The following is a 60,948-nucleotide window of genomic DNA, read 5'->3' as shown; positions in this document are numbered from 1 at the left end:
ATTCGCCTTTGCACCCCTGCTAAACAACGCCTTTTTTTTTTAAACGTTGTCAAAGGGTAAAGTCTACAAAACTTAGTTCACTCTGTTTGTAACAAAAAACTGTATTGAGATCAAATGTTTCACTGATGAGCAAATCTCGGCCAAAATCCATCTCGTTCCATCTTCTCCCACTACCGGCCACTGGGCTTCCAATTTCAATTTAAGGGCTGTATTGGCATGGGAAACATATGTTTACATTGCCAAAGCAAGTGAAACAGATAATAAACAATAACAAAATTACTGTAAACATTACACGTACAAAAGTTCCAAAAGAATAAAGAGGTTTATTTTTGTACTTTAACTATTTGCACATGCACATGCAAATAGTTAAAGTACAAAAATAAATAAACATAAGGTTATATTTACAATGGTGTTCGTTCTTCACAGGTTGTCCTTTTCTTGTGGCAACAGGTCACAAATGTTGCTGCTGTGATGGCACACTGGTATTTCACCCAATAGATATGGGAGTTTATCAAAATTGGATTTGTTTTGAAATTCTTTGTGGGTCTGTGTAATCTGGAAGAAATATGTGTCTCTAATATGGTCATACATTTTGCAGCTAACCGGATGCTTCACATTTATATATCTGGTGAAATATCTGTGTCTTTGTTCTATCTGTGGTTCCACTGCCTGCCACAAATCCACTTACGAGATATAGCAAAAACTGACCGTATAGCTGCAACGTAATTATATTCAGGCAGCTCGGAAGCTACCCATGAAAATATCAGGGGCCCTACTAGTTGTAAGGCGCATCCAGCCAGGACAGAAAAGCAAAAAGAGCGAAAGCTCTGAGTATTTTGGAGTAAGTAGCTAGCTAGGTAATCAACGGAGTTTCTCTTTCTTTCAGGTAAAGTGTTTTAGTAAGGAGTGACTTCAACGGTTTTCTGAATTTCTAAGAAACTGTTCTTCCAATCGTGGTCATTCTTTTAGGATCATGGCTCCAACTATCCAGACACAAGCACAGCGAGACTCAGACGGTCACAGGTAAATATCCTCTCCGATTTATTTTCTTTGCAGTAACTAGATAACGTTAGCTAACCTAGCTAACGTTAATGACGACATGGATGGTTAGCAATCATCATAATTTACATATTTTTTGATTGTCCCGTGATAAGTTAACATAAGTCAAAATATTGAAATGGGGGGGGGGCTGTGTTACTTCCTATTTCTTCAGTCTATCAGCTGAGTGTGTAGCTAACAACACTTGTTTTTCTCTCCACGTGGCTAGGAGTTCATCACACAGAACTGTTCCAGAGAGGTATGCATGCAGTTTGTTTTGCATGTTAAAACAAAAGAGTGATTCAGTTACAGCTCAAACAATTGTGTGTTTTAAATACAAAGGGGGTGGAGGGCAGGCAATATCATGGACAGATCAAAACCCATATGACCATTAGGTAGTTATCAGTTTGGGTTCTGAGGCATCAATGTTTTTTTTTATTTTTTTTATTTCACCTTTATTTAACCAGGTAGGCAAGTTGAGAACACGTTCTCATTTACAATTGCGACCTGGCCAAGATAAAGCAAAGCAGTTCGACACATACAACAACACATAGTTACACATGGAGTAAAACAAACATAGTCAATAATACAGTGAAAAATAAGTCTATATACAATATGAGCAAGTGAGGTGAGATAAGGGAGGTGAAGGCAAACAAAATATATATATAAATAAATAAATAAAAAATATAAAAAGGCCATGGTGGCGAAGTAAATACAATATAGCAAGTAAAAAAAACACTGGAATGGTTGGTTTGCAGTGGAAGAAGGTGCAAAGTAGAGATAGAAATAATGGGGTGCAAAGGAGCAAAATAAATAAATACAGTAGGTAAAGAGGTAGTTGTTTGGGCTAAATTATAGATGGGCTATGTACAGGTGCAGTAATCTATGAGCTGCTCTGAAAGCTGGTGCTTAAAGCTAGTGAGGGAGATAAGTGTTTCCAGTTTCAGAGATTTTTGTTGTTCGATTGATAGAACATGCTTTTGATGACTACTTGTTATTTGTACACTTTTGAAATGTGTGACTCCGTGTTTGTCCCAACCAATCTCCCAGGTCTGGAGTGGTCTGTCGGGTAAAGTACTGCAACAGCCTGCCTGACATCCCATTTGATCCCAAATTCATCACATATCCATTTGACCAGCACAGGTAAAAACCCTTGTTCCTTCTGCCATAAAGGTCAGTCAAAATGTTACGTCTATTAAATGTATAGTTGTTGTAAGCACAGTGCAGCTCTTATTTTCTAAGCCTTCTCCCATAAATACTGTACTGCCACTGTAGCTGACTCTGATGTTGCGCTGTCTGGTGATGACAGGTTTGTGCAGTATAAGGCTACGTCGTTAGAGAAGCAACACAAACATGAACTGCTTACTGAGCCTGACCTTGGAGTCACCATCGACCTCATTAACCCAGACACCTACCGCGTCGACCCCAGCAGTATGTTTCTGAATGACACAAACGCACGTTGTTATAGCAAACAGTCAATATATTTTTGTGGTTGTTACTTGAAGCTTGTGTAGTATTGACTTAGAATCGTCCCATCCTTATTTTTCTAGTTCTTCTTGATCCAGCTGATGAGAAGTTATTGGAAGAAGACATCACAGCTCCATCCAGCTCAAAAAGGTTTGGATACAGACTGTGTACCAGTCAATACAGTGTCTTTGTGACAAAATTCAATGAAAATCTTAATGACTTGGGATCTGTGCTATGAGCCTTGTGTTTGTCTTCCTGTAGATCTCAGCAGCACGCCAAGGTGGTCCCGTGGATGAGGAAGACTGAGTACATCTCTACAGAGTTCAACAGATATGGTGTCTCCAATGAGAAAGTGGAAGTCAAGTGAGTGTGACCTAACAGGCTAGCTAACCACCACATTCAGTGTACACACTTCCCATTTTGTATTGTTTTCTGTTTGTCCCACCCCTTCTATAACCAATGTGTTCTGTCCTTAGGATTGGTGTGTCTGTCAAACAGCAGTTCACAGAGGAGGAGATATACAAGGATCGGGACAGCCAGATTGCTGCAATTGAAAAGACCTTTGAGGATGCACAGAAACCGGTGAGAGTGCCCCTTGTTTGGCTATGCACAATTCACTGTGCTATATTCAGTCCAAATAGATCTTACAGTAACAACGGCAATGTCCAGCTACACAGAGATCACACAGTTCATTGTATGCTCCTTCTAATATGAAGATTGTACAATAACTTTGATGGAATGAAAGAGGATATTGCAGATGTTGGATCTTAATTGTACCTATATTGTCGCAGGCAAAATAATCCTGCAGCAACACAATTTTAATGTTTAGTCCATAATGTTTCTTGATCGGTGGTTAGGCTATTAGCTGGTCAAAATGAGGTGACATGAAAAGTGGGATACTGTTAATATAACTGTGTTAGTGTGGTTTTTCAGTGGATTTATGTAAATTGCGAAGCTCATCAGAATTTCCTGCAGTGAAGGAAAATTCTCAGCAACAAAAGTGATCAAATTAAGATCCTACATCTGTACATCACACGTGGTGTTCATCCTCTTCCCCCAGATTGTCCAGCACTACAGTAAACCCAGAGTCACTCCTGTGGAGGTGATGCCTGTGTTCCCTGACTTCAAGGTGAGCACCCATGACGCTCAACAGGACATACAGTACCATTGTATTGGTCTTGGCTTCCTATCTGAATTATTCTCATGGTCTTTGTTTCTGGGCAGTCATTGGTTCCTTTATCTGTTCTAAGCTGGATGCGTTTAGCTGTTGTCTAGCCCTATTGTGTTTTGGTAAAGAGTAAGAATTTGTGTGTTCTGTTCTCTGCTCCCCAGATGTGGATCAACCCGTGTGCTCAGGTAATCTTCGACTCTGATCCTGCTCCTAAAGACATGTCAGCACCCCAGGGTGTGGAGATGATGTCACAGGCCATGATTAGGTGAGGACAAAACAATGCCACATTGTGTGTGTGTGCCTGTGATTTTATTCATATATTTTTTGTGACTGTCCTGCACTATGACAATTTTACATCGTGTTTTGAATTGTTTGTTGTGCCCTGCAGAGGTATGATGGATGAGGAAGGAAACCAGTTTGTGGCCTACTTCCTGCCCAATGAGGAAACGATTCGCAAGCGCAAGAGAGATGTGGATGAGGAGCTGGACTACATGCCTGATGATCTGTGAGAAATACAACAAGCATTTACACTAACCTTGAGTAGACAGGACACCAACAATTCTACTGATATATTAACTATCCCTATCAATAATATTCAGGTTTCACATTGTCATTGTCTACTTCCTCATACCTACTTGGTTCACCTTGTCCAAGTACAGAACCATTAGGATGTTGGAATCTCTGAAGCACAGAGATTACTGTAACATTGAACTAGGTGTGTGTGTGTGTGTGTGTGTGTTCTAGGTATGACTATAAGATAGCCAGGGAGTACAACTGGAACGTGAAGAACAAAGCCAGCAAGGGCTACGAGGAGAACTACTTCTTTATCTTCAGAGACGGAGATGGAGTCTACTACAACGAGCTGGAGACCAGGTAACCACTGGACCGGATGGGGGGGGTCTCGTAGTGGGGTCTGTTGGGTTTGGGTCTGTTGGGTTTACATTGGCAGGAGGTGACATGGGATTCTCTTTGAAGAGAGAGTCACATTATTCTGGTAGATTTGTATTTGCTAGGGTGGGTTAAGTTAGTTTGTTTAGGTATGAGGACATCACCTGTGAAGAACTGTGAAGAAAGTTGTTGGCCTGACTGTGTTGTCCTGGATTGCAGAGTGCGGCTGAGTAAGAGGAGAGCTAAGGCTGGAGCTCAGTCTACTACAAACGCTGTGTTGGTGTGTAAGCACAGAGACATGAATGACAAGGAGCTGGAAGCACAGGTGAGACTGCTAATTAGGCCTGTTTTCTACACTGAGCATTACTTTCAATCTGTGGAAACTACTGTGTTTACTTAAGTGGACCTCAACACTGATAGAGATGAGCAGGTAGTGCTGGACATAAGCAGAGAAGTAAACATTTGCGAACATCTAAATAATCAGAGTAATCATGACATCCGTCTTTGTGTCCATTAGGATGCGCGTAAGGCTCAGCTGGAGAACCATGAACCAGAGGACGAAGAAGAGGACATGGACTTGGGTAAACTGCAGGACTCTGGTCAGTCTCTCCCCTCTGTCCTCCCCAATGTTTACTATGGTGTCTGCAGAGGCTCTTTGTTTACCACTGCTTCTTAGGTCCATATGAATTAATTATCTATTTATTTCCACTCACAGGTGATGAGAAGGGCAGCGAGAGCGAGGGAGACAACTCTGACAGTGACTCTGACAGGGAGGATGAGGATGGAAAGCGGAGTGGAGCTGAGGAGGATGAAGAGGGAGTGAAGCGGAGGAGGAAGGCCAGTGGTAGCGGCAGTGAGAGTGGCGAGGAGGAGGTCAAGCTGGCGGATGAGGTGGAAATCTTCGGTAGCGACGACGACAGTGATGACGACGATAACGAGCCCAAGAATGGAGCAGCCCGGAGCAGTGGGGAGGAGGGCAGTGGGAGTGAGAAGGAGAGCCATAGGGAGAGGAGTAGGAGTGGCAGCGCGTCTCCGGCCCACAGTAGCGGTAGTGACCACTCGGAGGGTGGCCGTGCCCAGAGCGGGAGTGGCAGTGAGCAGGCCTCAGACTCCAGCGGCGGCAGTGACAGTGAATAAGAGCTTAGGCCTTCTTACTGTGACAACGCCAGCACACCATGCCTCACCCTCGAGCTCCAGCCAGCCCACGCTGACAAGCCCCACCGTCAGAACAGCCATGTTTTTACAGACTCAGTCTGAGGCTAGTAACTCATTCCTGCTGAATGTTAGTTTGTTACTTTTTTAGGACAGACACAACCTCTAAGGGACTTCTACAAGGCTTTTGGGTCCCTGTAAATGTCAGTTACTCATCTGTCAGACCTTTGCTCATAGATATAGCTGGAGCTACTATCTTAGTCGCTGTGTACAGTACATGCTTCATTGAACAAAATTCTTTCCTACCAACAACATGTTTATTTTGTTCTTTTATGCTGTTATTTTTAAGTCAGTTTGTCTTTATGGTTTGTAGATTTCTCACTTAATATGAGGTACTTTCTTAAAGTGGTGTGAAAGCAGAAACTTTTTTCTGTTTAATTTTCTGGTGTGCATAAATCTGTTTTTCTTTGTCCTTAGCGTTTTGAGGAAAAAATGCATTATAAATGTAATTGGAACAGCCAATAAAATGTGGGAAAGTTTTGCTTTTTACATTTTGAACTAAACTTTCAAAAGAACATTATTCTCTTTTTCTGCCAATTTCTTGTTTCCCTCCCAGAAACTGCTACTATGAACCTGTATAAATTCAGTTGTATGATGGAAACTTCTCTTAACATTTAGACATTGTAAATAAATGGTAGTAGCTGATTTTACAACATTTATGCCTGTATGTTTCTTATACTGCTAACAGTCACCCTCTCCAAAGTGACCTCTTTATAGATGAACATGTATTCCTTGAAAAAATGTCCTTTCAAAGTGGTGGTAATGTAGCCTGGTCCCAGATCTGTTTGTGCTACCATGTCAACTCCTTGTCACTCATTGGCATGACAATTGCACAAGGAGTTGACAAAAGAGAGCAGAAAGACTGGCAACCAGGCTGGTAATAATGGTTTCTGAATACAACTAAGGAATAAGAATGCAATAACACAAGTGACACTATAAGCAATTTATTGCAAACCAGTAATGAGGTTAATGTACTGGTATGCTCAATGTATGTACTTGTACATGTACTTTTGCCAATGTGAACACAAGTGTCTATTCAGCGAAAGAAAGACAGTTTGTTTATCAGCCACTCTTCAGACAAGTCATCTATGTTTCGCGTCTCAAAAACCTATTGAGAAAAAGGGGTAGGATCAGGCTAAACATGCATATTTTTGGAACATTTTCTATTATACCTTATCTATTTTGTGAGTTTAGGGTTGGGCTTACGCTCAGATCATAATTGTCAGTCAATACTTGAAACAGAAAATAGTCCTGACCTTTGTGAGCTCTGCTACGGAGACCAGTTGGTTCTTGCTGCCTGCGTACATCATTTGCTGTTCAGGCTTGCACCCTGTTGAGATGAGGGTGTATAAGTCACAGATGTATGTCCACTGAACCTTTTTGGTCTCTCCATAGGGGCCAAATATTGATTGAATCTCATTACTTTCAATTATCACTTACTACCTTTGAAATGTTATTTTGTTCAAAGGGATGTTACAGCACAGCAATGCTAATCCTTCAATGAATTGGCTATTCACGGAATTAGGATGAATTACTCACCCACTGGACTTGAGAATATGAAACACAGCGGGTAGGACACCCTGCCATCTGTATGGATGTATTTGTAGCTGTAAACAATGAATGTACACTATATTGTCAAGGAAATCCAATCACTGGTCAATGATACAACTCAATACTGGCAGTGCTGGTGAATATGAGGTTAACATAGATTTCTGCTGTATCACTCCGACATGTTATAAAAGGATATCTTGGCTGCCGCTCGGGAAGTTCATTCCTCAGGTCATCTAGGGAGATGTCCTGAAATGTGAGTGTGTGTTTTGAGTTGAACTGGTATTGATACAGGTGTGGATGGATTTTAGTAATTTTTAACTCCGTATGGGATATTCAACTTCTCAGAAAGACAACATGACTTGCCTCATACTCTTCCTCCAGGATCACAAGCTGTTTCTCCATGTCAATTTTCACTAAGGGAATAGGATAATTATTCTATATTGAGTCCTAGACACAGTATGTGTCTGGGTTTATTATGATTTTGTTTAATTAGGTGAAACAGGTGACAGTTGGGCTACTGAGGAACACGGTTTCAATGAAGTCTTACTCACTCAGGATGGCTGCATTGTTGGTCTCTTTTCGAAATCTAAACTTCTTCAGTTTTTCTTTCAGACTCTCATCCACCTCGCACACAACCAAAGAGCTTGACTAGAATGTAAAAGTGAAACAAGTTCATCAACCGTGGGAAGTTTTGACACATTGTAATTGTATATGTTGGTTATATTGAAAGTTCTGTCATATTTCACTTAGTTAGAGGGAGAGAGGAGAGAGAGAGAGTGGAGGGGAGAGAGAGAAAGGGAGGGATACAGAAAAATAGGTTTTAGAGCAACTTGTTTTGATTTCTGAAGTTCAAGTTTCCATGAACGCATAGCTCATAACAAAATCTTAAAGTGACATATTGAGGCCAAGTGCTTTTGTTGCATCATGGGACAAAAAAACTTCCTGTGTCAAGAGGGTGTGGGGTGATGTGAGGGGAGTAGCCAAAATAAATGTATGCCTGCCTAAAAATCTTTACAACATAAACTAGGACATCACCATTCATGCCGAAATACATTTTATGGGTAAAGTGCAATATCGTATAAATAAACGGTCTCCCATACCATTCTAGAAGAAGTTTTGTTTTGGGTTCTTGTCTGCAAAGATACTGTCGTATTGTTGAGGTAGTTCCTCCTCGGCCAACTGCTTGTGACAGGATGCTGTCTGACTCTCAAGATCCTCCTTTTATGCTGTAGCACATACAGTAGGGAGGGGCAGGCATTAACAAATACTAGAGCATCCACCAGTACCCCCTTCTGCACTGTGCCAGATCTTGCATTATTGAGACTGACTAATGTTAGGGATGTCGTTAGTTCTACCTGTCTACAATCCTTTGTCGCTGTATCCGGCAGCAAATCATGCCTTTTTAATAATACAATGTTTTATTCACCAAATAATTAGTGTTGCAACAAGATAAAACAACAGTGATATACTCTTTTCACATTTGTTTAATGGGTGCAGTCAGAGAAAGCTGAGCAGTCTTTGATAATCTGATTAATTCTACATGAGTGTTTTTAGCCTTTATTTCAAGAAATGGCAAAGTCACTGTCTGTGTCCTCTGTAATTTTTATCTTCATTCCTCAAACGTTAATCTAACTGATCAAATGCAATCAAGCCAAATATGTTTGTTTGAGGCCAAAGAGTTGATTTTGAATTAACAGTGCTTGGTTTGACAGCGGCTATCCATCATATCAGAGAGGAAAAGGCGAATGAGGGATAACTGGGCCCAAAATCTGTCTTCTCCCGCAGGTGGCGTTTTTTCGCTCACCAAGCGAAGATATTTTGTATGGAGGTCATGAAAAAATGCATGACTTATTTGATCGAATATAAGTTTCGTAATCATTAGGATGTTATGAGTGTACTGATATAAGTAGGATACGTGACATCACGGCAATTTTGAGGGGAAAAAAACGGTTATATCGGAGTTGCGTCTCTTATTCACACGCGTATCTGCCCTCTCATTGGCTAGAATGGTCCCACCTGATCTTGCCTTCTCCCGACTGCCTTCCCTTTTATAAGAAACGTATTTCCATTGTTTTAGCGGACACTTTTGTATCTGCTCAATATAATGGATAATCTGTGATCATATCCATCAATTTCAGCCCAGGAGTGGTGTGTGCGCTTCATCCGCTAGGTGGGGCACTTTTCTCTTTGTTTACCCCGCCCAAAAGCCATTACGTTAGTTTCCGACGTTGCTTCAAGTCTGAATCGAAGTAGGCTAGCTAGATATCGCCGAGCGTACTTTCCATATTTCTCTATGTTCAAATAAATATTCTGTACATAGATAGTCTTGTAAATGTATTATTTTTATTTTTTTAATAATCCGAAAATAATTTTCATAGCAATCAACGACAACTGTTGGATCGAAATCTTCGCCTCATCCAGCGTTTATAAATCAAGCGAATAGCTACTTGCTAGCGATTTAGCGGCTACCTTAGCTATCTAATCGGTTAGGGAGCTAACAAGTGACAATTCACAAAGGTAAACAAACCAACAGCTAGAAGTTGAAGGGTGGGATGTGGATATAATTTATGTAACCTGCCGTGTTTTTTGCAAAATGGACCATGGAGGACCTTTGCAACGCGAGGACTGTAATATCGTTTAACGAGATGAGAAATACAGCGACATTCCAATAGCAACGTCGCTACTGAAAAACAATACCAATCCTGAATCCCTCGTCCATTTACATGGTGAAAGCCACCCGTAAAGGCCTGGTGTTAGTTTTTAAGATAGCTAACTGCCCCTAGACCATCAAATCCACCTTTGTGCAGTAGACTGCAACAGCCCGTGCCCTGGAAACGTCACCGTTGTCACAGGTTTGTTTTTACGTTTTCTAACTAACTATCTTGGCTAACTACATGTATGGCCTGGTCAAACGTACGTTAGCTAGCTAACTTACCATAGGTAAGTCTGCGAGTTAACGTTCGCTAGCTGTGATGGCTAACGTTAAATGTAAAAATGTTTTATTCCCTCTTTTGTTTGATCGTGAGTTGACATAGCTACCAACGTTAGCTAGCTAGATAACTATGTCTACCAACGTTAGCTAGCTAGATAACTATGTCTACCAACAAACTAGCTAGATGATTAGCTCTGTAGGTACTTAGTAGTGGACTGGTGTCTTATGGTAACGTTAGCCTAGTTAGAATAACCACCCCTCTTACTTGTTTGCTAGGTAACGTTACTACTAATATAGCCCCTCCTAGCCAGAGCTTGGCTACTAACGTAACGTTCTGCTTTTGTGACCAAATCAAGTTTTTTTTTTTTGGGGGGGGGGGGGGGGGGGGGGGCAAATATCTCTAGGTAGCTAGCTGGGCTGGTTTCAGAGTATTTCGTATTATTCTGTACGTAAATCCGAGACACCCCATTTAGTATATATCACGTTTCGTATGGTATGTATTAATTTGTGGATGTCCAACACCCATTTCGTATGATATGTTACGAATTCTGGCTAGGTGGCTAACGATAACTAGCTTACTAACATTAGCTCGGCTATGGGTTAGAGTTAGGGATTCAGTTTAGGAGTTAGGTTAAAGGGTTAATTAAGGTTAGGGGAAGGGTAGGCAAAGTAGTAATTAGTTGAAAAGTTGCGAATTAGCTAAAGTTGTCGGTGATGAGATTTTAAGTCTCAACCTTTGGGTTGCTAGACGTTCTCGTTATACGGCCAGCCCATCCACCGCGACCAACCGGTTGACTTTTGTTTTTTCCTTGACCATCTGTCTTATTTCACCATACCAAGCGTAACATATTATAACTAATTTGAACGCTTCGGATTTACATGGACTATGTTACGTCTAGTCTTATTTATTTATTTATGTAAACCTAGCTACATAACAACTAGGCATTGCAAGTTACAGTATATACCCACCACTCAGGTGGTCATTGCAATACTGGGATGGTTGGATGACAGCTGTTATTACTTTACCCTGTAACAAGCTGTATTGCAAGTCATCACATATTATGTATTGTGTTAAGAATACATGACAGATTGCATGGAGATTATGTAGTCTTTTTGTTGTTGTTGTTGTTGCTTCAAGTCAAATACACTCAGATTGACTGGGCAGCTAGGCCTAGATGTTGGCTTTATCAAACTTACACAGATGTTGGCTGAATGGTCAGGATAAATGTGCATGCATACTGCATGGAAGTTCTTTACCATATCCTGTGTTGATGATGCTGGTAATAATGTGCTCTACTTTCACTTCACCATGAAGCTGATTATCTTGCATTATGATTAGCTGGACTAAATAAAGAATATGCATTAGTGTGTTGTACAGAGACCATCTTTACAATGTAGAAGGGCAATTCCACGGTAACCGAGTGATACTAGCTAGGTTTCTATCCAATTTGGGACAGTTTCATATGAATATTCAAACATTTGCATTAAAACAATATTCACATTTTAACACCACAGATGTTTCCATCAAATTGACTTGTTGCAGATAAAAGACTGTATAAAAATACCCTTTGCAGTTAAATGTCCATGTATGGAATAAAAAATTAAAGTGAAATGAGATTCTATTGTATTTTTAACTCTACTGTTTTGTTTTCTCACAAAAAAATGTTTGCATTGTAGAACGAGTGCACTCCCTGGTATTGGCACTTGCACAAGCTAATAGAGCTATCTGCATGCTATTGGCAAGAGCACTTGTATAGCCTACATCAGGGATGGGCGACTGGCGCATGGCCCCCTGTTTGTAGGCCCTTGACCAAAAAAACAATGTTTTTGTTACTCAGTCTATGCCTCAACTTACTGTTGACAATTAATAAAAGAATACACAAGGTGACATTTTGAAATTTGGTTGTGCATCAGCGGCCACTCATTTAGCCCATGTCAGCAAAATGTTTTTAGATTGGTAAATTAGTCTAGGGGGTAGCTATCTAAACTTGTAGTAAGCATGGTTGAAATACCAAATAGAGTGGAGCCTATTGATCATTAGTTAACATATTCAAAACTGCAAACAAACCTGCAAACACCCTATGGCAAAATGACTAGAATTGCATTAACTTAGTTATGAAATTGCGTAGAATTGCAGCAAACTTGCTTTAAACGGCAACATTATTTCTATGCCCCATGGCAAAATGTGCAGAATTGCAGGACATTAACTAAAATGTATATATTTTTTTTAAACCTTCGCTGTCACGAGGTGGGCCAGTAAAATGTTTTAGGATGTGTGTACGCAGACCCACGAGCCACTGGGAAAGGCAAAGGGGGGTACCTAGTCAGTTGTCCAACTGAAATGTGTCTTCTGCATTTAACCCAACCCCTTTGACTCAGAGAGGTACGAGGGGGGGCTGCCTTAATCGACATTCATGTCTTCGGCGCCCGGGGAACAGTGGGTTAACTGCCTTGCTCAGGGGCAGAACGACAGATTTTTACCTTGTCAGCTCGAGGATTCAACCCAGCAACCTTCCGGTTACTGGCCCAACTCTCTAACCACTAGGCTACCCGCCGCCCCTCTGCGGCCCATTATGAGTTCTGTTTTTTCGGGGCCGGGAGGAGGCCGCCATCAAAGTTGCCCATCCCTGGTTTACATGATGAGATTAATATTATGGACAAAAGAGTGAGAATTCTTTTGTCAAACGTGGACTTTAATGCAGGCAAACTTAAATTAGTTTAACCAAAATTTTACCAGCATGTCAAATGTGCAACCAGAGGGAAAAAACTCTAGACCACCTTTACTCCACACACAGAGATGCATACAAAGCTCTCCCCCGCCCTCCCATTTGGCAAATATGACCACAATTCTATCCTCCTGATAATTGCTTACAAGCAACAACTAAAGCAGGAAGTACCAGTGACTCGCTCAATACGGAAGTTGTCAGATGACGTGGATGCTACGCTGCAGGACTGTTTTGCTAGCACAGACTGGAATATGTTTCGGGAATCATCCAATGGCATTAAGGAGTATACCACCTCAGTCATCGGGTTCATCAATAAGTGCATCGATGATGTCGTCCCCACAGTGACCATACGTACATATCCCATCCAGAAGCCATGGAATACAGGCAACATCCACATTGAGCTAAAGGCTAGAGCTGCCGCTTTCAAGGAGCGGGACACTAATCCGGATGCTTATAAGAAATCCCGCTATGCCCTCAGACGAACAATCAATACAAGATTAAGATTGAATCCTACTACACCGGCTCTGACGCTCGTTGGATGTGGCAAGGCTTAAACTATTACGGACTACAAAGGGAAACCCAGATGCGAGCTGCCCAGTGACGTGAGCCTACCAGACGAGCTAAATGCCTTTTATGCTCGCTTCGAGGCAAGCAACACTGAAGCATGCATGAGAGCACCAGCTGTTCTGGATGACTGTTTGATAACGCTCTTGGTAGCTGAACTTTAAACAGGTCAACATTCACAAAGCCGCGGGGCCAGACAGATTACCAGGACGTGTACTCAAAGCATGCGCAGACCAACTGGCAAGTGTCTTCACTGACATGTTCAACCTCTCCCTGACTGAGTCTGTAATACCTACATGTTTCAAGCAGTCCACCATAGTTCCTGTGCCCAAGGAAGCGAAGGTAACCTGCCTAAATGATTACCGCTCCGTAGCACTCACATCAGTAGCCATGAAGTGCTTTGAAAGGCTGGTCATCAACAGCATCCTCCCGGATACCCTAGTCCCATTCCAATTTGCATGTCGCCCCAACAGATCCAGATGACACAATCTCAATCGCACTCCACACTGCCCTTTCCCCCCTGGACAAAAGGAACACCTATGTGAGAATGCTGGTCACTGACTACAGCTCAGCGTTCACCATAGTGCCCTTAAAGCTCATCACTAAGCTAAGGTCCCTGGGACTAAACACCTCCCCTGCAACTGGATCCTGGACTTCCTGACGGGCCGTCCCCAGGTGGTAAGGGTAGGCAACAACATGTCTGCCACCCTGATCCTCAACACTGGGGCCCCTCATGGGTGTGTACTTAGTCCCCTCCTGTACTCCCTGTTCACCCATGACTGCGTGGCCAAACACAACTCCAACACCATTAAGTTTGCTGACGGCACAACAGTTTTAGGCCTGATCACCAACAATGATGAGACAGCCTATAGGGAGGATGTCAGAGAACTGTCAGTGTGGTGCCAGAACAGCAACTTCTCCCTTAATGTGAGTAAGACAAAGGAGCTGATCGTAGACTACAGGAAAAGGCGGGCCGAACAGTTCCTCATTAACATCGACTGGGCTGTAATTGAGCAGGTCGAGTGTGTTCAAGTTCCTTGGCGTCAACATCACAAATTAACTATCATGGTCCATACACACCCAGGCAGTCGTGAAGAGGGCACGACAAAACCTTTTCCCCCTCACTAGACTGAAAATATTTGGCATGGGTCCCCAGATCCTCAAACTTCTACAGCTGCACCATTGAGAGCGTCCTGACTGGTTGCATCACTGCCTGGTATGGCAACTGCTCGGTATCTGACCGTAAGGCGCTACAGAGGGTAGTGCGTACGGTCCAAGTACATCACTAGTGCCAAGCTTTCTGCCATCCAGGACCTATATAATAGGCGGTGTCAGAGTAAAGCCCATAAAATTGTCAGACTCCAGTCACCCAAGTCATAGACAGTTTTCTCTGCTACCGCACGCACGGCAAGCGGTACCGGAGTGCCAAGTCAAGGACCAAAAGGCCCCCCCCCCCCCCCCCCCCCCCATTTGTTTTGTACACTGCTGCTTCTCGCTGTTTATTATCTATGCATAGTCACTTCACCCCTACCAACATGTACAAATTACCTTAACAAACCTGTACCCCCGCACACTGATTCGGTACCCAATGTATATAGCCTCTTCATTCTTATGTTATTGTTACTTTTTATTATTTTTGTATTTAATCTTTTGTTTTAGTTTATTTGGTAAATATTTTCTTACTCTTGAACTGCACTGTTGGTTAAGGGCTTGTAAGTAAGCATTTCACGGTAAGGTCTACACTTGTTGTATTCGCCGCATGTGACAGTTCGATTTGAACTGCACATTTTAGTGGCCTTTTTTTTGTCCCCAGCACAAGGTGCACCTGTGTAATGATCAGCTTTTTGATATGCCACACCTGTCAGCTGGATGGATTATCTTGGTAATGGAGATAAGGGGGATGTAAAAAAAAATTGTGCACAAAATGTGAGAGCAATAAGCTTTTTGTGTGTATGGATTATTTCTGGTATCTTTTATTTCAGCTCATGAAACATAGGACCAACACTGTCCATGTTGCGTTTATATATTTTTTCAGTGTACCTTATGTACTTTTCCCTGTTGATTTGTTAGGATTTGGATAATGCTGACACTGATGCACCTGAGAGAGAACCCTCCTTCTGTCTGACACAACGAGCTGGATTTAACACGCCCTCCCCTCAGTACCCCCATCTCCTGCACCTGAACCATGTGAGGGCCCCTCGCTCTACTTTGAGGGGATCCCAGGACTGTTGTGTAAAAGCAGCCGCTGAGCGGGGCCAGAGTGAGCCTGTGTGTGAGCAAGCAGTCTTCCCCCTAACCCCCCACCCACATATTCACGCCCCCCTTCCCGTTGGGAACGCGCCATGATGTTCCGAGACCAGGTGGGCATCCTGACGGACTGGTTCAAGGGCTGGAACGAGTGTGAGCAGACGGTGGCGCTTCTTTCCTTGCTGAAGAGAGCGTCTCGTACCCAGGCCCGCTTCCTGCACATCTGCCTGGAGCACTGGCTGGCAGACTGCACTGAGATCCACATCCTGGAGGCTGAGGCCAACAATGCAGGTAGTTAATGACTGCAGATTTCTGAAGGATACATTTGAAACCCTATTGGATTAGCCATGTTGCATTACCGGAACACCCTATCTTAAAGTGTAAAAACCTTGTAACAGATAGACCTACAACCTGTGAAAATGTCTTTTACATGTAATTAACTACCCCTCTGTCCTTCCGCTCTCTAGACATTGTGAGCCAGTGGCACCAGGAGCCCATGGAAAAGGCGGTGTCCCTGCTGCTGTCCCACCTACCCCTGCTGCAGCCCCGCAACAGCGAGGCCAAGTGTGAGTACATGAAGCTGCTGCAGAAGGTGCTGAGCTATACCATCGAGAGCAGCCTGTTTGTGGAAGAGAGCAGACAGCTGCTGTCCTACGCCCTCATCCACCCGGCCACCACCCTGGACGACCGCACCTCGCTGGCCATGTGGCTCAACCACCTGGAGGAGCACCTCTCCAGCGGCTACCCAGCGCCCTCCTCCCGGCCCCCCTACCACCCCCGCCAGGGTTCAGATGAGTGGCCGGGCTCCGCGGAGGGCCTGGACCCTGGCCACGGCTGGCTGGACAAGCCCCCCTCCTCCAGCTCCTCCCCTGCAGGGCAGAATGGACACATGTCTTTCCAGGGTGGGATGCTCTCGCCCATCAACAGCAACAACGCAGGTCAGTGGCTCACATCTCCTACCAAGCCAGACTGAGGGAGAGAAATGGTCGAGGATATGTTGTCGAGGTGATGAGGAATATACTAAACATACAATATAGCTTTTTGTGGTTATCTCAGTTATGTAATCATGCTCAACTATTTAGTGTGTGATCTTTGTCATGATTGTCACGTCTTTGTAAATAGTCTCTCTGTATAGGCCTAGCCTTCGTTAAAGGGATGGTTTACTGCGATTATCTATAACATCCTGCCCCTCCTGTGTCCCCTGCCAGGCATGGGTCAGATGGGCCAGCCCAGTCCTCTGAAGAGGTCCTTGTCCCTGATCCCCTCCAGTCCCCAGGTCTGTGGCGCAGATTGGCTGAGCCAGGACGATCTGGGGGGACGACAGGCCTTTGACCACGCGCCCCTGTCCCCCCAGAGTAGTGTTGCATCCTCAGGCAGCGAGCAGACTGAGGACCAGGGCTCCAGAAACACCTTCCAGGAGGACGGCAGTGGCATGAAAGGTCAGGTCAACCATAACACGCCAGGGGTTCAAAGCGGTTACATTGTTGGTATTTTCTCTGGGAAAAGTCATGACATGCCAATGGCTACTGCACTTGGCAATGGTGGAAATGCCTTTTCAGTGGGAGGCTATAGAGTGTTTCAGTTTTTTTGTTTGTGTGTGCTCCAGATGTCCATGAAAAATAAGTAGGACAGCGTTCTCCAACAAATAGATCTGAGGTGTTTATTTTGACATGCACTGCACAGATGCGTCAAGCATTCCACAGTAGGGTCTATTATTTGTTAGTTTTATCCTTCTCATTGTTCTTGGACTAGAGTTACAAGGACTCAACAGGAGAAGAATAACAACTTCTGAGCATGTTGTTTTTCTACTTTGTTTCAGATGTGCCCATGTGGCTGAAGAGCCTTCGTCTTCATAAGTACGCAGCACTTTTCTCCCAGATGACTTATGAGGAGATGATGATTCTGACAGAGCACCACCTGGAGTCACAGGTTTGTCATCGTTTGTCACAGGTTGGTCAGCTTCTCTTGTTAGTCCTCTCTTTCCCCTGCCTTCCTCATCAGGGCTGAATAGATATGGCCTGCGTATTGTCCTCCAGCATAGTCATACCTCAGCACTCAATGAGCCATGAAATGAAGCATCGCTGCACCCTACAGTTATACACAGCCTCCCCGCGCAGATAAATGAAGCATCGCTGCACCCTACAGTTATACACAGCCTCCCCGCGCAGATAAATGAAGCATCGCTGCACCCTACAGTTATACACAGCCTCCCCGCGCAGATAAATGAAGCATCGCTGCACCCTACAGTTATACACAGCCTCCCCGCGCAGATAAACGATGCTGTCTTGGCTCTGCTCCATAGCTTTAATGAAACCGATGGTGATCAGGAGTGTTATTTAGTAACTGGATGTCCGTGTTGCTGTGAGCAGTGATTTCTCCTTTTAACTCTTCTTCCAGAATGTGACCAAAGGTGCGCGGCACAAGATAGCCCTGAGTGTCCAGAAGCTGCGAGAGAGGCCAAGCGTTCTCAAGTCTTTAGAGAAGGTAAACCACATGCTGTCATCACTATTATTTTAAAAACATTTCAGATGCATTTTTATCTGGTAATGTTGTTCTCAACAACTTAACTGTTAGTTTCTAATGAAATGTAAATGACCATATCCACTATAATACTCACAAATAGTGTAGATATGCTACCACTCACATTTTCTTCAAATGAAAGTTGAGCAACGAGTTTCATGACAATTTCCTGTCACACCTCAAGACAGTTTAATAAGATAATGCTATGATTGATCCAACAGGATATACTGGAGGGGGGCAACCTGCGTAACGCCCTACAGGAGCTACAGCAGATTATCATCACCCCCATCAAGGTCTACAGCTACAGCCCTCCCAGTGTTTCCCACAGAGATATGGAGCGGACTGGATCCCCCTCAGAGCACTCCAACCCTGGGGAGGACAAGGACCTGGCCCAGGAGGGCTTCCACAACCCCCCTCCCTGCGACGGGGAGTCCTCAGCCACACCCATCTCAGACCGCGACATTGCTGGCCAGTTCACGCGTGTCATGGGTAAAGGTAAAAAAGGACAAGGCTTTTACATGGCTGAGTACATGTGTATTTGGACGATTGTTGAGCTTGTTTGTTGTTGATGTGAGATGTGCTGGTGTGTTTTGTTTGGAATGAGTGTTGGAGGGGGTGTGTGTGGGTGTTATGTAACATTGTGTGAACCTCCTGTCCATGTGTTGGAGGAGGTGTGTGTGGGTGTTATGTAACATTGTGTGAACCTCCTGTCCATGTGTTGGAGGAGGTGTGTGTGGGTGTTATGTAACATTGTGTGAACCTCCTGTCCATGTGTTGGAGGGGGTGTGTGTGGGTGTTATGTAACATTGTGTGAACCTCCTGTCCATGTGTTGGAGGGGGTGTGTGTGGGTGTTATGTAACATTGTGTGAACCTCCTGTCCATGTTTTGGAGGGGGTGTGTGGGTGTTATGTAACATTGTGTGAACCTCCTGTCCATGTGTTGCAGTGTGCACTCAACTACTGGTGTCCAGGCCGGATGAGGAGAATATCAGCTGTTACCTGCAGCTCATTGAGAAATGTCTGACACATGAGGTGAGACCCCGCAGAATCACATCTAGAAAATAAACATTTCGACCTTTTCACATACTGCTAGCTGGTGGTTTAGGCTGCAAATTATGTGGAACAACACCTACAGCTCCTCTCAATGGTATGTTACATAGAGAACTTTCACTGCATTAAGAAAGAAAGAAAATGTTGATTTTTTTTCTGCTATGTTTGAACCATTACCAGGAGTTCAAACACCTCGCTCTCTCTTTCTCACTCGCCAATTAAAATATGTATATCAACTGGGGTGAAGTATTTGATGTCTCTAGCTAGCTGTTTGAAATCATCAGGAGCAGGGTATCACTCTCTTAGTTACCTCTCAATTTCTCTCTCTTACATCTCTTATCTCTCTCTCTCTCATTCTCTCTCTATTTAAGGCTTTCACAGAGACTCAGAGGAAGAGACTGGTCTCCTGGAAGCAGCAGGTTCTCAAACTGCTCCGCCTGTTCCCAAGAAAAGCCATGCTGGACATGCCTGTGTACCGACAGAAAGGGTAAGATAACTGGACTTCTCTTCTCCTTTTGATCTATCACTCTTCTGTCATGGCAGCTGAGAGTCTCTATCCATCTACACATCCATCTGGATGTCCTACAGAGCTCTGTCTGATAACTGTTCTCTCTGCCTCCTCTAGCTGGATGTCCCACAGGGCTCTGTCTGATAACTGTTCTCTCTGCCTCCTCTAGCTGGATGTCCCACAGGGCTCTGTCTGATAACTGTTCTCTCTGCCTCCTCTAGCTGGATGTCCCACAGGGCTCTGTCTGATAACTGTTCTCTCTGCCTCCTCTAGCTGGATGTCCCACAGGGCTCTGTCTGATAACTGTTCTCTCTGCCTCCTCTAGCTGGATGTCCCACAGGGCTCTGTCTGATAACTGTTCTCTCTGCCTCCTCTAGCTGGATGTCCCACAGGGCTCTGTCTGATAACTGTTCTCTCTGCCTCCTCTAGCTGGGCATATGGTTCCAACTCCCTCCCCACAGCAGGCTCTGTGAGTGCTGGGGGTCTGGCGCGTAGGGGGCAGAGGTCATTCCAGATGCCCCCTCGTGGCCTCACTGCCGGGCGCATGGGTCTCCTGAGTCCAGGTGGCATCGGGGTGGCCTCCCCACGCCACACCCTCACCAGCCCCACACTGCCAGGCCACGGCAGACAGGTTAGTCATAGAATGGGATGTCATATAGTCTGGGGGCATTGAATACAGCCACTGAAGTTCACATATAAAAAAAAAAGTCAGATTCATTCACAAGATAATACATTTTCTAAGAAGTCTTTGTCATTGAGGATTGCAGCTAGTTAGCCAACATTAGATTTGACATAAGATTATATTGATCTACATGTTATTATACCCACATAGTGGTGAACTATCCTTAGACAACATTTGTTTTGACAGATTAACAAGTGCAACCACAGAAAGTGTTGACAGGTTAATCAATGCAATACCCAGGGCAACAGGTGGGTTAGGCACTGCATTTTGATATGCACTGGTTCATTATCATAGCTGGAAGGGTCTCTGTAATCATCGTGCTGGGAAGACTAACACGGTGTACAACATGTTTGATGAGAGTTGATGTTCTGTTGTCTCTGTAGAACCTATGGTTTGCCAACCCTGGGGGCAGCAACAGCATGCCAAGCCAGAGTCGCAGCTCTGTGCAACGGACCCACTCACTCCCTGTCCACACCTCCCCGCAAACCATGCTCCTGTTCCAGCAGCAAGGTAGGATCCTAGCACCCCCTTCCCCCAAATATTACCCCAATCACTTCTAAATCAAATGTATTTATAAAGCCCTTCTTAGATCAACTGATATCTCAAAGTGCTGTACAGAAACCCAGCCTAAAACCCCAAACAGCAAGCAATGCAGGTATAGAAGCATGGTGGCTAGGAAAAAACTCCCTAGAAAGGCCAAAACCTAGGAAGAAACCTAGAGAGGAACCAGGCTATGAGGGGTGGCCAGTCCTCTTCTGGATGTGCCGGGTGGAGATTATAACAGAACATGGCCAAGATGTTCAAATGTTCATAAATGACCAGCATGGTCAAATAATAATAATCACAGTGGTTGTAGAGGGTGCAACAGATCAGCACCTCAGGAGTAAATGTCAGTTGGATTTTCATAGCCGATCATTCAGAGTATCTCTACCGCTCCTGCGGTCTCTAGAGAGTTGAAAACAGCAGGTCTGGGACAGGTAGCACGTCCGGTGAACAGGTCAGGGTTCCATAGCCGCAGGCAGAACAGTTGAAACTGGATCAGCAGCACGGCCAGGTGGACTGGGGACAGCAAGGAGTCATCATGCCAGGTAGTCCTGAGGCATGGTCCTAGGGCTCAGGTCCTCCGAGAGTGAGAAAGAGAATTAGAGTTCTAAACATCATATACACTGTCTTACACATACCTCTATTCCCACTGTCTTTTTACACATACCCTCCATGTCTCACTGCAACCTTCATTCACATTTCCTTTAATATCCCAGCGACATCTCCTTCCAAACCCAATCATACACGGCCTTTATACATCTCACCCACAGCCTTTAAACCCAATTTTACACCGGCTTACGCGTCCCACCCACATCTCCATACACACCGCATTCACACGGCTCCATATCTAATGCATCTGTCAGTTTTTAAAGTGTGATTAATGGTCCAGATATAGTACACACAAGATAACTGTTACCTGTCTCTCCTCTCCCAGAATGCCAAGTTCCAGGTGCAGACCTGGAGATCAACCCCACCCTGGAGTCACTGTGCCTCAGTATGACAGAGCATGCCTTAGGGGGTGAGTGAAAACACACGCCTTACACTCCCACATGCAACTTCTTGGAAGTATGACACTGATATTTAAAACCACATTTAGGTTATTGAAATGTGTCATTTGGATTAGGCAGAGAGTGAAATAACGTTATGATTTGAAATCATAATGTTTATTTTTTTTCATCAATTTTTTCCCAATCCTCCTTCCTGTAGATGGAATGGACCGAACATCAACAATATGAAATTAAAAGCAGTGAAAGGAAGAAACCAAACTGACACTTCACTTCAACTGAGGCCTGTTCAGTTCCTCTTGCCCAGCACAAAAATATATGCTTAAAAAAGAAAGCGAAATGGTCACTACAAAACGACAACTAACAGTGTATATGTTCTCTGATATTTTTCTACTTTATTATACTTAACTGAGTTTATTATAAATGGAATACAGATGACTATTATATTACAGGAGGGAGAAGAGGTTACTTGTGCAACTTGCTCAATGTCTTCTGCAGGACTGTGACATTAAAAGGAGCAGATTGATGCTCTGAGTGTTGAGCTTTGAGAGGAACATGGAGGATTGGTGCTGTCTTAAGGGGGTTCTAACTTCAATGTTTCTCCCCTTTTCCTCCCAGAAAAAAATCCATGCAGAGCCACGCCTCACACCCCCAGATACTTTAACTGTATGGTCAGGGTCTCCCAACCAGGAGTAAGGCACTTGGCCTACCAATTGGGCGCTAGAACAGAAATTAATCACACGCATGACCAGCCTGTAGCACGGCTCTGATCCTTGAACACAACTACAGCTGTCTACACAACCACCCTACCCTGCTACAGCCAGAGCTAGTTAGGCCCTTACAGTAGACACACCAACACCCTGGCTCATTCCCCTCACTTACCCAACATGGGTATTACTGGCTCTGACACCTACTCACCTCTACTAGGCCAAAGAGAAGGGCTCTGTGTGAATACCTATGTTAGACTGATGTTTGGTGTGGCCAATGTGACATTAGACATGGTAATTGTTAAAACAATGGCGGTTTGAACGTAGCATGCCAGCTGCAACTTGTCCGCATTGATATTTTTGCCCTTCTACAAAAATGATGATGAATCTCATTTGCAAGTTAAGGGCAGAGGGGAAAGCCCACAGGGTTGAATAAGGACTGGTATGGTTTCTTCTGTGGGGGCTGTGAGAACTTGCATTGGTAAAGAAAATGAAAAAAATCCAAGGGGAGCTGTTAGTGCATGTGTTTTCAAGTAGTTACCTCCCTATGTTATACTGGGTGAGGAAGCTTAATGAATTCATCTTCTACCCTGAGGCCCCAATATGACTGGTTCTGAAAAATGCAAAGGAAGCACCGTCTCTGCCACTCAGAATGAACCAGTACCCACCTCCTCACCCTGCCCTCTCCTCAACATAGCCTGTGTGGAGATCTGCGGAATCATACTTTTTAAGTAGCCAGAATAGATTCCCACCCTGCGCTTTCTTACAGCTGCACTGGGGTTGGACAGCCTTCCTGTTTAGATTAAGCCACAGCGGAGCCGGTGTGAGAGATGGCTCGGAAAACGTACCTCAATCCAGGGATGAGAAATGCGATGTACTCTGAATTGTCCCATTATCTCAACTGTTACATCAAATATTAAACAACTGATCGTTTTTAAGTAAATTGACTTTTTCGTCGTCCTGCTAGCTAGCAGTAGCCACAGCAGCTATTATGGACTGGCATGTCGCGTTGAACGACGAAGGAGCTGATTGGCTGACACTGCCATTCCAAAATGGCTGCTGTGGCTTCTGCTACCTACCAGGAGGATGAAAAGCGCAGTTTTCCGGAAAACCGGCAGTCGTTCAATATTTTCGGTGTAGCAGTTGGGATAATGGGACAATTTGGATTACAACGCATTTCTCATCCTTGGATTGGGGTACGTTTTCTTAGCCATATCTCACGTACGGCTCTGCAGTGGCTTAATCTAAACAGAAAGGCTGTCCAACCCCAGTGCAGCTGTAAGAAAGCGCAGGGTGGGAATCTATTCTGGCTTATGTTTTAAGGTGCTTGAAATGTCCTGTTTGGGTCTCTTTTTGTGTTCCAGTTGTAAAACCCTAACACTTATTTTGTGGTATCAGTGTTGAATCAGAAACTCTTATACAACCTGTCTTTGAATGTGGCAGAGCGGAGGTGCATGTATGTATATGGTCTTAACGTTTGGATCAACTTTGGTTGCATCACGAGGCAGGGATATCCATTCGCATTTTATTTCTGCAGAGCCATAGCTGGTCTATTTGTTTAGTAAACATGGTTATTTACCAGCATGACTTTTTCATATTTTTATTTTTTTTACTACTCCCTTCATTTTAAGAACTTCTGTTTTTTCTTGAATTGCATGTTTTCACCCACACTAATTGAACGATTGTTGTAGATATTGAGAGAGTGCAGTGTGGCACAGTCAAGGTAGTGCTTAATCTCTACAAATCCTCCAGAGAGCAGAGATGATGGGACTGGAGTTCAATGTTGATACCTCCTAATAGCATTGTTTACCTCCCTCTGGGAGTGCCCATTTCATGTTCTGTGATGTGTAATGATGGGTCTGAAAATAAGACTGTTGGCACTTCAGTGCTCGTAAATATGCTGTCTCCTCAGTATGTAAGGCCTAAAGCATGTAGCTAAGCCTTTTACCACATGAGAGGGCTGTGTAGAGAATGACAGATGCCTTCTACCCCCTCAGTTCAGCTGCTTATCTACTCGCTGTAATCATGATTCTCACTAGACTAGATAGTGAGTGAGACCTGTATGAGGGTATGTTGTGTACCCTTTGCTCTGCGCTCCTAAAGTTTTTGAGTGGCAAGTGAAGACTGATATTGCCTGGCCTTGTGGGTTTGAACTGTCAGATGCCGCAGGCTGATTAACAGTTGATGTCACCTGAAATGCACAGCGACAGCTTCCTCTCTCTGATTTGGCTATTGAGCCTGTGTAGTGTCCTAGTCATGGTTTTCCTCTGAGCTGGCTCTTGGATAGATATTACTTTATGAATACATTAGATTAATTCCCACAAAGAGTAGAATGGTTAAAAAAAATGTTCACGAATTTCAGGTTTGGATAGGCAACCAATGATCTCAATCTAAGCTATTAAACTGATAATTGATACTAGCATGCCATGTAATATGGCTCATGTAATATGGCTCAGGTTGTCATTTCCTATCCCTGTCTCAATACATACAATGGCACCTGAAGTAATTCCTCCACGTAAGGGGTAGACAGTCCCGTTGTAGAAAAGTCTTAGTTCTTTAGGCGAGGCTAAATTGAGTTTGCACATGCCAGTGGTTTAGGATGCAGAGGGGGATAAAATGGCCAATCTGAGTCATAATACTATATGTGCAAGTCTAGCCCAACACTAACAACGGGCCAAGGAATATGTTTACCCCCGTGTTTACATTTCAGTGAAGCGTGAAATTGGTTAGAAAATGCACTTCGTGGGTCTTGCTTTATTTTCACATGCCAAGCAGAATTATGAGGTACATAGCCAGCCTGTCATACATGAGACCCCTTTTCCCAAGTGGCCTGTCAGATGTGGTCAATGTCCCTGCCTGGCATAATAAATAAGCAGTACGTTGTAGGCTTTTTTTTGCGTCTCTGTCTTGTACAATTTATATTTAATTTTAATGACTCCCCAAACATTTTTCTAATGTTTTATGAATGAACAGTTTGCATCCCATGCTTACACACGCTACTTTTTTACTGTCACACATTGTTTGAATGATCTGAACTACAGTATTGATCAGATGGACAGTCCAAATAAAAGAGTTACCTTTTTTTGCTACGTGACTCATGTTTGTGGTATCATCAGTGTTTCCTTTTATTCAAAGTTTTGAATATATTATTTAAGACACTTTGCAACAGTTACATACAGCTGTATCATAGGTAATTTATTTATTATACCTGAGTATGGGTTACAAGTGTGTATGACGTTTGGAATGTGATGATGCCGTCAGTACATTCCATTGCAGTACACTACATGCCTAGCTAGTCAACATCAGGAGACTCACTCAGTCAAAATGTACATGCTACAACATATCAACTGCCTGTGCATTCATCCATTTTAAATACTTTTGATTTGAAATGTGCTGTTTTATGGATTATATTAAGTTACTATGTGGGCTTTTATTTTGAAAAGGATTTGTACTTCCGGGTTGTGAACTTTTCCGTTTCCTAGTTTTAACATTACTTACCAGCTATCTTTTGGAGAGCAGCAAAGAATACTGTTTTTTTAAGGTAAGTAAATTGATCTGATCAAAAATGATAACACATTTGCATTACAGTATAACAATACTGGCAAATAAGGAGAGACTTCACGAACATTCTTGTCGAATATTTGTGAGTGACAACCTTTTTTTTCTGGATTTTGCCTTCTCCGTTAGCTCAACAAGCAAACTTGTTTCCGTTATCATGAACTATTTTGTTAGTTTTACCTCATTTTAGTTGGTCTTTGTGACATCCTCAAAGTGTTTGTGTTATGAAACAAATGTTGGATATTGTTTTTTTTCTGAGGTTAGAGTAAACTAACGCGTCTTGCTAAAGAAAAGAGGGATGCCTGATATGTTTCAGATAAATGCTAGGCTAATGCTACAAAGCCGTTTAGCCAGCTAACGTTAACTGGCTAGCCAGGGGCACCGCTTCAATCGCATCAAGCTATAAAAGAACGCGTATATCTCCGTTATCAAGGAAGAGAGAAAGTCCGTTATCTGCTATAGGGGTTCTCAAACTCTGGAGCCCGGGACCCCTTTTGTGATAGGTACTTTTTCCACCACTGAATTACCTAATTGTCATACTTGAGTAAAAGTAAAGATTACCTTAATAGAAAATGACTCAAGTGAAAGTCACCCAGTAAAATACTACTTGAGTATAAGTCTAAAAGTATTTGGTTTTAAATATACTTAAGTATCAAAAGTGTAATTTCTCAAATATACTCAAGTATCAGAAGGAAAAGTATAAATAATTGCATTTAAAAAAAAAAAAATAAGCAAACCAGACCACCGTTTTCTTATTTTGTATTTTTTTTTACCCCGGCTAGCCAGGGGGGGAACACCAACAGTCAGACATTTACAAATTAAGCATGTGTATTTAGTGAGTGCCATTTCAGAGGCAGTAGGGATGACGAGGGATTTAATCTTTAAGGACCATTTCGTTGTCCTGCTAAGCATTCAAAATGTAACGAGTATTTTTTGGGTGTCAGCGAAAATGTAAAAAGTATACTTTTTTTTTTTAGGAATGTAGTGAAGTTAAAGTTGTCGAATACAAATAGTAAAGTACAGATACCCCCAAAAACGACTTAAGTAAAAATACTTTAAAACTACTAAAGTACTTTACACCACTGCAAATTCATCAGGAACCCTCTCATAATCAGAACACAATTTGAGTGAGAAAGTATAGGATACAAGGAGTTTTACTATGACGTTGGCAGTGCATGGCCGGACGAACCAAGTCTCGGCCCCTAGGAAGGAAATGTTTTTGCACATTTTTGATTATTATATTTTTTCCCAGTTTCGAGAATTTTCTGCAATTCTACAAAAGAAATCATGAGGCAGAGAGCCTTTTTGTTGTTGCAGCTTTATACCTCAAATCCTGCAATTCTACACAGTCTCGTGGCAGTTACAAAGCTTGAAGTACAGTGCATTTATGTTGTAAAACATTTTAAGGGTAATACCAAGAAGTGTTGAGTTGAACAATGTATGAATGGTGGACTACTGTGGATACCAATATCCCTGCGAACCTCCCATGCCCATGTTGCCTAGAGTTAAGAACATGAATTATAGATTAAAGGAGCTATATGTATATCTACAGTACTAGTGGAATGATAGTTTTAAACTGTATTTTTTTATTGGCCACACAAAATAGCATTCTTATGGTGCAGCCTTCTTATTAGTCAACAAAAGACGGACCATCTCTTATTAAATTTACTGGAGTCAGCAAATCTCTTGTAAAATTGACTGGGGCTGAGTTTGACACTTACCTTTTGATGGACCCCAGTCAATTTCACAAGGAGATTTGCTGGCCCCAGTCAGTTTGACAACAAGATACAATCTGTCTTTTGTTGACCAATAAAATGGCTGCACCATTAGAATCCATTTTTTTATTTTGAGATCTGGCTGTGGATCCCCTGCTGGACCCCACTTTGAGAACCCCTGATCTACAAGATGGGTTATTGACAATGACTGTAGTTTATTGACTGTACCAACTGTCTTTGCTGTCAGGGTGCAGCAACAAAAAAAATCTTATAAAAAGATTTACATTGTTTAATAATTTTATTAATAAACAATCTTGCTTATTGGCCGTAGTCTTTTTTAATGTGTATATAATTGTTTGCTCCTAATTGCTGCAGCTAAGAGAAACTATTTTTTGTTTATCTTGTAGCCCCAAGTGACTGATAGTGATGCATGGGACATGTTATTGACAGCCTTTGGAAAGATTCTGAATGGGAGGGCTTGCATCTGAGAACTGACTGCAGCCACAAATCACCAGTCACATTTTCCCTGCAGCCGACCCGACTGCAACTACCATTATTCCAGCCCGTAATTAACCTGACATGTCTCAACCGAAGGAGTCAGGCGATCGTGGGAAAGACAGGGAGCGGGGCGCCCGTCCCAAGGTGAGACAGAGCCGGTCTGAGGAGAGAAGAGATGCTGGTGGAAGAGGAAAGAAAAAAGGCCAGACATCCCGTGAGCAGCAAGCTGCGGAACGGCCTGTCAGCGATGGGTTTCAGTATGGGGACCTGCTGACTGGTCTGGAGCCCAGAGACCGCTGCTCCTCCTCTCCCCTGAAGGAGGGCAGGAGATGGCAGGGCCTGGAGGGGGTCACTTCACTCAGCCAGGACAGGGGGACAGCCAGGCTGGCACAGGGGACACCTGAGCCACCAGCCAGTGAGGCTGAGGGCAGGGGGGCAGGTGGCAGTCGCACACTCCGCCAAAAGATCCAGGATGCCATGGGGCAGTGTTTCCCCATAAAGACCAACACTCCATCGCCATCATCGTCCAGTTCCACTCAGCAGGTCTTTATGCCACAAGCTGCAGCTGCTGCAGGGGCTGCCTCCTCGCGGCGCAAGATCCACCTTAGTGAACTCATGCTGGACGACTGTCCCTTCGCTGCAGGCACCGAGCTGGCTCAGAAGTGGTACCTCATCAAGCAGCACACAGCCCCCATCTCCACACCACCTATAGTGGACACCTTGGTGGTCAGCACTAGTGCCTCTGCCTCAAACATGGCCGCCGTGGTGGAGGATGTGGATGACCGGTTGCGAGAGCGCAGGCGCATCAGCATCGAGCAAGGCGTAGAGCCACCTCCCAACGCAGAGATCCACACGTTTGAGGTGACAGCCCAGATCAACCCTCTGTACAAGCTGGGGCCCAAACTGGCCCATGGTATGAATGAGCTTGCAGGGGATGACAGGGCTACCATTCACCAGCAACAGCAGCTGCTTCTCCAGAGGCAACAGCAGCACCAGCTCCTGCTGCAGAGCTGTCTGGACACTCTGGATGAGGTGGTGGCTGTGGCCGCCTCCTCTTCTGCCTCAGCATCTGCCTTGGTCCCTGTCTGTGAGGCTGCTTCTGTCCCTGACCTTGTGGATGACCCTGAGGTCACAGCCAGCCTCCAGCCAACCAGAGCTGCCGTCCCCCAGGCTGAGGGTCCCCCTACTCAGGACGGCTATCGCATCCACACCCAGATCGACTACATTCACTGTCTGGTGCCTGACCTGCTGCAGATCACTAACCTACCCTGCTACTGGGGTGTGATGGACCGCTATGAGGCCGAGACTCTGCTGGAGGGCAAGCCAGAGGGCACCTTCCTCCTCCGCGACTCAGCCCAGGAAGACTACCTCTTCTCTGTCAGCTTCCGCCGCTATGGCCGCTCACTGCACGCCCGCATCGAGCAGTGGAACCACAACTTCAGCTTCGACGTGCACGACCCAAGTGTGTTCCACGCGCCCACCGTCACAGGGCTGTTGGAGCACTACAAGGACCCCAACTCCTGCATGTTCTTCGAGCCTCTGCTGTCCAACCCCATCCACCGCACCCTGCCCTTCAGCCTGCAGCACGTGTGCAGGGCGGTGATCAGCAGCCGCACCACCTACGACGGCATCAACGTGCTGCCCATCCCCAACACCCTGAAGAAACACCTGAAGGAGTACCATTACAAGCAAAGGGTGAGGGTACGGAGGATGGACACCTGGTGGGAATAACAAAGACCTTCTGGTGGAAGTGAACCACAACTAGGCTACTAACTAAACACTCAATGGAGGCGGGCCTCGCTCAGTGGACAACCAGTTGACTCACTCCATTTTTTTTATTTTATTAACATATACTTACCTACTGCCTTCACTGTATACCTAGCTACCTGTTTTATTTATTATTTGCCGTATATGATGTCTTACACTTGTGGATATTATCTGTGGATATTATGTTAATTCAATTACGATGCACATACACATTTTTCTTTGCTCACAATAAACTTCAGAAGTATCGTAATGATACACCATGTGTGAGGGGATGTATCAATTCTTTGGGTTGATGTGAACAGAATCCAGGCTGATTTGGTGGATGAGTTATGGAGCACATACAGGTTTAAAAATGTGTCAGTTAATTACCATTGCCAAATGTAGGCTACTGGAAACTAACAGATGTGACTGTATATGAATGACAACCTGCTGGAAAACTGCTGAGGACCTGGCTGGTGGTATAAACCATTTGCAATTTTTTATTTTTTTTATTTTGTGTCATTCCTTTTGAAGGCAAAAGAAAGGTACTTCAGTGAATTTTTGACTCGTCCTAATAACCTTGAATAATCCAATACTTTCCTATATAGCCTATAGTTTTCAGATGTAAACTAAAACTATGGGGTGTAAGGCAGGTAAATGTCTTGAGTTTCTATCCATGTGAGATGTTATTGTTACTTCCTTTCAAATTAGCGAACATTGAAGCCATTGCTGAATGCATAACACAAAATGAATCAAATCGAATAAGAGTTGAAACCATTTCTCAGTGTTAGAGAAAACAGTGATAATAGAGCAGTTTTGTGTTAGTGCTGAGAACAACATGAAGCAGCACCTGCTGAGAATAGCTCCATCTCCTCTGAAGTTTGGAAGTAGATCTGTCTAGCTTCAGTCTATTGATCTTCTCAGTCTACCACTGAGCCTGTGTTGGAATCAGAAGAATGGTGATGGAAGCACATATAAGCTACTTTTATGTGTTGATCATTGAGTCATTGTGCCTTGTGCTTGGAGGCTGTTGGTGTAGCCTGGTCAAATATGGACATTCCAGCATGATGGTGATTTTAGGATGGCCTCCATTTTGTATAGCGATGTGATCTCAATATCATGTTACAGTACTGGCTATATCAAAAGGGAGGATTGTATCAACAATGAGCTTTAAAAAAATAAATCTGCCTTTTTAGTACCATGTTCTCACATGACATGAACATTTGCCAAGCTGTTGAATTTATGCCATCTCTCTGTTGATGATGTTTGGGCCTGGAAGGCTGATGAAATGATACAGATATTTGCACATTTACACATACCTCTGGCTGGGACTAAAAGCCCATCTGGAAGAATTCAGATAAGTACTCTAAAGTGACAGACAGGAAATTATATTTGCATGCAGTGCATTCGGAAAGATATCAGACCCCTTACCATTTTCCACATTTTGTTACGTTACAGCCTTATTCTAAAATTGATTAAAATAAGGAGTACCATTTTTTTCCTCAATCTACACACAATACCCCACAATGACAAAGCGAAAACAGGTTTTTAGACATTTTTAAAAATGTATTAAAAATATAAATACCTAGTTTACATAATTATTCAGACCCTTTGCTATGAGACTCAAAATTGAGCTCAGGTGCATCCTGTTTCCATTGATCATCCTTGAGATGTTTTTACAACTTGATTGGAGTCCACCTGTGGTAAATTCAATTGATTGGACATGATTTGGAAAGGCACATACCTGTCTATATAAGGTCCCACAGTTGACAGTGCATTTCAAAGCATAAACCAAGCCATGAGGTCAAAGGAATTGTCTGTAGAGCTCTGAGACAGGATTGTGTCGAGGCACAGATCTGGGGAAGGGTACCCAAAAGTGTCTGCAGCATTGAAGGTCCCCAAGAATACAGTGCCCATCATTAAATGTAAGAAGTTTGGAACCACCAAGACTCTACCTAGAGCTGGCTGCCCGGCCAAACTGAGCTATCGGGGTAGAAGGGCCTTGGTCCTTGCACCCCTCCACCAATCAGGCCTTTATGGTAGAGTGGCCAGACGGAAGACACTCCTTAGTAAAAGGCACATGGCAGACCACTTTGAGTTTACCAAAAGGACTCTCAGACCATGAGAAACAAGATTCTCTGGTCTGATGAAACCAAGATTGAACTCTTTGGCCTAAATGCCAAATGTCACGTCTGGAGGAAACCAGGCACTGCTCATCACCTGGCCAATACCATCCCTCCGGTGAAGCATGGTGGTGGCATCATCATGCTGTGGGGATGTTTTTCAGTGGCAGGGAATGGGAGAGTAGTCAGGGTCGAGGGAAAGATGAACAGCGCAAAGTACAGAGAGATCCTTGATGAAAACCTTCTCCAGAGTGCTCAGGACCTCAGACTGGGGCGAAGGTTCACCTTCCAACAGGACAAAGACCCTAAGCACACAGCCAAGACAACGTAGGAATGGCTTCGGAACAAATCTCCAAATGTCCTTGAGTGGCCCAGACAAGGCCCGGACTTGAACCCAATCGAACATCTCTGGAGAGAACTGAAAATGACTGCAGCGACGCTCCCCATCCGACCTGACAGCTTGAGAGGATCTGCGGAGAAGAATGGGAGAAACTCCCCAAATGTAGGTGTGCCAAGCCTTGTAGCGTCATACCCAAGAAGACTCGAGTCTGTAATCACTGCCAAAGGTGCTTTAGCAAAGTACTGAGTAAAGGGTCTGAATAGTTATGTAAATGTAATATTTCATTTTTATATATATACACACACACATTTAACAACATTTTTTTGTTTTGTTGATATTAAAAATGATGATTGCTTTGTGATTATGGGGTATTGTGTGTAGATTGATGAGGGGGAAAAACGATTTAATTTTCGAAGGCAAAACGTTACAAAATATGGAAAAAGTCAAGGGGCTGGAATACTTTCCGAATGCGCTTTATGTAAATAAGAACTATCCCTTTAGTAAATTAAAGAAATTAATTCCTTCGTAAATGTTCCCAGACGAGACTTAGAGGGCAAACAACATTTCATGCAAGGACTTTCATTTGACTGGTTATCGGGGACCCATTCAAGGATTAATTGCATAATTTACCAATGCAGTGGCGTGATTGACTACTTTGTGTGAACAGCATTTCATATTCATGGCAACACACAAAGAGAGGCCTCTTTGCTAATTTATGTGTGCAGTGTGCAATAATCACAGTGGACAGCCGTCCTAATATTAATGAGTGAGCATGGAGAATGGATCAGTACTGTCTGCAGCCATCTTAGGAATCTTCACCGTGGTATGTCTTCAGATGGATGATTTGATTCACTGGAGAGCATTTATTTTATTATGCTACTGTTTGTATTTAACCTTTTATCCACTAAGGAGGATGTCACCATTGTTACGAACCGGCTCGTAGCCCGTAACAAAGAGGAAGACAACGCGGAGATAAAGAAATAACAAACATATTAAATAAAGTAAACTATATACAAGTAATGGAGTATGTAGTCAGTAGTGTAAGTGAGTGGATGTGTGCATAGATGGTGATAATGAGGGGTGTTGAGAGGTGCCAAAATAAACTAAACACAAAGAAGTACCAAAATGCCACAACCAAAAACAGTGTCTGTGTGGAGTGTCTTTAATGTATGGGGGAAAGGTGCATTCATCCCCTGGACACACCTGGGCCCAGGTGTGTCTTATTTTGCTGACGACCCTCCTGGCTCTTCCCACCGACATCCTATTAAGGAAAACGAGCCAGGACAAAGAATTCGAATTCGTCAGACAGTGGGAGGGTCATCACACCATACTATAAGAGCAGTTCCATGGCAGCACTCAAGCTTGTACTCAAAATGCACAGTATTAGGGAGCCATCCCACTGGGCACAGATGTTGCCAGGCTAGAGATTCCCCCAGCTTCATATGCATACATTAAACTCATTCAACTTTAGATATTTTTCTTGAGTTTTCTCTGTAGCTCTCCTCTTTAGAATTGATCAGGGTTAGGCATTGCCCACCCAAAATGTCATGTTGCCCACCCAATGGATTATGCCAAAGTTATGTTAAACATTTAAAATTGCAGTAAGCAAGCTTTGAACAGCCAAAACATTTGTGACTGCCCACCAAGGCATAATCTTAGAACTGGCCCTGGAGTTAATGTCCATGTCCTGTATCTCTTACTATCCTGGCCCTGCCTCTGACTTGTTCAATTTTCCACCAACTGTTTTTATGATTGATACAATCAGTTTGCACAGTGGGAACTACACTAACACATGTTATTAGGGAGGGATGATTGCATACTGTGCTGCTGTGAAGAAGAGCGCAGCTTTCCATTGGCAAAACTATCTTGTTTGGCTGATTACCAACTATGTTTGTGTATATAGTAAAAACATTTTTTCAATTCAGATATCTGTCCAAACAACCTTAATTGGATTTAGAGTGCTGTACAAAGAGTGCTGTTCTGGCTGATTAGGTTTAGGTGTTGTTGTGGGAAACTGGTAATACTTTCATTGAGTGTCCCTTTATCAGCAAGCCTTTTAGACACGGTAAGAATTGCCCTTGTACCCAAAATTCACTGAAGTGGACTCAATGGTTTCAAATGAGTGAGGAAAGTAACACTGTTTTTGGTTTATGACTGTGTCTAAAATTAGTCAATATACTATGTTTAGCTTCAGTCTAATTAGAATCATCCCATCTGCCATCAACACCTACGACTGCAATCTCTCATGTTGTTTTTCCCTTTTACACATCATTCTCAGTACAACCTACAGAGCAGAGGATCAGTATTAACGCTGCTGTACAGCCAGGAATGCAGTAGGTGGCTCTAAAGAGCTTCAGCAGACTGTGTGTGCAGTAGCCGGAGGGTGGTTGGGGGTGGGGTGCTGTGGGGGGAGTGTGACTGCTGCAGCTGCCAGCGCCCTGGCTCTCATCATGCAGGCATTACAGGCGGCGGGGGAGAGGGAGGACTTTACTGCGCCTGGATCAACTTGCCCCGAGGGACACCAGGCACAAGCAAGGCAGAAAGCTGATTGGCCACACATACTTAGTCTGTTTGTATCTGTTGGGTCCTCTTCTTCCTTTGAGGGAGAATATTTTTCCTCTGAGCCTAATCTGTAGAATAAGAAATCAGGGGTGTGGAGAATAAGCTTGGAATGTTCACAACACCTGAAGACAATACGTTCCCAAATAATCTGTGGTTTATAATCCTAAAGAACAGTGAAATGACTCAACTTTGGGGAAACCGACATCTCTTTTGAGAGGGAGATGTAGACGGGTGGGGAATCAGTCTCGCAGGGGTGGTAATGATGTCTGTGTCTGTATGTATTGAGTACTGAGCAGGAATATAATCATGAGAATCATCCACTCGGTATCTAGGTATGAATTCAGAGGAGGGTGTATCCAATTGATTCCATATTCATGCAGGATGGATAAGGCTTGACAAGATAGATTCCTCCGGTCCACCCAGGGAGGAGGAAAACATTTCACAGAGCAAGCAGGAGTTGTGCAGGCAGAGGAAATTCTGCAGCTGACAAGTTCTTTCACTAATGTTACTAAATTAATGCCACAGGAGGCTGGTGGCACCTTAATTGGTGAGGACGGGCTCATAGTAATGGCTGGAACGGAATCAATGGTATGTTATTTAACACGTCAAAAACATGGTTTCCATATGTTTGATACCATTCCATTCCAGCCATTATTATGAGCCATCCTCCTTTCAGCAGCCTCCTGTGAATGAATCCCACTGAAGTTCAGCCTTGAGTATGGATTGCATTATGAATCATCAAAGCTACAGAACTGTTTCATCGATTTTATTTTCCTTTCACCAAATTAACACATTTGCGTCATTATAGCAGTACTTCTCATAACAGTCTTGAAATTTTGCCGAACTGGGTAACTTTTGTTCCCTGCAAACAACATTTCGTGAACATATTGAATATCACTATCAGTGATACTCTTGCAGTAGTCTATTGTAGATATTCCTCTATATTTAATAACGTAGTATTTGAGCACAGCTTCTTTTTTGTGATCCAATATATTCTTGTTTGCTAAAGGCTTTTTGTACAGTGCCTTCGGAAGTATTCAGACCCCTTGACTTTTTCCACATTTTGTTACGTTACAGACGTATTCTAAAATGTATTAAATAAAAAAATATCCTCATCAATCTACACATAATACCCCAGAATGACAAAGCGAAACAAGTTTTTTGACATTTTTGCAATGTATTAAAAACAGAAATACCTTATTACATAACTAATCAGACCCTTTGCTATGAGATTTGAATTAGAGCTCAGGTGCATCCTGTTTCCATTGATCAACCTTGAGATGTTTCTACGACTTGATTGGAGTCCACATGTGGTACATTCAATTGATTGCACTTGATATGGAAAGACTCACACCTGTCTATATATGGTCCCATAGTTGACAGTGCATGTCAGAGCAACAACCAAGCCATGAGGTTGAAGGAACTGTCCATAGAGCTCCAAGACAGGATTGTGTCGAGGGACAGATCTGGGGAAAGTTACCAAAAAATGTCTGCAGCATTGAAGGTCCCCAAGAACAAAGTGGCCTCCATTATTCTTAAATGTAAGAAGTTGGGAACCACCAAAACTCTTCCTAGAGCTGGCTGCCCGGCCAAACTGAGCAATCGGGGGAGAAGGGCCTTGTTCAGGGATGTGGCCAAGAACCCAATGGTCACTCTGACAGAGCTCTAGTGTTAATCTGTGGAGATGGGAGAGCCTTCCAGAAGGACAACCATCTCAGTAGCACTCCACAAAACAGGCCTTTATGGTAGAGTGGCCAGATGGAAATCACGCCTCAGTAAAAGGCACTTGACAGCCCGCTTTGGAGTTTGCCAAAAGGCACCAAAAGTACTCTGACCACAAAAAACAAGATTCTCTGGTCTGATGAAACCAAGATCGAACTCTGTGACCTGAATGCAAAGCATCACTTCTGGAGGAAACCTGGGACCATTTTTCAGGGACTGGGAGACTAGTCAGAATCGAAAGATGAACGGAGCAAAGTACAGAGAGATCCTTGATGAAAACCTGCTCCAGAGCGCTAAAGACCTCAGATTGGGGCGAAGGTTCACCTTCCAACAGGACAACGACGCTAAGCACACAGCCAAGACAACACAGGAGTGGCTTCAGGACAAGTCTCTGAATGTCCTTGAATGGCCCAGCCAGAGCCCGGACTTGAACCTGATCGAACATCTCTGGAGAGAACTGAAAATTGCTGTGCACTAACGCTCCCCTTCCAACCTGACAGAGCTTGAGAGGATCCGTGGAGAAGAATGGGAGAAACTCCGCAAATATAGATGAGCCAAGCTTGTAGCATCACACCCAAGAAGACTTGATGCTGTAATTGCTGCCAAAGGTGCTTCAACACAAATATGTTCAACAGCAAAAATGTTTTTAAAAGTTTTTGCTTTGTCATTATGGGGTATTGTGTGTAGATTGGTACTGTATGTCCTTGCACCACAAAGAAACAGTACATTGTATTTACAATACATTTACAGTGTGCATTGCTTCTTCTTTGAACTTCTGTTTTCCCTGTGGCATACTGTATCTTCATGGCAGAGTTTCCTGCCTGTCTCCTAACCCCTCCCTCTCTCCTGCAGTGACAATTACTTTATGCCACAAAACTGAGGCTGTTCTGAGGACGAAATGAGGTGCAACTCAATATTAGGAGGGTGTTCCTAATGTTTTGTACACTCAATGTATATCAGACACTTGGTGTCATTAAACTATAGCTTTAATTAATTATCTTGTCTCCATACAAATGTCATGATGATGTGACTCACAGAGCAATTCATACACATTTACACTGACAATATGCCATTACACTGTCCGCTGACTGACTTGTGACATGATGTAGGAATGGAAAGGGAGAGGGTCTGTCAAATGGACATGTTGAACTTTGAATCTGTGTTCAACAGTGGAAGCCAGTGTCTCCACAGAAACACAGATGAGGTGCTTGTAAATTTGGTCACTTTCAGTATTATTAATGATTTGGTTGTTGGTGCAGCACCAAGCAGCTGCAATCAGGAGCACTGCTCTCTCACGCTCTTGCTCAATAATTAGAAACAGGGTGGATGGAGGGAAGAGGATGCATTTAACCTTCATGTCTCCTTGTTTTCTTCTTAGTGAATTTCCACCTCTTCCAATTTTCCTGCTCGGTTACTGTCAGCATCCTGTTTTTGGAGCAAACTATTGTAATCCAGATGTTCATGAATCAATTGGAATATACACTATATATATATACAAAACTATGTGGACACCCCTTCAAATGAGTGGATTCAGCTTTTGTAGCCAAACCCATTGCTGACAGGTGTATAAAATCGAGCACACAGCCATGCAATCTCCATTGACAAACATTGGCAGTAGAATGGCCTTACTGAAGAGCTCAGTGACTTCAACGTGGCACTGTCATAGGGTGCCACTTTTCCAACAAGTCAGTTCGTAAAATGTCTGCCCTGCTAGAGCTGCCCCGGTCAACTGTAAGTGCTGTTGTTGTGAAGTGGAAACGTCTAGGTAGGCCACACAAGTTCACAGAACGTGAATGCTGAAGCACGTAGCGTGTAAAAATCGTCTGTCCTTGGTTGCAACACTCACTACCGAGTTCCAAACTGCCGCACACAAGCCTAAGATCACCATGCGCAATGCCAAGCGTCGGCTGGAGTGGTGTAAAGCTGGCCGCCATTGGACTCTGGATCAGTAGAAATACGTTTTCTGGAGTGATGAATCACGCTTCACCATCTGGCAGTCCAACGGACGAATCTGGGTTTGGCGGATGCCAGGAAAACGCTACCTGCCTCAATGCATAGTGCCAACTGTAAAGTTTGGTGGAGGAGGTATAATGGTCTGGGGCTGTTTTTCATGGTTCTGACTAGGCCCCTTAGTTCCAGTGAAGGGAAATCTTAACGCTACAGCACACAATGACATTCTATACGATTATGTGATTCCAACTTTGTGGCAATCGTTTGGGGAAGGCACTTTCACCTTTCAGGGTGACAATGCCCCCTTACACAAAGCGAGGCCCATACAGAAATGGCTTGTTGAGATCGGTGTGGAAGAACTTGACTGACCTGCACAGAGCCCTGACCTCAACCCCATCGAACACCTTTGGGATGAATTGGAACACCGACTGTAAGACAGGCCTAATCGCTGAACATCAGTGTCTGACCTCACGAATGCTCTAGTGGCAGAATGGAAGCAAGTCCCCGCAGCAATGTTCCCACATCTAGTGGAAAGCCTTCTCAGAAAGAATGGAGGTTGTTAGAGCAACAAAAGGGGAACCAACTCCATATTAATATTCAAATGAGATGTTTAACGAGCAGTTGTCCACATACTTTTGGCCATGTAGTGTATTTGTTGCCCTTTTCTGTTGTCATGTGTGTTTCAAATGACCAGTGCAGTAAATGTTGTAACTGCAATGGTTTTTATTTAATTGGAAAAGTATAATGATATAAACATTGGCTCTGATTGTGACATTTCAGTGCTCCTTCTCTTGGCATTTAATGCACAAAGACACCTTGGCATTCTGCAGGCAAGCTATTTTTACTTTTTGTAAATTGTTCTCTGCTTAGGGAGGTAGAATGAGAATTATTTCACAGGTAGGGATTTGGGGACTTATTTCTCAAAAAGGTGCTTTTCCATGCTTATCAACAAAATAGACAGAATCCTGAAATGGTGAGTGTAGGATTAGGAGTTGTGAGGACATGCTTTGCTCTGCATCCATAGCTCATTTTGCATTCCAACCAGGATGCTTGGCTTTCCGACAGCCAGACTAGAGGGATCCCAAATTCCTGTCAGAAAAGCACAGGAAGCTGTGACCTCCTTTGAAAGGCTATGAATCAACCTGTTATCTTCAGCACTTCACCAAGAGAAACTCTAATTTGTACATATCAGAGTCCAGTCATGACTGGGTAAATGAACTGTGCAGGGGATTATTCACACCACAATGATAGCCAGCCCACAGTTTGAATCTGGGAATCAAATTTGTATTGCTTTTGGTTAGTGCGTTACACCATTTCTGTAATGCACCAACACCAAATTAAAAAATGGTTACTTTTGTAGAGTGAGAGTGAGTAAGAAATACAGTGTGAGAGAGAGATCTATTAAATTATATTCCTTCAGCACTGCAAGAGCAGACTTAGGTAATGAAGCAGGCATAGCCATTAGCATGCCCTGTGCGTGTCTATTCAAATTAACTCTTGGCCTTGCAACTACGACTCAAAACAACCAGCCCTTCAAGTCCACTGATTAAATGCAGTGCATCCCAACACTGGCTGATTTCCCTCTTATTACCAGTGAAAGCTCAGGCAACCCAAGACAAGTTCCTGGTCTAGAATTCATTCTTGGGTTGCCCATTCAAAGTGTACAATATATCCTGTCAGCAGCATTTGTTCATAAATTATTTTAAATTAAATGGGAAATCTTGGAAGGCCATTGCAAATGAAATGTGCTCACTGCAGTTTTCAGGGCAGGCAGGGGAAGTGATTCCCTTTATTCATGTTTATAGTTCCGAGCAAACTGGTAAAAATATCACTGTGGAACTAAAACATGCAATGTTCACTTTGCATGAAACTTACAGTTGAAGTCGGAAGTTTACATACACTTCGGTTGGAGTCATTAAAACTCGTTTCTCAACCACTCCACAAATTTCTTGTTAAACTATAGTTTTGGCAAGTCGGTTAGGACATCTACTTTGTGCATGTCACAAGTCATTTTTCCAACAATTGTTTACAGACAAATTATTTTACTTACAATTCACTGTATCACAATTCCAGTGGGTCAGAAGTTTACATACACTATGCTGCCTTTTAAACAGCTTGGAAAATTCCAGAAAATTATGTCATGGCTTTAGAAGCTTCTGACAGGCTAATTTACATTGTTTGAGTCAATTGTAGGTGTACCTGTGGATGTATTTCAAGGCCGACCTTCAAACCCAGTGTCTCTTTGCTTGACATCATTTCCAAACGCCTGAAGGTACCACGTCTGTACAAACAATAGTACGCAAGTATAAACACCATGGGCCCACGCAGCCGTCACACCGCTCAGGAAAGAGATGCGTTCTGTCTCTTAGAGATGAACGTACTTTGGTAAGAAAAGTGCAAATCAATCCCAGAACAACAGCAAAGGACCATGTGAAGATGCTGGAGGAAACAGGTACAAAAGTATCTATATCCACAGTAAAACGAGTCCTATATCGACCTAATCTGAAAGGCCGCTGAGCAAGGAAGAAGCCACTGCTCCAAAACCGCCATAAAACAAGCTAGACTACGGTTTGCAACTGCACATGTGTCACGACTTCTGCCGAAGTTGGTCCCTCTCCTTGTTCGGGTGGCGTTCGGCGGTTGACGTCACCGGTCATCGCCGCTCCACCTTTCATTTTCGATTTGTTTTGTCTTGTTTTCCCGCACACCTGGTTAACATTCCCTCATCAGACTAAATGTATATTACCCTCTGTTTCCCCCATGTCTGTGTGTGAAATTGTTCTTTGTGTAGGGTGTTACGCTACAGGCTGGCTTGTGCTAGTTTTGTTTCAAACTTAGGTTTGTTTGTTTTGTTTAATCCGGTTCATGTTACCGTGGTTGTGCTTTGTGCTGCCTCGCCTGTGCCTTTGGGCCAGGGTGTATATTAAAGTTCTCCTGTTATCACCCATCTCTGCTCTCCTGCGCCTGACTTCCCGGCAACCAGTCACTCACCCCGTTACAACATGGGGACAAAGATCATACTTTTTGGAGAAATGTCCTCTGGTCTGATGAAACAAAAATAGAACTGTTTGGCCATAATGACCATCGTTATGTTTGGAGGAAAAAGGGGGAGGCTTCCAAGCCGAAGAACAACATCCCAACTGTGAAGCACGGGGATGGCAGCATCATGTTGTGGGGGTGCTTTGCTGCAGCAGCGACTGGTGCACTTCGCAAAAAGATGGAATCATGAGGGAGGAAAATTATGTGGATATATTGAAGCAACATCTCAAGACATCAGTTAGGAAGTTAAAGCTTGGTCGCAAATGGGTCTTCCAAATGGACAATGACCCCAAGCATACTTCCAAAGTTGTGGCAAAATGGCTTAAGGACAACAAAGTCAAGTTATTGAAGTGGCCATCACAAAGCCCTGACCTCCATCCTATAGAACATTTGTGGGCAGAACTGAAAAAGCGTGTGCGAGTAAGGAGGCTTACAAACCCGACTCAGTTACACCAGCTTTGTCAAGAGGAATGGGCCAAAATTCACCCAACTTATTGTGGGAAGCTTGTGGAAGGCTACCTGAAACGTTTGACCCAAGTTAAACAATTTAAAGGCAATGCTACCAAATACTAATTGAGTGTAAGTAAACTTCTGACCCACTGGGAATGTGATGAAAGAAATAAAAGCTGAAATAAATCAGTCTACTATTATTCTGACATTTCACATTCTTAAAATAAAGTGGTGATCCTAACTGACCTAAGACAAGGAATTTTTACTAGGAGTAAATGTCAGGAATTGTGAAAAACTGAGTTTAAATGTATTTGGCTAAGGTGTATGTAAACTTCCGACTTCAACTGTATGCTTAGCGTTGTCCATTTTGTCATGCACATTAGATTCAGCTGTTTGAATCCAATGGTCATTTGTTCACTGTACAGCTCTTTAACTTCAAATGCATATACTGCAGTTAATATGTTTTAGATAATAGTACGTGCTCTTAGGATTATAATGTGATGAACTTTTTAGATCAGTTATTAAAGGCTTATGAATATGACATTTCAGGGCAGATCATTGTATTATTGTGCTGCTGGGGATGAAGCGGCTACATTAGTGAAGACCTAGATGGATTTATTGGTATTGCATTGTGGCATTAATCCCCTAGTCCCATTATGCAGCTCAGAGAGTGTGAGAGAGAGAGCATTCATTAATACAAAGGATTTACTCTATAAGTTGATAAGAGATGGACTCCTGTTTGTTCTGCTGTGGCTTGGCAGAGCTTGCCAGAGTATAGCACACTGTAGACAACATTGTGTTTGTCACTACTTCCCCCACACACAGACGTGATGATGGATACGTTGTCCAATCATCATCATGTGTCTCCTGGGAGCTTGGAGACCACAGCGTAGTCCGTCGCACCACTCACTGGTTTCACATACATTAGCTGTGACGTTATAATCCTGATAATAGTTGCCCTCTGACGATTTGAGAGATGCGTAGTCGTGGCAGGGGCAATTAGAGAAGGGTGGGGAACGCCACTGATGGTTGATTGTATCACCAGGGGAGAGTGAATGCTGCTCGGTTCTTATTTGCCTGTCTTACAATAGCTCCAAATTAAATAAACAATCACCATTAGAGCACAATTTCATGCTCACGGGCAGAAATGTAACCAATGAGCTCCATTTGCAGGTATAAATGAGGACAGGATATAGCCAATCAATAGCCATGTTCACAACTGACCAAATTGAATTATTCAGTGTAAATACAGTGCCTTCAGAAAGTGTTCACACTCCTTGACTTTTTCAATCTGAATTTAACATGGATTGAATTGGCCTACACACAATATCCCATGATGTCAAAGTGGAATGATGTTTTTCTAAATGTTTACTATTTAATTTAAAATGAAAAGCTGAAATGTCTTGAGTCAATAAGTATTCAACCCCTTTGCTATGGCAAGCCTAAATAAGTTCAGCAGTAAAAATGTGCTTAACAAGTCACATAAGTTGCATGGACTCACTCTGTGAGCAATAATAGTGTCTAAAATTATTTTTAATACAACACATTACTGAGTACCACTCTTCATGTCTTCAAGCATAGTGCTAGCTGCATCATGTTATGGGTATAGCTGCATCATGTTATGGGTATGCTTGTGTCGTGTCTTTGACTATGCCAGATTAATTGCTATGACATGCTATTCTATAAAATAATTTCTCTGTAATTAATATTACCTGATTGAACTAATCATGTAAACATAATTAACTAGAGAGGGACACCACAAAATAATATTTATAGAGCTGTTATCTTTCGAATAAACTCTTAAAGATTTAGGAATATTTTACATCCATAGCAGTCACATTAATCGTCAGTTTATTCAGTCTCATCTGAAAGTTTTAAATCCTTGATTATCTGCAAGAATCCTGGCTAACAAGTTGAATCAGCAATACAAAATTGGGTTTAATTATTTATTTACTAAATACCTAACTAATCACACAGAATCACACATACACAATGAAATCATAACTTGATCACAAATTACGTCATACAGAAAAACGTCCCTAGCGGGCGGAATCGATATGACAGCTTGTTACACAAAGAATAGGGGCGGGATTTTAGTGAAAGAGCGGGAGACTGGAACAGAGGCGAAGCTGTGCTATCGTAAATACAGTATCTTATGCATTCTAAATTACTGCCCATTTAAAGAAGGAAAATGCAATAAATATTTACTCTGAGCTGCGCTTCAGTAGGTTGGTGGTAGATGGACCGTGTCGCCAACCCGAGTCCTCTGTCCTTTGAAGAATGTCTCTGGTGCCTTACTGGATACGTTGGAGTAACGTTGTGTGTAGTAGACGGGATACTCGGACTGTACTTCCTAACCTGCGTTTGTAGCAGCTGTTGCTAACTCAACGGCTAGGAGATGTCACTTCTGTAGTGAATACGAGTTCAAAGTTCATACCATTCACAATCAAAGTCCTTGCTGCTGTTGGCTTAGTTCTGTAGTTATTATCTGAACCATTCTGACACCGGATCATCATCCTAGTGTCCCGGAACAGAAAGTTATATTCTTGTCAATGCTTTATATAGTGGAGGGAGAGGGATGTGTCTGAAAAGTCTATTACCCATGTCTCTTCACAGGGGCGGGCCCCTGGTTGAGCAGAAGCCAAATTTATGAAAATCCAAATCTCTCATTTGGAAGCTAAAATTACATTTAATCTCTTCACAAATAATTTCATATTCAAACATTTGAATTAAACAACAATTCCATGTGAATCAGAAACCTCTGATGTTTAGACTTTCCACAGTAGAGTTTGTCATTCTATCATTGATGAGAATGTGTCAGAGGGCAACCGAACTGACATAATATACCTTAAGTACCACCGCATTTGTTCAGTTGGTCGGATTACCGGAATATAGTTCATTTCCCCCCAACTTCTGATGTTACCCAGAATCTCTATGTTAACCCATGGGTTTCCTTATGTCACATCAGTTATAGTAGGGAGAGAGAAAAAGGGGGAAAGAGGTATTTATGGCTGTCATAAACCTACCCCCCTGCCAACGTCATGACACTTATAATTGTTAAGGACTGGGGAGTTTTTCAGGATAAAAACGAAACGGAATGGAGCTAAGATATTTTTGGTTCCTACCATCGTATCTTTGTGAGATGCAGAGTAGGTGAACGGATGATCTCCGCATGTGTGATTCCCACCGTGAAACATGGAGGATGAGGTGTGAGGGTGTGGGGGTGCTTTGCTGGTGACACTGTCCGTGATTTATTTAGAATGCAAGGCACACTTAACCAGCATGGCTACCACAGAATTCTGCAGCGATACGCCATCCCATCTGGTTTGCGCTTAGTGGGACTATCATTGGTTTTCCAACAGGACAATGACCCAACACACCTCCAGGCTGTGTAAGGGCTATTTGACCAAGAAGGAGAGTGATGGGGTGCTGCATCAGATGACCTGGCCTCCACAATCACCCAACCTCAAACCAATGAGATGGTTTGGGATGAGTTGGACTGCAGAGTGAAGTGAAAAGCAGCCAACAAGTTCTCAGCATGTGTAGGAACTCCTTCAAGACTGTTGGAAAAGCATTCCAGGTGAAGCTGGTTGAGAGAATGCCAAGATTGTGCAAAGCTGTCGTCAAGGCAAAGGGTGGCTAATTTGAAGAATCTAAAAGATAAAATATATTGAGATTTGTTTAACACTTTTTTTGGTTACCGTACTACATGATTCCATAAGTGTTATCTTATAGTTTTGATGTCTTTAATATTATTTGACAATGTAGAAAATTGTAAAATAAAGAAAAACACTTGAATTAGGTGTGTCCAAACTTTTGACTGGTACTGTATTTTGTGTAAAGATGGCTAATAATCACGATTACACAGACTAGGAGTTGGGGGGTTATCAGTTAGCTAAGTGAATGTTTTTGGGCTGTAGAATCTATAATGACCTCTCATTGTGCAGGTCAGGTCATTTAAATCCAGGTTAGGGATGCTTTTTAACTTTTAATGCCTGTGGCATTTCTAAATGTCTAGTTAAATAAGGCACAGGGGCTGCTAGCCCCAGAGAGCCCCATAGAGGGAGACAGCAGGACCCCGGGTGGGCAAGCAGAGGCCAGGGGCCCAAGAGATGGAAAGAAGGATAACCTTTTAAAATAAAATTAGATTAGGTCATTCATCCTTGTCTCAGTGTTTTCACTGTTTCCTCCAGAGAGAAACCGTATAGCGACGCTAGGACAATCTGAGAGCTTCACATACAGCCAGGGCAATCGAAAAGCATTCCATTGTCCATCCTTGTGTCTCCTGGAAATGTCACCCACATGAGTGCTGGAATAATAGCACGGTTGGCTAAATATAGTACTTTATAGTCAGTTCAATGGAATTAATATTTAATGTGTGGGATATGACTGTTATAACTGATATGAGTTATAAGACTATAGCCATTCATTTTCATAGGCACAATTACACAAGTTCACTGTTTGTTAGTTTCACTTAGAAAGACATGAGCTTTGGGGTACATTTGGTTTACTTTGGAGTACATTTTGGAGATTTAATGGCTGGTCCATTGCATTACTGTCACGATCGTGTGGGAGTGAGACGGACCAAAACGCAGCGCGTGGAAAATAAGCCATCTTCTTTTTATTTTGAAGAAGGCAAAACGAAACAAAACACTTACAAACTAACAAATCAACAAACGACCGTGAAGCTACAAAACGAGAGTGCACACACAAGCTACTAACGTTCACCATAGACAATTCCGCACAACAAACTAAAGCCTATGGCTACCTTAAATATGGCTCCCAATCAGAGACAACAGAAACCAGCTGTCTCTAATTGGGAACCCATTCAGGCAACCATAGACTTTCCTAGACAACTACACACAACATAGACACAGCTAGACAACTATACTAAACATAAACCCAACTACTCTAAATAAACCCCCTAAACCTTACAACCACCCTGGACACTACAAAACCCACATAAATTCCCCATGTCACACCCTGACCTAACTAAAATAATAAAGAAAACAAAGAATACTAAGGCCAGGGCGTGACAATTACATTGGAATTGTCTGTTATAGAGGCTTTATTAAGGCCTGTGGCCTAGTAAATGAACAACCATTAATTAATCTTGGTAATTATTTTTCTCATTAAGAATTAGCTAATTAATTAGAGAGAAGCACCTGAGTGTTTGACCCTTGAACTGTCTGCTCTTATGATATAATAAATAAAGCTAGTCTAATATTTATTTTTGGGTGATCTGTTTTTGCTGATTCTTTTTTGTCAGTTGATAATTGCTTCAGGGTTGTTGAGTCTAAGAAGGCTGTAGGTGTCACGATTGTTAAAATGAGTGGACCAAGATGCAGCGTGGTATGGTTCCATCCTGTTTATTAGGAAGTGAAACTCAAAGAAAACAATAATTCGCAAAACGAAACGTGAACCTACTATAGTGCTCACAGGCAACTATACATAGTCAAGATCCCACAAAGCACAAAGGGGAAATGGCTGCCTAAATATGATCCCCAATCAGAGACAACGACAAACAGCTGCCTCTGATTGGGAACCATACCAGGCCAACATAGAAACATAATCACCTAGATGACCCACCCTAGTCACACCCCGACCTAACCAACATAGAGAATAAAAAGCTCTATGGTCAGGGTGTGACAGTAGGATCAGTCCAACTATTGTTTAATTATGATTTATATAGATTTTCATAGAAGCTTTTAAAAATTTTATTAATCACTTTGTTGTTTCTAATTAACACATTTTTATCTTTTAAAATTATAACTGGTTTTGCATGTATTCGTTTTGTGAGGGCTGCGAGACATTTACCAAGTTTATTTGCCATTAAGTAGTGTGCTTTACCTGAGTTGAACCTATTGGCTCTCAAACATAAAATATTATATTCCTGCTGAAGTTCAGAAATTCTATTTTCTTCTTTACCTGGTAAAGATTTTTATGGTATTTTTCTAAGATAATGATTGATTTGTATTTTTAATCAATTTTAACTTAGATTTAACTTTTGCAGAGTATGAGATTATCAGTCCCCTAATGTACGCCTTAAAAGCATCCAAAATATTATCGAGGGTCGGCTTTGCTCTGTCCTCTGTTTACATTTGTATTAATAAAGGTTAATAATACATTTTACCTACACAAAAAGATCCTATCATGTCAAACAAACAAATGATCTGTCGGCATTTATAAAATTGCACCGAAACTTCCTGTTTCCATCACAGCTGTCGTGATTTTTTTATATTTGTATGACATTACTAGCATAGAAACTGTGGATAGAAATGTGGTTATTGTCATGGATTTTTGACCCTGGTAAATTATTGAGTGCATAATTTTAAATGTTTTATGTAGTCAATTTTTGAATACCTTTTCTTACTATGAGAAAGAAAAGTAGTTGGGAATAGTAATCTCCAGGTGTCCTATAAAGTATTTGTAGAGATTACATTTTTCAGCCTCTTTGGAGGCTCCTTGAATTTGCTTTTTTTATTGCTATAATATTCCTAATATAACTTTCAGATGTTTAATATCTGATCAATTAGTCTTCGAATTAATTAGTTATTATTTACCTCATGTTAGTCTCATTCCATACGTCGTAAATTGTTGGTTATCTGCACGAACCCAGTCTTCACTATGAGTCATCCATACATCAATTGTCTTAAATCATTTTTTTTACTAACTAAGTAATTCACAGAAATGCATAAACAAACAATAGATCGTTACAAGGAAATGATAATGGAGTTTCCCTAGTGGGATAAACCGGTATCGTGGCTTGGTGGACAAAAAGGGAAGTGGGGGTCAACTGAGATGAGACACTACAAAGTTGATAATTATAACATTTAACATTTACATTTAAGTCATTTAGCAGACGCTCTTATCCAGAGCGACTTACAAATTGGTGCATTCACCTTATGACATCCAGTGGAACAGCCACTTTACAATAGTGCATCTAAATCTTTTAAGGGGGGGGGGGGGGGGGGGCAGAAGGATTGCTTTATCCTATCCTAGGTATTCCTTGAAGAGGTGGGGTTTCAGGTGTCTCCGGAAGGTGGTGATTGACTCCGCTGTCCTGGCGTCGTGAGGGAGTTTGTTCCACCATTGGGGTGCCAGAGCAGCGAACAGTTTTGACTGGGCTGAGCGGGAACTGTACTTCCTCAGTGGTAGGGAGGCGAGCCGGCCAGAGGTGGATGAACGCAGTGCCCTTGTTTGGGTGTAGGGCCTGATCAGAGCCTGAAGGTACTGAGGTGCCGTTCCCCTCACAGCTCCGTAGGCAAGCACCATGGTCTTGTAGCGGATGCGAGCTTCAACTGGAAGCCAGTGGAGAGAGCGGAGGAGCGGGGTGACGTGAGAGAACTTGGGAAGGTTGAACACCAGACGGGCTGCGGCGTTCTGGATGAGTTGTAGGGGTTTAATGGCACAGGCAGGGAGCCCAGCCAACAGCGAGTTGCAGTAATCCAGACGGGAGATGACAAGTGCCTGGATTAGGACCTGCGCCGCTTCCTGTGTGAGGCAGGGTCGTACTCTGCGGATGTTGTAGAGCATGAACCTACAGGAACGGGCCACCGCCTTGATGTTAGTTGAGAACGACAGGGTGTTGTCCAGGATCACGCCAAGGTTCTTAGCGCTCTGGGAGGAGGACACAATGGAGTTGTCAAGAGTTGTCAATAACAATTGAAATGCTAATCCTTTGCACATGAACGCTCACTCATTTGGGAATAATTGCAATCAATATATATATTTACGCTCAGTGTGTCGTCGGGATCTCTGTTGAAAAGTTTGTTTCTGTTGGAGAGTTTGTCCGCCCTCTCTCTGTCGTGGTTAGAATGGATAGTTCAGAGTGACATTCATTCATGTCGTTATAGAATAGATATTTCGGCGGTTGTCGGTCTTCGCGTTCAATGATACCGAATTCCTCGCTGCAGACTAGTAATTAATATCAAAGATATCAAAGTTCTTATTCTGTCGGTATCGATAGTCTAAGAGTTTAACCACGTGGTATGGTTAAAAGATTCAGCCATCTACTCAAACCTTAGCTTATACTCAGGTTTATGGTCTCCTCTCAAACCTTGGCTCTCTCATTATCGAGGTAAGCTGGTCTGGTGATAGAAAACCCGGGTGGGGGTTTTATTCGGAAGAGCAGAAAAGGCCTGTCCCAGGACGCCCGACCATAACTGTGCTCATGGGCGGTCCTCTGATTTAGTTAAACTCCAAAGGGAATTGAAGTTAACTTCATTAAACAGTCCAAAATCACATTACACAATTTCACAAACAGTATCATCCTCACTCATTCATCTTATACAACAATTAGGTGTAAGCCTCATATCTGAGGCTATTGTATAAACAGCGTTATGGCAATGTGGCCGTATTGTCTCTCATGAGTTTCACAAAATTGTACCAAACGGACCAGTTCGTAGCTGGATTCTTCACCGATCTTTTATACCTTCTCCAGAACATAAATGTGGTTCGGACCTCAAGTTCTGTGAGGTGGAAGAAATTATTTTGTTCTCTCTAGGAAAACTGACTCTCTCTCTATACTGTGGCCATGAGGAGAAAATCTCTTCCAGGAATTTATGACCTGAGGTCGCAGCAGCCTGGGCGTAGGAGACAGAGAGAGGGGGATGGTGCTCGCTGTACCCAAAGAGGGCAACGTCATGACATAACGTATGCTGGGATAAAAGGGAAAAGGGTGAATTCTTAATGATCAGGATGCCTACACCTCTGCTGTTACTACAGTAGGTGGCAGCCTACAGTTGAAGTCGGAAGTTTACATACACTTAGGTTGGAGTCATTAAAACTCGTTTCTCAACCACTCCACAAATTTCTTGTTAACAAACTATAGTTTTGGAAAATCGGTTAGGACATCTACTTTGTGCATGACACAAGTCATTTTTCCAACAATTGTTTACAGACAGATTATTTCACTGTATCACAATTCCAGTGGGTCAGAAGTTTACATACACAAAGTTGTCTGTACCTTTAAATAGCTTGGAAAATTCCAGAAAATGATGTCATGGCTTTAGAAGCTTTTTTAGGCTAATTGACAACATTTGAGACAATTGGAGGTGTACCTGTGGATGTATTTCAAGGCCGACCTTCAAACTCAGTGCCTCTTTGCTTGACATCATGGGAAAATCTAAAGAAATCAGCCAAGACCTCAGATTGTAGACCTCCACAAGTTTGGTTCATCCTTGGGAGCAATTTCCAAACGCCTGAAGGTACTATGTTCATCTGTACAAACAATAGTATGCAAGTATAAACACCATGGGACCACGCAGCTGTCATACCGCTCAGGAAGGAGACGCGTTCTGTCTCCTAGAGATGAACGTGCTTTGGTGCGAAAAGTGCAAATCAATCCCAGAACAACAGCAAAGGATCTTGTGAAGATGCTGGAGGAAACAGGTACAAAAGTATCTATATCCACAGTTAAACGAGTTCAATATCGACCTAACCTGAAAGGCCGCTCAGCAAGGAAGAAGGCACTGCTCCAAAACTGCCATAAAAAAGCCAGACTACGGTTTGCAACTGCACATGGGGACAAAGATCGTACTTTTTGGAGAAATGTCCTTTGGTCTGATGAAACAAAAATATAACTGTTTGGCCATAATGACCATCGTTATGTTTGGAGGAAAACTGGGAAGGCTTGCAAGCCGAAGAATACCATCCCAACCGTGAAGCACGGGGGTGGCAGCATCATGTTGTGGGGGTGCTTTGCTGCAGGAGGGACTGGTGCACTTCACAAAAAAGATGGAATCATGAGGAAGGGAAAATTATGTGGATATATTGTAGCAACATCTCAGGACATCAGTTAGGAAGTTAAAGCTTGGTCGCAAATGGGTCTTCCAAATGGACCATGCACCCAAGCATACTTCCAAAGTTGTGGCAAAATGGCTTAAGGACAACAAAGTCAAGGTATTGGAGTGGCCATCACAAAGCCCTAACCTCAACCCTGTAGAAAATTTGTGAGCAGAACTGAAAAAGCGTGTGCGAGCAAGGAGGCTTACAAACCTGACCAGCTCTGTCAGGAGGAATGGGCCAAAATTCACCCAACTTATTGTGGGAAGCTTGTGGAAGGCTACCTGAAACATTTGACCCAAATTAAACAATTTAAAGTCAATGCTACCAAATACTAATTGAGTGTATGTAAACTTCTGACCCACTGGGAATGTGATGAAAGAAATAAAAGCTGAAATAAATCATTCTCTCTACCATTATTCTGACATTTCACATTCTTAAAATAAAGTGGTGATCCTAACTGACCTAAGACAGTGAATTTTTAATAGGATTAAATGTCAGGAATTGTGAAAAACTGAGTTTAAATGTATTTGACAAAGGTGTATGTAAACTTACGACTTCCACTGTAGATCCTCTTTAAATATAAAATTTCTCCTTTTTTGAAATGTAACTCTTGCAGGAAAACCACATCTGCTGACAGTCTCTTTAAGTGTTCAAGAACCATATGCTTTTTCCCCCATCATGGAGCCGTGCACATTCCATGTAATATGTTTGAATTTGTTGGTCTTGTATACAATCAAAGTTAATCTTCTCTGTTCCGTCTATCATTGAAGAACCAGATAAAACATTTTTTTTTTTTTTTTTTTTTTTTTTTTTTTTTTTAAATTTTATACCCTTTTCTCCCCAATTTTCGTGGTATCCAATCGCTAGTAATTACTATCTTGTCTCATCGCTACAACTCCCGTACGGGCTCGGGAGAGACGAAGGTCGAAAGCCATGCGTCCTCCGAAGCACAACCCAACCTAGCCGCACTGCTTCTTTAACACAGCGCGCCTCCAACCCGGAAGCCAGCCGCACCAATGTGTCGGAGGAAACACCGTGTACCTGTCCCCCTTGGTTAGCGCGCACTGCGCCCGGCCCGCCACAGGAGTCGCTGGAGCGCGATGAGACAAGGATATCCCTACCGGCCAAACCCACCCTAACCCGGACGACGCTAGCCCAATTGTGCGTCGCCCCACGGACCTCCCGGTTGTGGCCGGCTGCGACAGAGCCTGGGCGCGAACCCAGAGACTCTGGTCAGATAAAACATTTTGATTGTGGTGGGCATTTCATGGAATGGGGGAGTCATGGTATGAACACATAGTTATTGTATACATTTAGGGTTGCACATTTTGGGGAATATTCAGAGGTGGAAACTTTCTGTAGGAATTAACGGGAATATATGGGAATTAAGGTAAATATATGCAAATTAATATTAATACCATTGAATGTTTTTGCATGGGATATATTTACCATATAATTTGGAGACAGAAACATAAACCTTTTACCTTATCATAAGTAGACATAATTGCAAATGATTAAATCCGTACAATATAAATAAAAAAAGCAATTTAGTTATGAATTGAACTTAAATTAAATGAGTTGACTCTTCACATGGGATGATTTCACTGAACAACAAAAGGGAATATTGAATGATCCCCAATGAACCATTGCATCTCCCAAAAATGTTTTTCAACATACATCTGTAAAATGAGTCTAGAAACTAAAGCTTTGGTTGTCTTCCATGTCTTCTCCCTGGACCTCCTCATGTCCACCTTTTGAACATCAGACTCTGAGGCCTCATCTTCACTGTCACTTTCCAACCTTGTTGAGGACTGAATACATGACCGAATACAAACAGTGTAGCTATTCCCTCCGCAAGGCAATCAAACAAGCTTAGCGTCAGTATAGAGACGCAATTCAACGGCTCAGACACGAGACGTATGTGGAAGGGTCTACAGTCAATCACAGATTACAAAAATAAAACCAGCCCCGTCGCGGACTCCGACGTCTTGCTCCCAGACAAACTAAACAACTTCTTTGCTCGTTTTGAGGACAATACAGTGCCACTGATACGGCCCACTACCAAAACCTGCTGGCTCTTCTTAACCTCAACCAATGTGAGTAAAACATTTAAACGTGTTAACCCTCGCAAGGCTGCCGGCCCAGACGGCATCCCTAGCTGCGTCCTCATAGCATGCACAGACCAGCTGGCTGGTGTGTTTACGGACATATTCAATCAATCCCTATCCCAGTCAGCTGTTCCCACATGCTTCAAGAGGGCCACCATTGTTCCTGTTCCCAAAAAAGCGAAGGTAACCGAGCTAAACGACTATCGCCCCGTACCACTCACTTCTGTCATCATGAAGTACTTTGAGAGACTAGTCAAGGATCATATCACCTCCACCCTACCTAACACCCTAGACCCACTCCAATTTGCTTACTGCCCCAATAGGTCAACAGACGATGCAATCACAATCACACTGCACACTGCTCTAACCCATCTGGACAAGAGGAATACCTATGTAAGAATGCTGTTCATCGATTACAGCTCAGCATTTAACACCATAGTACCCTCCAAACTCGTCATTAAGCTCGAGACCCTGGGTCTCGACCTCGCCCTGGGTCTCGACCTCGCCCTGTGCAACTGGGTCCTGGACTTTGACGGGTTGCTCCCAGGTGGTGAAGGTAGGAAACAACATCCCCACCCCGCTGATCCTCAACACTGGGGCCCTACAAGGGTGCGTTCTCAGCCCCCTCCTGTACTCCCTGTTCACCCACGACTGCGTGGCCATGCACGCCTCCAACTCTGTCATCAAGTTTGCAGACGACACTACAGTGGTAGGCTTTATTACCAACAACGACGAGGGGGGAGGTGAGGGCCCTCGGAGTGTGGTGTCAGGAAAACAACCTCACAACAACCTCACACTCAATGTCAACAGAAACAAAGGAGATTATCGTGGACTTCAGGAAACAGCAGAGGGAGCACCCCCTTATCCACATAGACGGGACAGTAGTGGAGAAGGTGGAACGTTTTAAGTTCCTCAGCGTACACATCACAGACAAACTGAAATGGTCCACTCACACAGACAGCGTGGTGAAGAAGGTGCAACAGTGCCTTGGTTGCACAGATGCACAATCGAGAGCATCCTGTTGGGCTGTATCACCGCCTGGTATGGCAACTGCTCCGCCCATAACCGTAAGGCTCTCAACGGGGGCAAACTACCTGCCCTCCAGGACACCTACACCACCCGATGTCACAGGAAGGCCATAAAGATCATCAAGGACAACAACCACCCGAGCCACTGCCTGTTCACCCCGCTATCATCCAGAAGGTGATGTCAGTACAGGTGCATCAAAGCTGGGACTGAGAGACTGAAAAACAGCTTCTATCTCAAGCCATTCAGACTGTTATACAGCCATCAATAACATTGACTGGCTGCTGCCCAACATACTGACTTAAATCTCTAGCCACTTTAATAATTAAAAATTGGATGTAATAAATGTATCACCAGTCACTTTAAACAATGCCACTTTATATAATATTTACATACCCTACATTACTCATCTCATATGTATATACTGTACTCTATGCCATCTACTACATCTTGCCTATGCTTTCGGCCATCGCTCATCCATATATTTATATGTACATATTTTTATTCATTCCTTTACACTTGTGTGTATAAGATATTTGTTGTGAAATTGTTAGATTACTTGTTAGATATTACTGCACGGTCGGAACTAGAAGCACAAGCATTTCGCTACACTGGCATTAACATCTGCTAACCATGTGTAAGTGATCAATAAAATTCGATTTGATTTGATTTGATGGCTCGTTGTCGGGCTCAAAAAGCCAAAAATTTCCCTGAATGGCCACCAATTTTTCAACCCTTGTACTGATCAGCCTGTTGTGTGCTTTGGTGTGTGTGTGTTCCCAAACAAGAACCAGTGGTGGCTGATGTTGGTGGGATTTGGAGGATGATGGAGGCAACAGGGGAACGAGCCTCAGATCCACAATGTCCCTTCCACCAGGTGGCTGATGAGATATGTTGGCACGACTGCCATATTGCATCTCCGTCCCAAAGCCCTTGCTTGGAAGTGTACATCGCCAGACTGCCAAGAATCTCGCCCTCATCCAGGCTAAGATCCCGAAACACGGTATGTAATGACACCATAGGCCTTGTTGATCTCTGCACCAGACAGGATGCACTTGCCAGCATACTTGGTGTCAAACACGTATGCTGCCGTGTGTATGGGCTTCAGGCAGAAGTCTTCACGCTTTTTGATGCATTTCAGAACTGCAGTTTCCTCTGCTTGGAGCAACAGTGAAGTGGGCAGGGCAGTACGGATTTGTTCTCTTACATCTGCAAACAGAGTCTGAAAATCAGACAGGATGGCATTGTCTCCCTCAATCCGTGCAATGGCTACTGCTATAGGTTTCAGAAGTTTTGGGCTGCTTACCACTCTCTCCCAAAATACATCATCAAGGAGAAAACTCTTGATGGGGCTGTCCATATCGGCAGACGGTCATATGGCCATTAATTGGAGAGACTCCTTCCCCTACAGGAGACTGTCAAACATGATGATGACACCACCCAACAGGTTTTGCTGGGCAGCTTCAATGTGGTGCTCTTATTCTTCTCACTTTGATCGGTGAGGTAGATTGCTGCTATAACTTGATGACCCTTCACATACCTAACCATTTCCTTGACTCTCTTGTAGAGTGTATCCATTGTTTTCAGTTCCATGATGTCCTTGAGGAGCAGATTCAATGCACGTGCAGCACAGCCAATGGGTGTGATGTCAGGGTAGGACTCCTCCACTTAAGACCAAGCAGCCTTCATGTTCACAGCACTGTCTGTCACCAGTGCAAATTCCTTCTGTGGTCCAAGTTCATTGATGACTGCCTTCAGCCCATCTGCAATGTAGAGACCGGTGTGTCTGTTGTCCCTTGTGTCTGTACTCTTGTAGAATACTTGTTGAGGGGTGGAGATGTTGTTAATTATTCCTTGCCCATGAACATGCGACCACCCATCGGAGAGGATTGCAATACAGTCTGCTTTCTCTATGATTTGCTTGACCTTCACTTGAACTCTGTTGAACTTCATCCAGCAAATTACTACTAAGAACATTCAGAAATCTCTTCCAATACACATTGCGCATCAGGGGAGCATCAGGGGTCAACCAGTTGCATACACAGCTCGAGCAAGACATTCAATCAGCATTTCTCTGACTACGTTCCTCCATTGAGTCAAAAAACCATGAGGACCATGAGCTGTTGCTATCAATAAGGTGTTTGATTCATAATTTTCACCTTGAATAGAAGTAGAGGGACTTTTGTCAGAGGTTGCTTGTTGTGAGCACTGAGGTAACTTTATACACTTGGCCAGATGATTCTGCATCGTTGTTGCATTCTTCACATATGATTTGGCACAGTATTTGCAAATGCACACAGCTTTTCCTTCTACGTTAGCTGCAGTGAAATGTCTCTACACATCAGATAGTCCCCGTGGCATTTTCCTGTAAAGATTAGATTATTTTTGTAAAAAACAACAAATACAATTCCATGTACAGATAAATAACTATGCAGTTAGATTAAACAACTCCTTTGTAAGATAAATGTTTCAAATGAAACATGTATGGAAACAGGTGAATTAACACTCCTCAGTTAGCAGGCTCAAACAAGCTAAAACCCACATGGTAGCAAAAACTAACTAGCAGAAATTGTTAACAAGTTATAAATGATTTAAACACTTTGCTGTAGGCTACTATTTACTAGTTAACAAAAAATCACGTATGTCATATAGAATATATTCACCCCACCCAGTATTGTAATCAAAACTTACCAGAAAACATGTAGTCCTTGGCTCAGACAGTGTAGTAGTGTAGGCTCAATAGCATCTCATTAGTGTGCAAGATCTTGAGAATCAGCTGTACATGTGATGGAAGAGTGCACTGTGCATGCAGAGGGTTGCAATTCCATTGAATTGGGGATGGTTTAACCAAAATATGCCACAAGACCTAGAATTGCATTATGTGTATCCCACAAAAACGGTTCACTGTTATAAGCTAACTTTTTTGATAATTTTAAGCAAAATTCCCCAAATTCCAGGGATTAACTTCACATGGAAAACTTCCAGAAAAATTCTGTACATTTACCGGAAAGTTTCCGACCCTTTGCAACCCTATATACATTACATATATAGAGTGTGTGAACATGTTGGCTGAGTAGACATTTAACAGTGAACACACAAGAAACAAAGCAAAGTACTTCTTTGTACTTTGAGGAGCTATGCTTTTTTAAATGGCTTTTAAGCTCCAACTCCTCTCCTAAAGTATCAAAAGTCTGTGGATTATGTCATTGTACGAACATTGGCGAAAGACTGCCACTTAAGTACTGTGGTCAGTTTGCATTACCTTGTAAATGTAAGTATAGTGGCTGGTGGTGGTCTACTTGGGGAGAGTGGGTCCACCGAGAGACTGAAGTGAGATGAGTTTAGCCCCCCCTGATGCCCTCCCAGTCACCCAATCCTTCGGATAGAGCCCCTCTCCACTCTCACCAATAACCAACATTGAATCTTAGCTATAATGACAAATAAGGAATAATAATGATTCAACTTCCTCTCCTAATCTGTTTGCAAGTCACATTGTTATATAGTTAATGTTATATAGTTAAATCCTCTCTCTCCCAAGCCAAACCCATCCTTCTCCATCTCACCCTCCCAGTTCTCTCCCCTTTACCCTGCCCAAGTCAAGCTTGTCCCAACCTCCCATCCTTAGCCACCCTTGCCCACCCAAGCCAAGCTTGTCCCATCCTCTCATCCTTGCCCACCCTTGTATTTGTATTTATTATGGATCCCCATTAGCTGCTGACACTCTTCCTGGGGTCCAGCAAAATTAAGGTAGTTTATACAATTTTCAAAACATTACAATACATTCACAGATTTCACAACACACTGTGTGCCCTCAGGCCCCTATTCAATCACTACCACATATCTACAGTACTAAATCCATGTGTATGTGTGTGTATAGTGCCTATGTTATAGTGTGTGTGTGTGTGTGTGTGTGTGTGTGTGTGTGTGTGTGTGTGTGTGTGTGTGTGTGTGTGTGTGTGTGTGTGTGTGTGTGTGTGTGTGTGTGTGTGTGTGTGTGTGTGTGCGTCTATGTTTGTGTTGCTTCACAGTCCCCACTGTTCCATAAGGTGTTTTTTAATTAATTTTTAAAATCTAATTTTACTGGTTACATCACTTGATGTGAAATAGAGTTCCATGTAGTCATGGCTCTATGTAGTACTGTGTGCCTCCCATAGTCTGTTCTGGACTTGGGGACTGTGAAGAAACCTCTTGCGTCATGTCTTGTGGGGTATGCATGGGTGTCCGAGCTGTGTGCCAGTAGTTTAGACAGACAGCTCAGTGCATTCAACATGGCAATACCTCTCAAAAATACAAGTAGTGATGAAGTCAATCTCTTTTCCACTTTGAGCCAGGAGAGATTGACATGCATATTCTTAATATTAGATTTCTATGTACATCCGAGGACCAGCAGTGCTGCCCTGTTCTGAGCCAGTTGCAATTTTCCTAAGTCCTTTTTTGTGGCACCTGACCACACGACTGAAAAGTAGTCAAGGTGCGACAAAACGAGGGCATGTAGGACCTGCCTTGTTAATAGTGTTGTTAAGAAGGCAGAGCAGCACTTTATTATGGACATACTTCTCCCCATCTTAGCTACTATTGTATCAATATGTTTTGACCATGACAGTTTACAATCCAGGGTTACTCCAAGCAGTTTAGTCATCTCAACTTGCTCAATTGCCACATTATTTATTACAAGATTTGGTTGAGGTTTGGGTTTAGTTAATGTTTGGTCCCAAATACAATGCTTTTAGTTTTAGAAATATTAATGGCTAGCTTATTCCTTGCCACCCGCTCTGAAACTAACTGCAACTCTTTGTTAAGTGTAGCTGACGTGTATAGTGTTGAGTCATCATGGCTTTACTCAAAGTCAGTGGCATGTCATTAGTAAAAATTGAAAAAAGTAAGGGGCCTAAACAGCTACCCTGGGGAATTCCTGATTCTATCTGGATTATGTTTGAGAAGCTTCCATTAAAGAACACCCTTTGTGTTCTGTTAGACAAGTAACTCTTTATCCACATTATAGCAGGAGGTGTAAAGCCATGACACATACGTTTTTCCAGCAGCAGACTATGATCGATAATGTCAAAAGCTGCACTAAAGTCTAGCAAGACAGCCCCCACAATCATTTTATCATCAATTTCTCTCAGACAATCATCAGTCATTTGTGTAAGTGCTGTGCTTGATGAGTGTCCTTCCCTATAAACTTGCAGAAAGTCTGTTGTCAATTTGTTTTACTGTCAAATAGCATTGTATCTGGTCAAACACAATTTTTCCAGAAGTTTACTAAGGGTTGGTAACAAGCTGATTGGTCGGCTATTTGAGCCCACCCAAGCTAAGCTTCTCCCTACCTCCCATCCTTGCCCACCCTTACCCACCCAAGCAAAGCTTGTCCCAACCTCCCATCCTTTCCCATTCTTACCCACCCAAGCCAAGCTTGTCCCTACCTCCCATCCTTGCCCACCCTTACCCACCCAAGCAAAGCTTGTCCCAACCTCCCATCCTTTCCCATTCTTACCCACCCAAGCCAAGCTTG

At 43.1% G+C, this 60,948-nt stretch overlaps 4 protein-coding genes across 7 annotated transcripts; 3 read left to right on the top strand and 1 right to left on the bottom strand.

The window, feature by feature from the left end:
- The first annotated feature begins 711 nt into the window (after positions 1-711).
- On the top strand, positions 712-6,431 carry LOC129831972 (RNA polymerase II-associated factor 1 homolog). Of its 3 annotated transcripts, none has more exons than XM_055895660.1 (15): positions 712-841; positions 970-1,023; positions 1,268-1,297; positions 2,089-2,181; positions 2,348-2,469; positions 2,589-2,655; positions 2,767-2,868; positions 2,982-3,087; positions 3,566-3,634; positions 3,838-3,941; positions 4,065-4,181; positions 4,421-4,549; positions 4,784-4,889; positions 5,082-5,163; positions 5,280-6,431. In XM_055895660.1, the coding sequence occupies exons 2-15, from the start codon at positions 974-976 to the stop codon at positions 5,699-5,701; spliced, it is 1,599 nt and encodes a 532-aa protein (XP_055751635.1). In that variant the 5' UTR covers positions 712-841; positions 970-973; the 3' UTR covers positions 5,702-6,431. The 3 variants fall into 3 exon arrangements, with proteins under 3 accessions (XP_055751635.1, XP_055751634.1, XP_055751633.1); XM_055895659.1 differs by having other exon boundaries at positions 712-886; XM_055895658.1 differs by having other exon boundaries at positions 712-1,023.
- A 273-nt stretch (positions 6,432-6,704) lies between these two features.
- Positions 6,705-9,538, bottom strand: LOC129831569 (glia maturation factor gamma-like). Its single transcript, XM_055894926.1, has 8 exons — positions 9,523-9,538; positions 8,428-8,624; positions 7,879-7,975; positions 7,691-7,740; positions 7,524-7,573; positions 7,316-7,398; positions 7,033-7,106; positions 6,705-6,884 (listed from the first exon to the last, which is right to left on the bottom strand). Exons 1-8 carry the CDS (start codon positions 9,536-9,538, stop codon positions 6,813-6,815), a joined length of 639 nt encoding a protein of 212 aa, XP_055750901.1. The 3' UTR covers positions 6,705-6,812.
- LOC129831969 (protein Smaug homolog 2-like) lies at positions 9,517-22,718 on the top strand. Of its 2 annotated transcripts, none has more exons than XM_055895654.1 (13): positions 9,517-10,179; positions 15,620-16,087; positions 16,264-16,734; positions 17,005-17,235; positions 17,616-17,725; positions 18,194-18,280; positions 18,538-18,811; positions 19,263-19,348; positions 19,738-19,853; positions 20,304-20,505; positions 20,940-21,066; positions 22,034-22,117; positions 22,306-22,718. In XM_055895654.1, the coding sequence occupies exons 2-13, from the start codon at positions 15,892-15,894 to the stop codon at positions 22,332-22,334; spliced, it is 2,013 nt and encodes a 670-aa protein (XP_055751629.1). In that variant the 5' UTR covers positions 9,517-10,179; positions 15,620-15,891; the 3' UTR covers positions 22,335-22,718. The 2 variants fall into 2 exon arrangements, with proteins under 2 accessions (XP_055751629.1, XP_055751628.1); XM_055895653.1 differs by having other exon boundaries at positions 17,616-17,746.
- Positions 22,719-24,065: 1,347 nt separating this feature from the next.
- LOC129831970 (suppressor of cytokine signaling 5-like) lies at positions 24,066-33,814 on the top strand. Its single transcript, XM_055895655.1, has 2 exons — positions 24,066-26,351; positions 28,491-33,814. The coding sequence occupies exon 2, from the start codon at positions 28,663-28,665 to the stop codon at positions 30,310-30,312; it is 1,650 nt and encodes a 549-aa protein (XP_055751630.1). The 5' UTR covers positions 24,066-26,351; positions 28,491-28,662; the 3' UTR covers positions 30,313-33,814.
- Positions 33,815-60,948: the final 27,134 nt, after the last annotated feature.

Source organism: Salvelinus fontinalis, chromosome 33 (assembly GCF_029448725.1).
Source record: "Salvelinus fontinalis isolate EN_2023a chromosome 33, ASM2944872v1, whole genome shotgun sequence".
NCBI lineage: Eukaryota > Metazoa > Chordata > Actinopteri > Salmoniformes > Salmonidae > Salvelinus > Salvelinus fontinalis.
Note: the sequence above shows the minus strand (reverse complement) of the source record. Positions and strands in the feature narration are given on the sequence as shown.

Excerpts from the sequence above, each read along its gene's own strand:
- LOC129831972 (XM_055895660.1), top strand. The coding sequence starts at position 974 with ATGGCTCCAACTATCCAGACACAAGCACAGCGAGACTCAGACGGTCAC. Across the intron at positions 1,024-1,267 it reads CGAGACTCAGACGGTCACAG|GAGTTCATCACACAGAACTG; the intron begins GTAAATATCCTC and ends CCACGTGGCTAG. Across the intron at positions 2,656-2,766 it reads GCTCCATCCAGCTCAAAAAG|ATCTCAGCAGCACGCCAAGG; the intron begins GTTTGGATACAG and ends GTCTTCCTGTAG.
- LOC129831569 (XM_055894926.1), bottom strand. Across the intron at positions 7,976-8,427 it reads ACAAAACTTCTTCTAGAATG|TCAAGCTCTTTGGTTGTGTG; the intron begins GTATGGGAGACC and ends TTTACATTCTAG. Across the intron at positions 7,399-7,523 it reads CTTCCCGAGCGGCAGCCAAG|ATTCATTGTTTACAGCTACA; the intron begins ATATCCTTTTAT and ends AATATAGTGTAC.
- LOC129831969 (XM_055895653.1), top strand. The coding sequence starts at position 15,892 with ATGATGTTCCGAGACCAGGTGGGCATCCTGACGGACTGGTTCAAGGGC. Across the intron at positions 17,747-18,193 it reads TTTGTCATCGTTTGTCACAG|AATGTGACCAAAGGTGCGCG; the intron begins GTTGGTCAGCTT and ends CTCTTCTTCCAG. Across the intron at positions 19,349-19,737 it reads AGAAATGTCTGACACATGAG|GCTTTCACAGAGACTCAGAG; the intron begins GTGAGACCCCGC and ends TCTCTATTTAAG.
- LOC129831970 (XM_055895655.1), top strand. The coding sequence starts at position 28,663 with ATGTCTCAACCGAAGGAGTCAGGCGATCGTGGGAAAGACAGGGAGCGG.